The sequence below is a fragment of the Euprymna scolopes genome, chromosome 8 (assembly GCF_053919585.1).
Source record: "Euprymna scolopes isolate OS-2025 chromosome 8, ASM5391958v1, whole genome shotgun sequence".
Classification (NCBI taxonomy): Eukaryota; Metazoa; Mollusca; class Cephalopoda; order Sepiida; family Sepiolidae; genus Euprymna; species Euprymna scolopes.
Window position 1 is genome coordinate 170,647,307 of NC_136489.1, and position 70,802 is coordinate 170,718,108.

At 35.7% G+C, this 70,802-nt stretch overlaps 1 protein-coding gene across 3 annotated transcripts; it reads left to right on the forward strand.

Moving 5' to 3' along the window:
• The first annotated feature begins 13,902 nt into the window (after positions 1-13,902).
• On the forward strand, positions 13,903-54,864 carry LOC145284028 (uncharacterized). 3 transcript variants are annotated; one of them, XM_080133119.1, is made up of 4 exons: positions 13,903-15,113; positions 43,010-47,638; positions 48,790-48,985; positions 49,269-54,864. In XM_080133119.1, the coding sequence occupies exon 2, from the start codon at positions 43,027-43,029 to the stop codon at positions 44,350-44,352; it is 1,326 nt and encodes a 441-aa protein (XP_079989245.1). In that variant the 5' UTR covers positions 13,903-15,113; positions 43,010-43,026; the 3' UTR covers positions 44,353-47,638; positions 48,790-48,985; positions 49,269-54,864. The 3 variants fall into 3 exon arrangements, with proteins under 3 accessions (XP_079989245.1, XP_079989246.1, XP_079989244.1); XM_080133120.1 differs by having other exon boundaries at positions 54,566-54,864; XM_080133118.1 differs by having other exon boundaries at positions 48,790-54,864.
• Positions 54,865-70,802: the final 15,938 nt, after the last annotated feature.

A 70,802-nucleotide genomic window follows, 5' to 3' on the forward strand; every position in this document is an offset into this window, starting at 1 on the left:
CGACCACGTGATGTTCTTTTTTTCTTTTTCTTATCTTGATCACTTAGTACAATGGGGAAAGAGGTGGCTGGTTACTTTTAATGCATCTAAAACCAAGCTTCTATTTTTACATCATCAATGCTCTGATTCCCATCTGGCATCAATTGAAATGAATGGCTCTCGTTTTGGGAGTCTTCATGTTTTGACAAGCTTTTGGTCTTGACCTTTACTCCTGATCTGAAATAGAACATATACATCAAATCCGTTGCCAAGGTCGCTGGAAAAATGGTGGGATCCTTCTATCGATCCAGTAAATATCTCCCTGCTGATGCAATTCTCTATTTATATAAGAGCCAGGTACATCCAAGGATGGAGTACTGTTGCCACATCTGAGCAGGAGCTGCTAGAAAGGCTTATCCTGCCTTGACAGAATTCAAACTAGACTTTGTTGCCTAGTAGGGGATGCCCTTTTCTCTTCCCTGCAACATCTTTCTCACAGAAGAGATGTTGCAAGCCTGTCTCTGCTTTATTGTTATTTTCATGGCAAGTGCTCATCTTAGCTCCAATCTATGGTCCCCCTTCGCCAAACTTTCATGAGAAACACTCATCTAGCTGAAAACATTATCAATAATTTCCCCCACTCTTCATTTGTGCCTAAACCTAAATGTAGATTCCATGAACAAAGCTTCTTTCTTAGAACTGCACATCTGTGGAACTGTCTTCAGGTTGCCTGCTCTCCAGCTGACTACAATATGATTGACTTCAAGTCTAACGTAAATAAGTTCTTGATGAGCCGTTCCATTTAAGTTAACAGCTTTATCGAATTTCCATTACTAATGATTACTATATTGTCCAATTGACTACCATACACTCTTTAACCCTTATCCTCGAGTGGCCTTTGGGCCTTGATAAGTGGTGATGCCTATGTAAAAAAAAATTTTTTTAAATGCAAGCTCCCATATGCTTCCTTATTTGCATATGCATTTTTTTTTTTTGGCTAATGCTGCTAATATCTTTGCAAGCCAGCTATCTTACAGCTACTACTGATATTTTCCCATGTGTTACATACCTTCTCTTCCAAAAAATTCTTTACAGGAATTTGATCAAACCTGCCTGAGGCAATAAAAGAAAAGAACAAAAGAAAACTCAAAAGTTCACACTATAAAACATGATAATTAAATCCAAATAAAAATGTCTTGTTTATAGTCTGTCCGATATTTCCATTTTGTACGTTTTTATCATCTGAAATTCCTTTCCTTATACTTTCTTTTTATCATTTGTAAAAAATAAGAATTCCAACATGTTGCTTTCAAAAATTTGGAAGAATAATTTAATATTTTGAAAGGAGAAAAAATCGGTGAACTATTTAAATAGTGAGGATGTATGTTTTATTTCTTTTTGGATTTGCAGAAATTTTACTGGAGCAGTGTTGAAGTGTTTCAGCTTGGTTGTGCTAGAATACAGTTTTAAATGTTTAAAATATTTTACAACGCCAGTCAAATCATTGCAAGACCAAATCAGAATTTGCATAGTCTTTGACGTTTATTGGTCCTGAGTTTGTAAATTCACTAATCTAAACCGACTATATTTATTTTAGTAATAAAGTCAGTTTATTGATTCTTGACAGTCTTCAAAACACATGTTATACTGTTAATTGTGTATCAAGATATATTCATACATATATATTTTTTGTGTCAGTTTTTTGTGCAGCTTTCTTTTCTTATTCTCCTTCATCAACCTTCGATTCCCTCTCACCATCCTATCAGTCATAATTATATATTTCCTTGCTTTGATCGATTTTTTTAAGCCAACTACTCAAATAGTTTTCTTTTGGCTAAAACTTCCTCTTTGAAATCTTTGACTAAACTAATTCTCATAACGTTTCTTCCAGTCCTATGATTCATTTGTCTCTTTATTGCTCAGTTAATTCTCATAAGGTTATTTGAGAGAACACTATTTAATCTAATCCTCTGTTTAGTGCATAGCCCTTTTTTGTCTCTTAACGGCTTAAGAGACAAAAATAGGCTGAAATTAAATTAAGACAATTTTGGTCTATTTTTGTCTCTTAAATGCTCAGTCACTTTTGACAAGATTATTTAAGACAATTATGGTTGACACCTAACCCAATAGGCCAGAGGCGTTATCCGTACCCCCAAAGTGATGAGTGCGTGTAAGTGGGTTTGTACAATTGTTTGTGTTCTTAGTCTGCAAGTGCGTCTGCAGAGTCCAAGAGATGAGTGCAAATGAGTCTGTACTTGTTGATTGTATCATCTGTATTGTGGAGATAATTGTCAAGATTGGTGGTATGCTATGGTCGAAGTCAGTTGTGCAAGGTTTGCATGTGAGTCTGCAGTGTCAAGTACAAGTGGGTCTGTACTGGTGTTGCTGTGCATTGTTCGAGTTGATTCGGCCCCCTGTGTGTTTGAATGATGTATATATTCAGTATGGTGCTCTTGTACAACTCGTGCATTTTGCAAAATAAAGACTGTCCAATTTGAAGGTGTTTTTTTGTTTTATTCATAGTTTCATCTACGCATTGTGTTTATGGTCATTTATTATTTTCATAATTCTATTGGTGTCACCAAGTAATGTTATCGTTTAATGGTAGTTAATAGATTAAGAATAAGAATGACACAAGTCAGGATACAATGTGAACACAGCCATGTTTGCTATATCTTTTGTTATTATTCTTTCAAGAAGTCAAGGGGGGGGAGTACTTATATTTATCATTATTTAATGATGGGGCATCTTGGGGTAATAAATCATATTATGATGGGTGGGTTGAATAAAACATTATGCCTCGTGTCTTTTTGTGCATGTGCAAAATTAAACATTGATAGCTCCATGTAACTTAATTTTTTAACTTTTCATATCCATCTCTTGGTAACTGAGATGGTAACGACACTGGAGAAATAAATAACTAAGGCTGGAGTGCTAAACCATTCTAGCAGATGGTACTAAAGTTATATTTTTTATAACTTGAAATCATTACTATCTATTGGATAATAATTAATAGAGAATTGACTCTATTATAATAAATAAGAAAACTTAAATTTTTTATCTGTTATGTCCCATGAAAGGTAATTCTTCTTAACTTGATACCTGTAACTTAAATAGAGAAAGAAACATTCATAGGAGAAAAGAATACGAAAAAAAACTGACTTGAAAGAAATGATTTTTATTAAAGTCCTGATAGGAAAAAAGTCTGTAATCTGATGACTGCCAAGAGTTGTTCATCTAGCTTACAAGCATAATTCTTGTATTGTAACATTTTCGAAAGGGAAAGAGAGAGAGAGAGAGGGGGGAATTCACTTAATGAAGGCAATTCAAAGTTCGTATAAATCCTTTTTAGAAAGTGTATTAGTTCCTTTTTTAGTCCAAGTCCTTTTATAGAAACACTTATTGCCATCTCGTTTAAAGCAGTGTCTGTTCTTCCATTAGACGGTATTTGATTCTTTAGTTAAAGTTCTTTGCAGGCGGTATTTTTGTGTGTGCGACCACAGCACTTTCAAATTTTCTGAGCCGACCATAAGACGAATAATCCTTTTATAATCTTCACTTCATAGAGGAAAGGCAATATAAAATTCAAATTTCAGAGTCGAAATCCGAAACAGGGTTTCAGGTAACTAGAAACCACTGTGATGAATCCTGTGTTTCCCTTTTTATCCTGGGATAATTAATGTCTTTGAATTCGCCACATATTCCAACTATTTTAATGTCTATTCACAAAGCTTTTTGATCTCATTTCCTTGCCGAACATGTCAGGCAACTTAAATATATTTAACCTGTCTTGTCAGTAACACGCCATGACAGTAACACTCCTTTCTTCATGGACTAAAAACAGCAACTGATGTTTATCTTTTCAAAAATGCCCCACGAGGAAGATTTGATGCACAAAGAGAGGCTTGCCCAATCAGCGAGCAAAATGGGGTCACTTGACGTAGAAATGGAGGAGAAAGAATGAAACATAAAGAGGAGGAAGGAAGAAGAAAAGAAAGAGACAAACTGAAATAATGGAAATAATTTTCCACACTTTACATGAATCAAAATATATTTATGCTTATTTTACGACCGGGCAACGCCAGGCGACCTGCTAGCGTTAAATATAAGAAAGACATATTCTTAACCTTACTCACTGAAGTTCTTTTCTTATATGATAAACAATGAACATTGACGCTTAATAACAAATTTTAATGAAATGTAATTTATTTAATTGAACGAAGAAGTTTTGATTACAATTTTCTGATTCCTGTAATACAGGGCTCTTAAACTATCGGCTTTGGCTTCTTCGATATCTCGACTAATGAATTCCTCTTTGTTTTCACAAGAACTTTAAAATATTCACGAAAATTCTATGATTTTTCTATTCTTGTAAACTTCCATTTTAAACATATATAAAATATCTCTTTTGTGAATATATGCCTTCTGAACTCATTATTTTGTTTTGTTTATCATAGAACATGGCTCTCGTTTGTCTCACATCTAAGGGGGGGGACAACTCAAATAGAAGTGTCGCGGTTAAAAATAGCCTTATGTTCAATACAGTTTACTAGTACTATTGCTAAAAATCGTAAATTTTTATTTTTTTACTTAAAAAAATTATCAATTTATGGAATATTTGGAATATGACATCTTCTGTAACATGTATGTACATCATACAGATTTGTTGAAGAAGAGAGCGAAAGGTGATAAAACCAATTGACCGTACAACTAAGAATATTAGACACAGAGGCAAAAAGGGAACAGCAATAGTAAAAGGAAGAATGGCAAAAAGCTGAAGTAAATTTAAAGATGACGAATCGACTTTTAATTATGAAAAAAAAAGAAAGAAGTGAAAATGGTCTATTCAAAAAGGCCTGGAGATTGTGGTCAGTCCAATAAATTAGGATCAGCCTGCCATCAGTGGGCTCTGGAAGGTGAGCATCAGTGGGCTGCTGAGCTGGACGTCAGTGAGCTCTGGTATAAGTAATCAGACGTTGACAGGCTCTAAAGTGGGTAGCCTGATGTTGACCGTCATTAGAAGGGGTAACTTGACAACTATCAGCACTGGAATGGGTAGTCAAACATTGACAGACTCTGGAGTGTGTAGCCTGATGTCGACCGGCACTGGAACGCTACTGTGGGCTGCAGGTGATGCTGGAAGGCTGTAAGAAGCTGCAGCATGTACTGAAAGACTACAGAAGGCATTGCAAGGCTGCAGCAGATGCTGGAAACTGCAGGAGTGAACTGGAGTTCGCTTGTTGAAGAAGGGTAATCTTAAGGAGCAGGCAGGCAGTAGTAGTTGCATGGTAGCAGTTTGTGATTTGCATAATTAATGTGGAAAAATGTAGCCCTGATAAAGGCTGTTCGGATAGCCTTGAAAAGGGCTTGTAGCAGACGAACTTGCAACAAACACAGTAGCAGGAGTTAATTCTCCCGGATCGAGATTTGAAATCTATTGTCCAATCACAAACCAGCTCTCAATCAGGTAACCGAGTACATTAAAGGTGAAATCAACAACTCTTCCTTTTCTTTCTCCCTGGCAGCAGACATTCGCCTGAGCTTTTGGCCCCAGGGTAATGTGAGTGTAACAAGCCAACATGGCAACCTTCAAACTCCCACTTATTTTCACATGCGGTACCCACACAAACTTTCTTCATTATGCTACAGAACTGGTCTTGTCACTACACCGACACATACACCACATTGAACACTTGTCTCTCTCTTTCAACAGGCCTGTCGGATATCTAATCTACGTCCCTACATCAGAAACTCTTTTCACGACTACTATAAATACAAGCACGCATGAACACTGAACTCTCCTACTAATCTGTTTCTCTCTGGTACACGCTACTAACTAGGATGACAAAGTTGTTTTTTTATGTTAAAATGAGACTTCCTTTCGTTATCTTCAGTATTGTTTGAATTACTGCTGATGATGATGAGACCCTTTGGCTCTTGTCGCATTCGGAAGGCCACGGGCATGCTGTATTCATGCGAAGGTATTGTTACAACAGATGCCGATTTCAGCAAGAAAGACAAATGAATAGAGTTAATTTCTCACCGAGTCCATTACAATAAATGTAAATTTCCAATGTAAATTTATTGTGTTTATGTTCGATTCAGCTTGGAATCAAAGTATTTTCTATTTTATTTAATGGAGAAAGGATTGATGTTTCTCTTCCATTCGAAATAAGGAAACAGGTGTTGCTATTTTAAGCACAAAGTCAGTAATGCTGTTTGTCTGTCGTCAGACGGTGTGTGTGAGATTGCTTACAAATAAAAAATGGTTTTCACAGAAAAATACACACCACGATGTAAGCACATCATGGCAGACTTTTCTGTATTTTCTTTACTTTTAATTGCCACCATAAGTACTAATTTAAATAAGAACTCACAAAAAAATACATTTTCACTGAGATTAAGAAAAAATAATAATACACCCATTATATTATGTGATAGTTAATTAATAAATACTGAAAATGTCATTAAAATTTTGTTGATTTCTTGAATTTTGGTGATGTTTTAAGTGAAGGGAGAGATCAAAATGTTTATACATTTTGGGGATCGGCCATTCATTTTGTAATATCTAAAATGGATACAAAACTTTTCCTTTTATGCCAATTTAAAAACTTTTCTATATAATCTATAAAAGTGAGAATGTGTGTGTGTGTGTGTGTGTGTGTGAGGACACTTCTCAACCTATATACTCAACAAATTTTTTATCTATAGACTTGAAATTTGGTATATGGGATATTCAGACACGTGGAAAACTTTTTAATCGATTTTCATCATACAAAATGGTAGCTAAGGGGTAAAAATTAGTAAATTGTTACGGGAGGTTGTCGGATTTTGTGTCACGAGTGCACATGTACGGTCGAAAAACATGACAGCTTTTTTATGTTAAGAATAAGATTTTTTGAGAACATTTTATAAATGAATGTGTCAAGCTGACCTAATGGTTATCGTACTTGACTCAATGTCTTTAGGTTTTGGTTTCAATCTCAGCTCGAGTATTTTTTCTTACAAGAAGTAAACTGTTTAAAAAAAAACCCATAATACTCGCATGCTTATGTCTCAGTTTCAGCATTAATTAAAATATAATATTTATGTGTATTTTAAGGCTGGTCGGTCTGCTAGTTTTAACTAAAACAAAAAGTCCGGTTAAGTAAACGGAACATTTTTTATCAATGCAATGCAATGCATCTGACACCGGTTTCGATGGACTTCGAGTCACGTAATATTCTGATATTCAATATGCAGATATGTTCGATTGTTATGCAAGTTTCGGTAAATGTGTAGTTTAGCGGCGTAAATTATTTGATAAACAAAATATTATAAAAACTATTTATTTTTATATAAAACACATTATTAGACACAAAGACTGAAATAAAACCAGAAAAAAAATTGGTTCAAGTCTATAAATGGGCCACAACAAATCTTTTTTACAATAAAAATCTGAAAAAAATCTTTATAATGTTCGTACTTGTCACTGCATGAAGATGTCATATTCCAAAAATCACGTAAATCGATCAAGTATTTTTTTTATGTAAGAAAATCAAATATTATGAGACATTTTATTGAAGAAAAACTTCACGCCATTTTGTTTTTGAATGATACACTGCTAGCGACACCAATTGGGAATGTTTGGAATATAAGTTCAGCAAGGGGCAGACAATTGACTTCCCACGCTCTAGAAAAAAAAAAAAACTGGGAAAATTAAGACATTTATAAGTTTTTGAGAATGTTGAAACGAAAATAACGTTTAAAGTTCCAGCAAACGAGTAGTTTCCAAGATATGAAGAAATGTTAGTTTAAAGAAAGTGGGGGATCACTTTTCTATAATAATTTAACGTATAATGATCACCCACTTTATGGCCACCACTAGTGTAAAACTTGAATTTATGCCGCTGAAAAACACATTTGCTGAATTTTTGTTGGAGGAGCGTCAATGTGTGGGTGCTCAATTTACATAAAATTCTTCATATCTTGAAAACTACTCGTTTGCTGAAATTTTAAACGTTATTTTCGTTTTCAACATCCTCTGGCCATAAAGTGGGTGATCATTATTATATATTTGATTTTCTTAAATAAAAAAAAAACTACTTGATCGATTTTCGTGATTTTTGGAATATGACATCTTCATGCAGTGACAAGTACGTACATTATAAAGATTTTTTTTTCAGATTTTTATTGTAAAAAAGATTTGTTGTGGCCCATTTATAGACTTGAACCAAAAAATTTCATTTTTATTATATTTAAATCATTTTTTTTATAAGACTGAATATAAGACATTCAAGGCTGCTGTATTGTTTTAAAATTTGGTCCTTCCAAGGTTTAACAGATTAGCCTTTTTAAGGCCAAATTTGACCCCTTTTTACGCTTTTTCATTACAAAAGATATGGCGGCCAAAAAACATGGTTCCATTAAAGAGCGTAAAAAAGGCCAATCTGTCAAATCTTAGGAAGGCCAAATTTTAAAAGCAATATGATGAGCTAGAACGTCGTAAAAATAAACAAAAATAATAAAAATGACATTTTTTTTCTGGTTTTATTTTAGCTTTAGGGTCTAATAATGTGTTTTATATAAAAAATAATTTTTTATGATATTTTGTCTGTCAAATAATTTACGCCGCTAAACTACACATTTGCCCAAGTTTCTTTCTTGTCAAAATTCGATCAGTCCTTCAGGAGAATATACCTCCTGTACTAGCGCAATGAAATTCATTATCGATTTAATCTTGACTCTTCTTACTCTGCTTTCCAGAAAAAAATGTGTTGGTACTTGTACAATTTAATCAAGACGTTAAAAAAAATGAAAATATCGAAAAAAAGGTTATATTGTACGCATCCGTTTTGGACTGAAGATCTCCGAAAAAAAATTTCACTTAATTTGATTGAGTAGTTTTTTTTTCTTTTTTTTTTTTTACAGCGGAAAAACATTCTTATGACAGTGTGCTGACGGTAGCCATCTTTTAATTTTTTGAACTCGCCACGGGGAAATAACTCAGTTTAAAGCGTCGACACTATACTCTCCTCATCTTTAATACTAGCTTTTATTTCTAAAAATTGAACCTTTTGCTCCGTATCATAATTGGTTGTTCAGTGAAAAAAAAACTCAAAAAAAAACCCTAAACTACCTGATGAAATTAGGTGAAATTTTGGTACTCCTTGGGCGTTGAGTTCCATAGCGGCCAGCACACAAAAAAAAAACGCGTCGCTCTCATCCTGATGCAAGCGCACGTAACACTTTTTTTTTCATTTACTGACGTTGTCGTAACTAAACGATTATCTGTCACATTATTTATTTATTTTGAAAAAAGTTTTACTCTTTATGAATATTAAAAGAAAAATTACTAAACATTTATTAATAATGTCTCACTTTTACAGACATTTGTTTTTAAATTTCTTTTTAAATGGCGACTTTTATCGACTTTTTTTTATAGCATTTGCGGATGGGTATGCTGACATTTGTTTATTTTCTTTTTAAATGACGACTTTTTATCGACTTTCTTTTTTTTTAATAGCATTTGCGGATGGGTAAAAAACGAAAAATGGCGGAGGTTGTTGACAATCCTGCTACTTTTCAAAAATCGCTAAAAACATGGCAGACGATTACACGCATAACACTGAAAGTAATTGACGCTCCCTCTGACACGTGACCGGTTGTTTTCACTTTACATATGTGAATGAGTAACACTCCATTCTTTCACCTAACAATTTAATGAAAAATATTTTTATTTATTTATTTATTTATTTAAGTTCGTATGGCACAGTTAACCATTCAGAACATTTTGTAGACCCCGCCACAGGTGTCTGTAACAAACGCTATAGAGACCTACTGGTCTCAAATTAAAATATATATATATATATATATATATATATATATAAAAAAATAAAAGTTATAATAAGTTTACTAAGGTAATCAAAATGGTAAACTTAAAATATATTATAAATATTAAAGAGTTAATATTTACAAGTAAAATAAACTCAGCCAGATGTAAAAAGCTCAATAAAACCGAAAAGGAAATAGAGCTTATAATATGAACAAATGATTAATCATTTGTTTATATATATATATATATATATATATATATATATATATATATATATATATATATTTCATGAAATTGTCACCATACTTTTATTCTTAACCACAAAGACATTTGGTACTAATGCGGTTTCGCCAATGCGAGAAATACAAACTAAAAATTTTTTTTTTTTTTTTTTTTCATTAAATTGTTAGGTGAAAGAATGGTTCGTTGTTTATTCACGTATGTAAAGTCAAAACAAATACACATATGCCCCTAACTTCCGGTCACGTGTCAGAAGGAACGTTAATTACTTTCAGTGTCATGCGTGTAGGTCGTTCGCCATGTTTTTAGCGATTTTTGAAAAGTGGCAGGATTGTCAACCTCCGCCGTCAAGATACCGAGAAATTATCAGTAAATGGTTTAGTTATTTTTTTTCGTTTTGTACCCGTCCGCAAATGCTATTAAAAAAAAAAAAAAAACAGTCGATAAAAGTCGTCATTTAAAAAGAAATTTAAAAAGAAATGTCTGTAAAAGTGAGACATTAATAAATGGGTTGAATCCAATTTTAGCGTTACAAATTCCAAAGAATTTTTTGAGGATCGGCACTATTGCTAAACGAATCATTTTGCGCTAAATAGTATTTTTTTTTTTTGTTTGTTAAAAAAAAAACCCATTGTAAGCATAGAACAAAATAAAGAAGCCGGTGATTTTATTTACTTTATCGCCATCATCTAAATTGAAAATAAAAATGTCCGCTTCTTGTCTTCTTCATAAAATCATCTTTTAATCTGATTACTCAATTTTTTCTTCGAGAGTGACCTGTCCTTTCTTTTTTTTTGGGGGGGGGGGTGGATTGTCACTTTATTTAAAATAAAGTAAAACAAACGAGAAAATTATGAAACAAGATTTAGTTTTTTTCCTTCAATGTGCATTAATATTACGCTTTTCTCGAAACTTATTTTACCAAATCCGTATAAATGTAAAATAAAGGTACTCCTGCAGTATTTTACCCACCGATTTCACGATCTTAGCCGAGCGTTGATCGACATCCGTCGGAAAACGCCGGAACATGGCGAGCGGTACGATACTCTATCAGCCAATCAGGGCGCTTCAAACGAACGCGCAGCAGACGAATAATTTTCATTGAAATTACACACATAGCGTTTCATTTCAGTTATTTTATTGTTCAAAGTAAAAATACACAGCCTTTCATTTCAGCTATTTAATTTAACGATAAAAAAAAAAAAACCGGGAGCTGTTGGAAACATATTTATACGAATTTATGTGGAGACAAAAATTTGGACACAACCCTTTTGTCTCCACAATAAATCAAATCGCGGAAGGCTACCCGGTTTGGGAAGGAGCTTCTTTCCACATCCTCTGAAAACCCTTTGCTCCCTACTTTGCCTCTACAGTCGGTAGAAAATCTTCCAGTCGGAACTAAAGATAAACAGTAATTGTTGTCCCCCCCCTACAAACATTACTGAAAAAAACAAAAAAAAACATTGTTGTTACTGTTTAATAACGTTTTGTTAAAAACAAACAAAAAAAAAAACATTGAAGTGTTTATTACTGTTGCTTACCCCCCCCCCAAAAAAAAGCTATCGGAAAACAAAATGAACCAAAAAAAAAAAAAAAAAAATATTCAACAAAATAAATTTATTTTACTTTAAAAAAACTTACGGTAAGTGTTTGTGATTTATTTTATCCAAATTTTTTGTATTAATTTTATCCATTTTGTTGTGTGTGTGTGTAATATCTTTTCCTTGTAATGTTGTTGCTATTCACATACTTTTAGCGTTCTTGCACCGCAGCTCCGAATTCTCGGTTTTCGTCGGCGTTAACGCCGAAAGCGTTCGTCAACGCTCGGCTAAGATCGTGAAATCGGTGGGTAAAATACTGCAGGAGTACCAAAATAAATGTTTGTTTTATTTTATTTTGTTCAAATCTTGTTTAATAATTTTTTTTTTCGTTTGTTTTATTTTATTTTAAATAAAAGGGAAATCACTCAACCACCCCCACCCCAATTGAAGGGGAAAAAAAATCCTGTTTAATAATTTTTCGTTTAAGTGAAAATCTGTCCCCTCCCCCAAAGAAAGGGCAGGTCACTCTCGAAGAAAAAAATTGACTAATCAGATTAAAAGATGATTTTATGAAGATGACAAGAAGCGGACATTTTTATTTTCAATTTAGATGATGGCGATAAAGTAAACAAAATCACTAGCATATTTTGTTCTATGCTTACAATGGTTATTTTTTTTAGTTTTTCTTAAACAAAAAAAAAAAAATACTATTTAGCGCAAAATAATTCGTTTAGCAACAGTGCCGATCCTCAAAGAATTTTCTGGAATTTGTAACGCTAAAATTGGATTCAACCAATTAATGTTTAGTAACTTTTTTTCTTTTAATATTCATAGAGAGTAAAACTTTTTTTTCAAAATAAATAATGTGAAAAATAATTGTTCTGGAACTCGCGGCAGTTATTCCTCAGAATCTTGCTTTCAGGTACCTACAATACCGACTAGCAGTCAACTTTAGAAAGCGTGCGTTGATCAGACAGATAAACTCAAATCAACATAACGAAAACAACTGGTACGTTGAAAACGTTTTATTAATTAGGTAAAAAATCTGAAACAAAAACAAAACAAATAGTTAAAAGGAGAAAACATAATTAAACAAAAGGAAATAATACATGAAAATAATTATGTTTTGGACAGGCTTCCAAATTAACAGATTCTTGGATATCTTATCCTTTTCAATCAACTGTTAGGTGAAAGTCCGTAACAGTTAGAAAAGTGTCTTTTCTTTTATTATTATTAAATCGTTAGGTGAAAGTATGGAGTGGTTAGAAAATGTCTTTTCTCCATTAAATTGTTAGGTGAAAGTCCGTAACAGTTAGAAAAGTGTCTTTTCTTTTTCTTATTATTAAATCGTTAGGTGAAAGTATGGAACGGTTATGTCTCCTTTTTACAAAGTGCGGTGCATAAACTACCCAACGCCCATGAAATAAAAATAATAAAAGTCTGAGAAAAGATATAAGTTCTGTGCGAGCGAAGAAGGAAATAATTAGAATTTCTACAAATTAAGTGTGGAAGTCACACACTAGATTAAATAAACAGAAACAGGGTTTCAAGTTCTTCATAGAAGAAATAGCTAGGTAAAGGAATAATAGGATGTACTAAACGTACCTCATGGCTTAAACGGGGAAAGCCCAGTTCGTGGAGTCGAGTAAAGTCTGACCGTGCAGTTTTGAATTCCGCGGTGAAAAGGAGGGAGGAGGGACAGAATCGCAGAACGAGACTAAAACGAGATCCCGTGGATAGCGACATGACATTTTTTTCCTTTTCTTTTTTCATTTGGAATGCTTAAACGGGTAAGTTTTCCATTAAAGAAAGATCAAGAAGGGAAGAAATAAGAAAGAAAACTATATATGAGAAAACTCGCACAGAGATGAATGAGAACGAGGCCCGAGGCACCGGTGCTCTTAAAGCGTGTGTCCCTTGTTAAAAAAGGGCCCGGTCTGAAGACAGAACAATAATCGTTTAAGTTACTACGACAACGTCAATAAAAAAAAAAAAATGTTACGTGCGCTTGCGTCAGGAAGGGAGCGACGCGTTTTTTTATGCTGGTCGCCATGGAACTCAACGACCAAGGAGTACCGTTTTTTTTGGGGTTTTTTTCGGACAACATCCTTCGATAACGTATACGTACAATATAACCCTTTTTCGATATTTTCATTTTTTTTATATCTTGATTAAACTATACAAGTACTAATGCGTTTTTTTTTATTTATTTATTTTTTTGTTTTGTGGAATATACCAGCTAATTACCTAAACATTCGGAAAAAGTCGAACGAAAATTTTTTTTTTTTTCTGTTTCAAAACTAGACAGTGCATTTTTTTTTTTTTTTTTGGTACAAATTTTTGTTTTTGTAGAGAATGCTGTTTTACGTAGGAACGGAAATTTACATTTCGTTCTGTTTTAAATTTCGTACATTTTTATATTACGTCCAATTCGTCGTTCACATTCGACATGTCAACATTTATAGGTTTTCATGTATGCTGGCAAGGTTGAGGGTATATATTCCGAAACCAAACCCGTTCTTAACATGGGGAGGTTAGAGGTGTTTATTCATTTCAAGTATACCCGAAAACCAATAAAAGTCGACATTTCCAATGTGAACGGCGAGTTAGACTGAGATAAAAAAAAAATAAATAAAAAAAAATACCGAAAAGGTATACCAAATCGACTTTTTTCGTTTAAAAATTAAATTTTATAAAATCGAAAGATTTTCTATATATAGAAAGTGCAATTGTTGAATGTTATTCTTTCGATTACTTTCGTGGGGGGGGGGGCACAATAAAAAATAAAGTAAAAAATATTAAAACGGAATGAAATCTAAATTTTCGTTCCATTTTTACAACAACTGTAAAACAGGGCATTCTCCGCAAGAAAATAAATAAAAATAAATTGTTTTAAAAAATCGATGTTAAAACGAATTCGCGAAAAAAAAAAATACGTATAGACATAAGTTGAGATAAAAAAAGAAAAAGAAATAGCCTTCTCGAAGTGTTATAAAATCCTTGTTGGATGTAGAGTGTTATTTGAACTTTTACAGACTTTGCAAATTTTTTAAAATTTATTTTATTATCAACGTTTAAAAAAGATTTATTTACTACAGAAAAAAAACAATTTACTTTTTTTGAAACGAGATTAAAAAGTAATTTTTAACGAGACTTTCTTTTTAATGTGAATTCTTTTACTAATAAGATATGTTCGATTTCAACGAGTAAAGCAAATTTTAATAGTCATCTGCAAGAATTTCTCTGGCGGGGAATGAAACAAAACTATTTTAGAAATATTTTATTTTGGATACTTCTTTTTATGATATTTGATTTAAAAAATTAAATAAGTTCTCTCCCTTTGTTTAAAAAGAAAAGGGGGAATTCCGGATTTACACCGTTTATCAATAATAAATTACGAAAGATGAGAAAGAAGAGAGAAATGGAAAGAAAAAGATTTTGACGCATGCGCCGTCGTCGTTTCCATTATGGCGTCCACCAGATTTTCTCAATTACTATGGAAGAAAAATAAATAGTAAACAAAAGAAAATTGGATTTAAGTAAGTATTGAATAAATTTATTTTTTGTCTTAATCAAAGAGCGATTTTTTTCCTTATATATGTTTTTATTAACTTTCCAAATGAATCACATTTCGTTTCGAAATTTTTTAGATCAGGATTGATAATTTGGATTGTTTGGTCTAAAATGTTATCTACAATGTTATTCTCACGTTTCGGTTGATTTAACGCCCGGCCTTCTTCAGGTGCGGCTTATCGAATTAGGGAATCTTTAGGTGTATCAGAAATTTGGAGGAATTTTTGACACCCCTAAAACTGCGAATAAAATATAAAAAAAACTCGTCATTTCTCTTTTTAAAGTAGGTTGTTTATTTTCTGTATTAAAAATATGCTTCCAAAATAAACGATTAAAGTTGTTTAAAAAATAATAGAAATATTTTTTATTTAAAAACAAACAAACAGTGTTTACAAAATGCCGATGTGCCTTCATGCAGCCATTTTTTTTTTTTTTTTTACGTAATGAAATCAATTGAATCTTACGAGTTAAATATGTTTCAATTTTTAAACTTTAAAAATCTATCAAAATTTTTCTATTGGTTCAATTTTTATGATATTTTCAGGGTCAATATGAAATTTTATCTTCTTTCCAATAAACCAAATATAATATTTTAGACAAACGTGTTTTTTTTAACCCCCCCCCATATTTCAAATGTCTATTAAAATTTTAATAATTAATTAATGTACCAAAGTTTTATATATCACAAATTGAAGATAAAAGATCAATAAAGAAAATATTCTAATTTAAAACCAAAAAAAAGTATAGTTTTTTGGGAAATTTACCTGTAAAGTCCAAAGTGTAAAACCTATTTTTTTTAAAAACCATGTTGATTTTTTTTTTTTTTTTTAATGAAATCTCATGTTATGCTTATATCGTCAACTAAATACCGGACGCTGACGGCAAATTTTCCAATTTCATTCAATGTTTTCTTTTTTTAGATATTAAAAAAAATAAAAAATCAGTCGATAAAGAAGTATTAAAATATATCAATCAAAAACTCGTGTATTTTTTTTTTTTTTTTACACAGTGATCACCACTTATCAAGGCCCGGAAGCCACTCAGGGATAAGGGTTATTGCAAGTACATTACGTTAGTGTGGAGATTTGATGAAGTGTTTACTTAAGGGGGCGGTTCATTAGGAATTTGTTAACATTGGACTTGAAGACATCCAAGTTGTAGTCCGGTGGGAAGCAGGCCGACGGAACAGAGTTCCACAGGAGTGCAGTTCTAAGAAAGAAGCTTTGTTCATGGAATCCGCGTTTTGATTTAGGCACAGATATAGAGTGGGGGAAATTTTTCACAGTGGATTCAGCTAGACGGGTATTTCATTAAGAGAATTAAAAAAAAAAAAACAATCGTGAATTGGATTTTTTGTTTTAGGGGAAAAACTTATAAGTGTATGTGCGTTTCTTTTTAACTACAGAGGACGAAAAATACTAATTTTGATTAACACACACAATAAAAAAGAGCCATTATTTATGTCCCTTTGACGAATCCATATTTGATACATTTCATATTAGTAGGAGGAGCTCTTTTAATCTTGGTGCAAAACACGTTACGAAAATGCAATTTTCTATGACCCTCGCTTTAAAAATCCTTTTATTTAAAAAATACATGGAATTTAAAATATAAATATGGATAAATTCTTAACAAGGAAGAATGGAACTACCCATTTGATAGTATTTTTTTTTAGGTAAGTGATTTTTTGGCATTTATATACATACATATATTTATAAGCAAGTCAAAATATATTGATTTTCTTCATATTTTTTTTAAAGAAAACCGCTTTAAAAAAATATTGCATAATTTGCTATTAAACCTGTTATTTTTTTAAATTTGGTCTTTGCTCCTTTACATTGAAAAAAAATTAGGGTTTGAATTACATTTTTCAAGTAGTTATAAGCTTTGAAAAATAGTAAGTTGAATTATTAAAGAATTGAATCTCTTGACAAAGGCTTCCTTCCTAGGGCAATTGCTCGACATATCAAAGACCTTCAATAAAGTATGGCATAAAGGCCTACTTCACAAGATTTCCAGCTACGGTATAACTGGAAATGTTTTCTCAATTATTAAATCATTTCTCTCTGATAGGCTCATAAGAGTAGTGGTTGATGGGCAGAAATCAGAGGCCTAGAGTATTAATGCTGGAGTCCCCGAGGGGTCCATCCTGGGCCCAACTCTCTTCCTGATCTACATCAATGATCTCCCAAAACACATACTTAAATCATTCATTGACATCTGTGCTGATGACACGACCATCTATGGCAATAAATAAAAGGCTGTAAATGACAAAGTTCTCTCTGATTCTCTCTCCTCTGATATTGAGCGCGTGGTACAGTGGGGGAAAAGATGGCTAGTTACTTTTAATACATCTAAAACCAAGCTCCTATCTTTATATCATCAACGCTCTGATCCTCATCTGGCATCAATTGAAATGGATAGCTCTCGTCTTGGGGAGGCTCCATATTTTGACAAGCTTCTGGGTTTGACCTTTACTCCTGATCTGAAGTGGAACACATGCATCAAGTCTGTTGCCAAGGTCGCTGGAAAAATGGTGGGGTCCTTCTACTGCTCCAGAAGATATCTCACTACTAATGCAATTCTCTGTCTGTATAAAAGCCACGTATGTCCAAGGATGGAGTACTGCTGCCGCATCTGGGCAGGAGCTGCTAAAAACAATCTATCCTGCCTTGACAGAGTACAAAATAGACTTTGTGGCTTAGTGGGGGATGCCCTTTTCTCTTCCCTGCAACCTCTCTCCCACAGAAGAGACGTTGCAAGCCTGTCTTTGTTTTATCATTATTTCCATGGCAAGTGCTCATCTGAGCTCCAATCTCTGGTCTCTCCTTGCCAATCTTTCACGAAAAACACCCGTCCAGCTGAAACTACTGTCAAAAATTTTCCCTACTCTTTATCTGTGCCTAAATCAAAATGTAGATTCCATGAACAAAGCTTCTTTCTTAGAACTGCACACCTGTAGAACTCTGTTCCGTTTGCCTGTTTCCCACCTGACTACAACTTGAATGTCTTCAAGTCCAACGTTAACGAATTCCTAATGAACCGCCCCCTTAAGTAAGACACTTTTTCAAAACTCCAATACTAGTGATTACTACGATGCTATCCCACTGTACACGTAATAACCCTTATCCCAGAGTGGCTTCCAGGCCTTCATAAATGGTGACCACCATATTAAAAAAAAAAAAGATTAATTAAAAGGGGTTAATACCATGCAAGTTGTAAATTTGCAACGGATTTGATCATCAGATTTGTGGCCAGTAACATCGAATATCCCTAAAAAATTTAAAAAAATTAGTGGCCGGTGTTCTGTTATAGCAAAAGGTAATATTTACCTTTTTTAATTTATTTTAACAAATATTACTCTAAATACTGTATTAATTTGGTCTTTTCTTTACGTTCTTTCCTTTCGCTCAAGATTTCTTGGAATTTACCCCTTCCAATAAACCTTACCTTTTTTGCGCCAATGCCAGTGGTAAGGAAGGGGGGATTCCAGTTACATGAGGTATATTTAGCTTCTTTTGGCATTTTTTCGTTATTTGAAAACAAGATGGCCGCCATTAAAAATGATAAAGATTACGTTGGATACTGAATGTTTTCAAATATGGATATCTGCATGTTTGCGCAAAAAATAAATGCGATATTCATTCCCAGCATACCCCAAAATGTCTAAAGGTTGACAAATTAATGGTGAATGCTGAGGGGTCGGAAATCTAAAAATTTACCAAACTTTAACGTCCAGAAGACTATACTTATCACTTTTATCCATTGCGCCTAACGTCTGTATTGTTTTTATTAATTTAAGATATAGTCAACAATTTCTTTATAAATATATCATTTTTAAGCAAAAGCAATATTACATACTTGTCATGTCGAAAATAGTAATATATCCGAAAATTTGAGTAGAACAACTGCTATTTTGTTTTTAGTAAACATCTATCGATATAGACAACAAATATTGCAGCCATGACACAATTAATCAAAAATATTCCTTTTAGAGTTATGTTCCCTGCATGTAGACCCCTACTGTCTATTTTAAGAAAAATGCGATTTTACACAATTTTCCGTAAAAATTACTTTTAACTATTAATAACTCTACTCAATGATTTTCCATAATTTTTCGAGGGCAAATGTTTACTTTAAGTGCAAAAGTAGGAGAGGGAATGGGTTGTAACTCTTAAATGACTAGAGTGGACATTAAGAGATTTCACCATTACCAAGCTCACCGTTAAGACGTCAATAAGATTGAATAGTTTCATTTTCTTTTCTTTTTCTTTTAATGTTAACAAACAATAACTGAACTTTATTTTATTTTTAAACAATACAGAACTTTATAAAATAAAATTTTTAAATAGCTATTTTATTTTTAAACAATACAGACCCTTAAATAACTATTTTATTTCTAAAGAATGCAGGCAGAGCAGCAGAACTTTGAAGTTTACAAATGAATATTTTTAAATAATGTTAATAAAATAAATTTTAAACTGAACACTGTTCATGAATGCATTTGATAATATGTGGAAACAATTCCCCTTTCTTTTTTTTTGCCACAAAAATTCTATCAAATGCATTCCGAACATATTTGGTTGATTTCTAACTTTTCCTGTTTTTTTTTTTTTTGTTTGGTGTGTGCCTGTAAGCCTTCAATGGTCTGGGTATGAATGGAAGGGTCTGCTGGATCCACAAAGTTTTCATTGTGGATCACTTTATCATGTTGATAAATGCTTTGCTCAAAATCCCCGAATCCTTCATATGCCACCCATCTGTCTGATATTATTCTTGTCCCTGACAGGATCCAAGATTTAATTATCAAGAACAAGGTGTGTTGATCCTCATTTTCGATCAAAATGAGATTGTACAGGTTTGACCCCTGTTAAACTGTTTCAAAGATCAAGACTCCTTATGTTCCCTTTTATCATATTTTCTTTAAAAAAAATAAGATTCATCAATTTCTACTTCTTTATGCATTGTGTGTTCATCTAACCCACCAAGCATGATGTGCTGGTGAGGCATGTTTTGGTCATATACTTTTCTGATGAAGTTTATTGCGGGGCCGAATGTCAGTAGCAATCGACCCTACAACTAATGCATGGTACCCTCGTGAACGAATATAAATCCATTCAGGGTTTTTTTCGTAAAGAAACTGAATGGTGGTAGGAGGTCTCAGGCCGAGGGTTGGAATCCAGCTGGTTTTTAAACTGGCTACAAGGTCATTGCTAGTGGCTATGGGAAAACATGCTGGCTTGAGAAACTGGACTGCTGAGAATTAAGCGTGTCAACAGCGAGTGGTTGCTGTTGCTACTGCTGGGTTTGGCCGTTGTCGGGGTGGTAGTCTAAACTGTTCTGTGTGGGCATGACTGTTGCTGCTGTTGAGTTGGGTCAGGCTGCTGATGGGCCCAACCTCGCCATGTGAGGATCTAGCTGAAACTAACCACTTGTAGAAAAAAATGCTGTATTTATACTCATCTGGCAGACGTAGTTGTAGACTGCGACTTTACAGCGTTGGTCGTTGTTTTTCAGTCATGATTTGTGTTTGTTTTTGTCTTTAATGTGCTATAGGAAGTCATCTGTTTGAGGTTTATATCCATGTGTCATATCAAATTGAAGCTGGGAAAGTTGTGAATATTATTCTAGTGGGAATTGTGCTATTCAGAGTTCCACAGGATGATTATTCACGTCGAAGTACTTGTCAAAAGGGTCGTCAGCTGTGGGGATTCTTTTTGATGTGCGGTTTCTTTTGGTGGAAACTGCGGCAAGTCCATCCAATCAACGATTATACATTGACTGACGCCTACTTCTTTCCTTATGTTTGTCTGCGGCATTTCAATGTTCCAACAGAACAATAATGATAAAATTTATTTGATGGTTAAATGACTTCTTTCTAAGAAAAAAAACTTTCTTGGAGGAACTGATTTTCTACAAATCGGACATTTCCCCCCAAAAAACATGAAATGAATGGCTGATCCCTAAAAATGTATAATTATATATTGTATAGTGTTATACCGGCCTTCCTTGAACAGAGGAATTTACACCAATTAGCACTATAAATAGCACTATAAATAGCGCTAATAATTCCAACACCAGTGAGAGAGATGCAACTGCACTGCAACTGCTAGCCGAGTGCCCAACAGATATACATGCTTTCCTATCTTTGTACATTATTGTTAATACACTTGTTCCTTAACAGAACCTTGACTTGATTGTTCTTATTTTCACTGTTGTTTCACGACACAACAGATTGGCAACAAGGAATTGAAACAACCATCACTGCAGAGAATCACCAAAAGTGATTGAAATAAAGATTCGTAAAATCTTTATGGCAGTACATCTTTGTCATTTCAACAGATATTTGGATACACAAGGATTAACAGCGAATTAATTACTACAATAGTAATTTGGTAACAGAAAAAACTTGCTCTACAGCGAAAAAACGTGAATGTTGTCAATTATTTAATAATTGAACACACTTACCAAGTGTTTTAGAAAGGGAAAAAGGGTTAATTTTTTTTCTTCACCAGAAGCCATTTTTCCTACGGTAAGAATTTTCTTCTGCAAAGTTAAATGTCGAAAACCAACTAGCAAATACCATGTAAGCTTATCATTATTTCGATAACATCTATGATTTGAAAAAAAAAAAAAATGCTTGACTTTGTCAAGAGAAAAAGAGACAGACCGTGAAAATAATTATTCGCGTACATCAATTGTGTTTAGCAAAGACGTAAAGAATCATTTTTTGCAAAAGGCAAAGAGGGTAAAAAAAAAAAATAAATAATAGTTTCCCATACGAATTCGTCGGATATTTAAAGCAACGGATTTTATTTTTGCTACATAAAAAACGCATGCAAATAAAAAAAAAATGTTAAACAAATGTTATTTCGCTGGATTGTTTCTAGTAAGACTAGAAATATAGTGTTCAACAAATTAAGTTACAAAAGGACTGCTAAACTTTTGTTCTTCAAACAAAAGAATTGGGAAAGAAAACTTGGTGGGTTTTTTTTTTACTAAGGAATATTTCTTTAATACAAGTGTAAATTGTAAACTGAATTCGTATGATGGATGCGAAATTCAAAGATTCACTGTTGGAATTGTTCCAATTCCAGGCAGAGCAAAATCTCACGTTGTAAAAGCAGCAATTTAAATAACAAGTAGAAAGAGAAGAGAGATTTAAACAAGCATTTGAAGAAAAAATGCTTCCATAACAGAAATGCTTCAAGGAAATGTTGATGAAAATACAGGAGGAACAAAAGAAAATTCTGGAGTCGACACAGTTAACTAAAGTGATCGATAATCATAACGCATTTTCTCAAACAGCTGTGTGGGCCGCTATGTAAAATTTCAATTATAATCCAGAAGATGATGTCACTTTCATCTAGTACTATAGACGATATGAGGATATTTTTGTATCACATTGTGGTACCTGGTCAGACGCGAACAAAGTTAGGCTTTTGCTAAGGAAATTGGGAAGAGTCAAGCATACAAAGTTTATGAATTTTATTCTCCCAAAAAAGTTGAGTTGATCTTCCAAGAAACAGGAAATCAGGCGTTATGTTTTAAATAAACTTGAAAACGAACCAAATTTAAAACTACAAAACTTAGTGGAAGACTGAATGGTTTATTGCGTTGAAACAAGACAGTCGTGACATAGAGGAAAGCGGATATTAAAAAGCTTCATCAAAAGAAAAATTTGACTTAGAAAAATAACGAGAGAAAGAAACAGGGAAAAGATCCACCTGGACCATGTTGGAGGTGTGGAAATAAACATTGGTACGATGAGTGTCCCTAAAAATTCAAACAATGTGACAACTGCCACCAGAAAGGGCATAAAGCATCGCATTGTAGAAAAAAATCTGGTAGAAAGACATCCATTAAACTTACGAAAATTGAACCTGAGGAACAAAATATTTGGAAATATGTACACGTCAAAATATTTAAAAAGAAAGTAAGGCTACAGCTTGATAATGGGTCTGACATTTCCATTATTAGTGTATAGACATGGAAGAGGCTTGGGAGACCCACTATGATTAAATCACATAAAATGGCGAAAAGTGTCAGTGGTGAAAAAATTCCCTTCAAAGGAGAATTATTGACGAATATTTCTTCCCAGAACAGGGCTGAAAAAGCAAGACTTTTTGTCATGCAAAAATCAAAACACCTCTTTTGAACTGATCTGTTTGAAAAGTTTAGACTATGGGATCTGCCTTTAAGCTCATTTTGCCAAAAGGTTGAGGATTCGAATGTGGAGGCAGAAAAACTTAAGCGGGAGTTAAAAGAGAATTTCCCAGGCATATTTTCAGGCGGTTTGGAAAGGTGTACAAAAGCGATAGCAAAATTTGACGTAAAAGTAAATGAACAGCCAGTGTTCATAAAGAAAAGGAATGTTCCATACGCTGCGATAGAACAGATAGATGGGGTAATTAGAAAGACTCGAAAAAACTGATCACAGTGAGTGGGCTGCACCAACGGTTTACATCAAAAAGAAGAGTAAGGAGATTTGGATTTGCGCCGACTTTGCGACAGGCTTAAACAGGGCATTACAAGATCATTATCCTCTTCCAAGCCCTGAAGAGATATTTGTGAAACTGAGTGGAGGGAAATATTTTTCTAAAATCGACCTCAGTGATGCGTACTTACAAGTTCCAGTCAATGAGGAGTGTTCAAAGCTGCTATGTATTAATACCCATAAGGGATTGTACAAGTTTAATAGGCTTCCTTTTGGGGTCAAAGTCGTCCCTGCGATTTTTCAGCAAATTATGGACATTATGTTAAATGGGTTGGATTTTGCAGTAGGGTACCTGGACGATGTGTTAATGAAAACCACTAGCAAAGAACAACACAAAGCTCATGTAAACCAAGTATTGAAAAGGATCCAGGATTATGGATTTAAAGTGAAACATGAAAAATGTACATTTTTCATGGAGAAAATAAAATACTTGGGGCAAATCATCAATAAACATGGAAGAAGGCCGTATCCAGTTAGATCGAGTGCAATAAAGAATATGCCTGTTCCCGAAAATATTGCGTCTTTACAAAGTTTCTTAGGTTTAGCAAATTACTACAATGTATTTGTGCCAAATATGCATAAACTAAGGTCGCCCTTAAATGAACTGTTAAGGAAAGACCAAAAATGGGCCTGGACCCAAGACTTGTTTCTGGCACATTATAATCCCAAGTGTGAAATTATAGTTGCAAGCGATGCCAGCGCCTATGGCATAGGAGCATGCATTTAACACAAAATGGATGATGGAAAAGTGAAACCCATAGCACATTCATCCCGATCACTTTTGCCAGCCGAAAAGAACTACTCACAAATTGAAAAAGAGGCACTAAGCATTATATTCATGGTAAAGAAATTTCATCGTTTCCTGCACGGATTTGCAATTTCTGTTACAAACAGACCACAAACCATTATTAACGATTTTCGGATCGAAAAAGGGACTACCAAAACATACGGCGAATAGACTCCAAAGATGGGGTACCATACTTTGGAATTACAATTTTCAAATGGAGTATGTACCATCTAAAAAATTTGGTCATGCAGACGGGTTATCAAGGTTAATACCTAAGCAGACAGAACCATTGGAGGATATGGTAATAGCAGCCATTCAAGCAGAAGTTGAAGTAAAAAATATGTTATGTGACACAACGAGAACTTCCAGTAATGCTTGATGAGATTAAGAGTAAGGCAGAGGTGGACGAATTTATTATATGCACAAAAGAAAGGATCAACAATAACGAACTGGATGAAGAAATTTATTCAGTTTGCGATAACATCCTGCTATATAGCGAAAGAGTCGTAATTCCTGCGACATTACAGAAAAGAATGCTCAAGGAATTCTGTGTAGGACATCCAGGTATATCAAGAATGAAAAGCCTTATGCGCTCTTTCATTTATTGGCCAAACATGGATAAGAATATAGAAGGAAAAATCAGGGAGTGTAGAGGATGCGCATTATCCATGAAAGCTCCTCTGACTCAATTCGGATTGTGGACAAAACTGGACCGGTCCGGACCTTGGTCTAGGATTCATTTAGATTTTGCAGGACCACTAGATGGGTTTTACTATCTCATTGTTGTAGACAGCCTATCTAAATGGCCGGAAGTATTAAAATGTAAAAATCCCACATCTGAGGTAACTATCAACTTCCTGTATGAACTGTTCGCTAGGTTTGGAGTAGTAGACTGCATTGTTACAAACAATGGAACGCAATTTACGTCCACTGAATTTAAACATTTTTGCGAGAATCATCTAAAAGAGCGTATAACCGTTCCGCGATACCACCCAAGAAGTAATGGACAAGCAGTGAAATTCATTGACACATTCAAAAGAGCTCTGAAAAAAGCTAGTGGGTCACCAGTGGATAAGTCAATCCAACAATTTTTACAAGTCTAAAGAGTCACTTCGAATGCAAACATCGAAATGTTGAAGACACCTGCTGAGGTTATGTTTGGACGCAAGTTTAGATCGATTTTTCACAAGTTGTTACCAAAACAGGATAGGCCAAACCTCAAAAAAACGATAACAAAAACGGTATAAAGTTGGCGAAAGAGTCTTCTACAAGATTCACAAAAATAATAAGACTTTCTGGGAGTCCGTCATTGTTGAGAAACAAATAGGCAACATGGTCTACATGATTAAGGGACCAGACTTCGTGCACAAACGCGACACTAACCAAATTTGGAAAAGATACTCAAACAGTGAGGTGACCAGATCGCCCGAGGAGGACATCATGGACACAGTGTTTGATACTTTTAAGGTGTCCATACAAGAGACAGTTCCAGAGAACAGAAGATCAAGCAGAAAACGGAAATCAACAGAATTGATTAGGTTGAACCCAAAACAAAAACGTTATTAATCCCAGACGGGATATTTTCAAAGGGTGTGATATACCAGCCTTCCTTGAACAGAGGAATTTACACCGATTAGCACTATAAATAGCACTAGTAATTCCAACACCGGTGAGAGAGATGCGACTGCGCTTCAACTACTAGCCGAGTGCCCAGCAGATATACACGCTTTCCTATTTTTGTACATTAACAGAACCTCGACTTGATTGTTCTTATTTTCACTGTTGTTTCACGACACATATAGTTAACAGAAAAAAGGGTGATAACAAATAGTCAACAACCAACTATTACTAAAGGCTAAAAAATTTAATCCATCGATCTGCGCAGTTTTTAAGTTTTTGGATCTATATTTAAATGTTTGTTTTATCTGATTTTTTTCTACAAGAAAGTTTGAAATATTTTCCCCCATGTGACAACCATTCTCTGTTTTAATTCTCCAAAGAATTGCTGAGAGATTATATAAAGTATATTATAAAAAATGTTGAAAAATATTTGCAAAAACTGGTGCATTTTTCAAATAATAATTAATAGGTACATGCAAAATGAATGGCCGATCCCCAAAATGTAATAACATTTTAACCCCTTCCTTCACTTAAAATTCACCAAAATTTAGGAAATCAACCAATGAAAGCAGAGACAAAAAAGGTAAAAACTCTCAGCATTGTACTTTGCTTTTCACCTCACTTCATTGTCCAAGCAGCAGTCATGCTTTCCTTTTCATCATCTAAATCACATGAACAAAATATTGTTACACTTTAATGTAAAAAAATGATAATTTTATGCTGCAACCTCAAATCCAAACAGTGCCTAAATTTGCATTCATCTTTTTTTTTTTTGCCTTATTTTTAGTCGCATGCAAGCGACTCTATAAGTCGGTTCGTAACACTTTTGTGCTTGGCCTTTTTGGTTAAGATCAAGGTCTGTTGTTAATAGATGCTGTTCTTAGCTTTTGGCCAAGATCAAAGTGTAGTATCTGTTCCGACAGATACTACAAGCAAAGACCATATGTGGGGGCAACCCCACATATAAGACCTTGGTCAATGTAGGGGCAACCCTTCATACCAATTGTCACTATCCAGCTCCCCTACTCCCCGGGGAGTTGATCCCCATTTCCCCTTCACTCCTCACATTAAAAATCGGCCTTGTGCCTAAATTTCTCAGTGGGGGAGCAAATAAATACATTTTTCTTGGCCAAGATCAAAATGTAGTATCTGTTCTTACTACATGCTGTACTTATGTTTGTAACTTTGTGATATAAAGTGAGGAATCACTTTTCTGTATTAATTTAATGTAAAATGATCACCTACTTTACAACCAGTCAGTCTCAAAGCCATTCAAGTCATTCTCTAGATCATTCAAGTTATTTTTGAAGAATTCCAGTTATTTTTTAAGCATTCAAGTTATTCTTAAGGTCATTCAGTTCATCCTTAAGTTCATTAAAGTCATTCTAAGTCATTTACTTTTTATTTATTTAAGTCATTTAAGCCCATTTTACGGTCATTTTTGTTTATCTTTAAGATTTCATGTCAATCCTACATTCACGCATTCATTCATTCATTACACGAGAGCATGCGACTAATGGCTATCGGCCTTGTTTGTATTGGGTGGGTTCTAGGTTCTAGTATCAGTCCCTCTCTACAGTTGTCAAATCAAGTTCATTGATGGAGATGGCCTCACATGTGGGGACTTTCACATTGCTGATTCAACGTGCACCTATAGGTCCTACAGTGATGTCTCCCAATGCTTTTATTGCATCGATCCCTCATAGCAGATCAAACCCTAGTGGTCTATCATGCACTACCAGCATGCTGATCCTTACACAATCACTTTCATCTGGAAATTGTGACCACTCCACTGCTCCAATCACCATAACATCTACCCTCCTGTCTATCAGGATTGACATTGATTCACATCTATTATTGGATGCAAGCATCCTGTGGCAATGCCAAACACCACATTTCATTGACGTAGATGATAATCTCTGAGAGCACCTTATTTATATCTTCATAGGGGAGTAGGCTGGTGCTTATCCCCTTGTTTGCTTCATGAACAGTCTTGAGCCTTGTGTCTAACCATACTGCATCAGTTCAAAATCTCTGTTAGTCTCTCACTATTTAATCCTTGTGACTGCATCTGTAACAGCTTATAGCAGTGCTAGAGTTGCTACTGTTAAAAACGGCAGATTTTTTACTGGGCAGAATCTTGGGTCCAACCACCTAGTGGCTTTAGTTCTTAGTTGATGTCAGTACTCTTGCTCTTGCTAATATATCTTCTCCCATAGCCAGTCTCAATTTTTGGTACCTACTGGAGTTCGATGGAGATGGCATTAGGGAACCCTGTAATAAAAACCAGATTTGCAAGCCTTTCCAGACCAACTTCCTTGAAATCAGCCAATCCGATCAACCATCTGATGTTTGCCTAAATGTCCACCTACTCACCAGTCCATCTAACCACAGTCAACTTCCTGTAATGCATCATTTGTAAATTTCTTTTTTAACCAGGACTTTATCTTTTCAACATCCAGTTGGTAATTTTCGTCCATCTCCAAGTAGAGGGCCAATACATTCCCTTTCAGATACAATGGGACCAGGCTCTCCACATTATCTACCTCCTGTAGTCTCATTATCAACCCCAGTTTCTTCAGCTATGCCATCACATCTCCCTCAATGAAAAACAGCTTCATCTTAATAATAGTTGGAGTAGCTTGAAAGCGGGGGGATGGGGGTAGAACTCTTTTTAACTCTCAGCATTTGTACTTTTCTTTTTGTCTTACTTCGTCACCCAATTAGCAGTCATACTTTTCTTTTTGACTTTATCCCAACTTGTGTGAACAAGATATCATAACCGCCAACACAAAAAAATGTTTTATGTTGCCACCTTGAACCCCTAAATTTATTTTTGTCATTTTTTTTTGTATCAGATGAGTTCCAGGTTTGAGTACTAGCACATTTTTACAGTTGGCACATGCTAATCGTGGCCTCTTATTGCAGTGAATCTCCATAGTATTGCAGCCAATTTTAATATTTATTAATTCATGATCACAGCATATTAACCTATTATTTTTAAAAAATATCTTAGTGCAAATATATCATGTTTGTAAACAAAAATACTTTTACTGAAGTCATAGTTTTAAGTATGCAAAACATCTATTAGTTCCGTTGAAAGGAATGATGGACCTCTGTAAGAATGCGTAAAGGAAGGCATGCTAAACAGTGAAAATAGTTGATAGAAACAATTACTTTATTTTTGGCTTTTAATGAAGTTAAAATATCAAAGATGTTAACAATTAAATATAAAAAATTCAGGAATATTACAAAAATAGGCCCTAAAGTCTGTTAATGAAATCAATATAACTCCAAGAAATATTAATTTCTCAAACTACCATTCAATTAAGCATTATTTCTTTAATATTTTTACTACAAAATTAAAACAAGTATATGCATTCATCTTATTTTTATCATATTTTTTTTTGTATCAGATGAGTTCCGGGTTCAAGTATTAGCACTTTTTAGATATTTTTTTTTTTTTACAAATATTTTGTGCTATTTTCATGATAACAATTTCTGTGAAAATTTCAAATGTAATACTATAATAATTTCAAATATAATACTATAATAATTTCAAATGTAATACTATAATAATTTAAAATGTAATACTATGATAATTTCAAATGTAATACTATTATAATTTCGTTGTGTGCATGAATGTGTAAACATCTGTTTAAGGATTTTTCCTTCTAATCTTTAAAAAAAGATTTTAAAAAATTGAGGTACTAGGTAACTAAGAAAAGAATAATTACAGAGATATGATAATTTATACTAACAATTTAATTTGGAGAAGTATGAGTGGACAACAATGTAGAAAAAAAAACAGACAGAATTTGCATCCCACCTATTCTATTTGATTACCAAAAAATAATAGTTTTAGCTTATCATTTTTTAAATAATTGAATTGTCAGTGTAATCAGTGAATTTAATTAACCTCAAATGTACTTTTATTTTTATATAAAAAGAATTACTTTATTGTTATGACACATTTAAGAATAATTTGAGTTATGTAAAAAATTATTTAGGCAATTTACAAAAGTTTTATTTCAAATTTTAAAGAAAAATATTGATAAACGGACTTCATCATTATTTTCAAAATATTACTGAATTTCCTCATTTGTAACCAATAATATTGTTGGCTATTGTTAAAAATGCCTCTGAATTTAAAACTAATACCAAGTTAAATATCAATTTTGTGTTGCATATGGAAGGGGACAGATTCCCAGTAATTAGAGAAATTAAATAAATTGGATTGAAAATAATATTTATTAAAGGAAAATGCTAGAATCGAATTCAGTAATCAAAAATTAAAAAGAATGTATTGCAATTTCAATACGATGATAGAAATGTAGAGAATTGTTCATTGTGTTAGAAATAACTATACAACTAATTAGGTCAGATATCAGACAATTTAAATTAAGGAATTTTCTTTGTGTTGCCAAAAGTGCGTTGGAGACATGTGTAATATGTAAATCCACATGTGGAGACATTCACATGTCTGAGCACGTTTTGACATCACAAAGAAAGATAGATTACAATATATTCAGTTAAGTTAGAGTCGTTCATTCAGAAGAGTTTGGAGTTGACAGAGAATCGAGAGAGTTGATTTAGTCGAAGCCCCATCGAACCAAAAAGGGAGACAAGACAATGTAAGATATCAAGTACCTGATTATCATCATAATCAACTGGAAAAAATGTCATCATGTCATTTGTTAGTCTTTGTCTTTCATCCACCAAAATGGAATGTGTTTTGTCTATCGTCTTTGTAAATGAACATTATATGAAACCCTTCCAAAGTGTTGCCAGTCCCCATCATCAATAATAAATTCCCTTCTCCGTGTTAAAAGAATTGTCCATTTTACATCCCTTCACATCTCTCAGCCTCCTATTATAAACATCGTCATCATCGCTGTGTACTCCGTTATAAGTCATGTCTCTGTAGATAAAAATAATATCTAATATAGATTGAAAAATATTTCAGTTGAATAAACACTTTTTTATTACAACAAAATAGGAATATTAACAAATTATTTTATAATTTTCAAAAATACAGAAATAAATCTATAATAATGTTTCAATTTCTCTATAAACTTTTGACAGAGGCGACGGATTTTCACGAGATCAGTATCATTTTGAAGCTCTATCCTTCGACAGATATCAAAAAATTGGCTTTTCGATTGACTAGCCTTAATTTAAACCTTCGCCACTTTGCAGTGGATACAAAGGCAAAGACGTCACTTTTTTTTCACATTCTTTTCCTCCGTCGCGGTACAGGTTTGAGCCTGCCTGCCATCTACCACTTTTTTTTTATTTTTGTTCAACACACACCTCCAAACACCCAGGCTAGTTCTAAAAAAAACACAGGTATTTTTTAAAATTTAGTATCTAAAGACTTATCTTCGAGTTAGTTCTGAAAAGGTAATATTATCTTTCAAAGGATTTTTGCAATTAATTTAAATTTCAAATTTAGCTGCATTTTCAGGTTTTCATAGCCACCATGAAAACATGTTTCATTATAACTTTTTTCACCTATGAAAATTCATTTTTTCCTTTTAGTGATTAGCCTTTATCTTTTAAACACAATCAAAATGTAATCAGAAACTTCTAAAGCAATTATGGTAAACCAACTTTTCTAACCCTGGGCCTATCAGTTTTCAGCATTAATTTGCAAATACCAATAAGTAAATACACTTTAAAAAAAATTAATTTCCTAATAAAATATTCCCTTGTAATTGTATGTGTTTAAATGTAAAATAATTCTTTATTTTTGGGAAAGAAAATACAGTCACTTGAGGCCATGCTCGAGTACATTAATTAAATCACATTTTATTTTCGAATCAAGTTGAAATTATTTTAATTATTTGTGGACTGTTATCCTCATCTTTATAGTTGTTGTTTCACTATGTTTCAGCCAACTATTCCTCTGGCCGTCTTCAGGTAATTAACCATTACTGAATAGGAATGCTGAGTTTCTTAACTGTATTCTCAGTAATTATTGCCTGCCATGGTTGATGTCTCATCACATTTTGGCCAACTAATGGGTAGGATTGAAACCGCTGTCTTTAGACAATGCTCACCTTAAACCATAGAAATGCAACACCTCTATCCACTGCACCACGGGCCCCGAAGTGTAATCAAGGTGGGACTTTTTGGTCTTATAAATCCAAGTTTTCGTACTTATCTGGTTTTCTATCATCAGGTCCATACCAAATGCTATTATTTTTTTATTGGAAACCTTTGAGATGAGTAATTTGTATATTCATTTTTTTTTTTTTTGCGGACTGCTATCCTCATCTTCATCGTTGTTGTTTCACCACGTTTTGGTTAACTTTTCCTCTGGCATTCATCAGATGGTTAATCGTAATGAGATAAGGATGCTGAGTCTCTTAACTGTATCCTTAGTAATTACTGCCTTCCATAGTTGTCGTCTCACCACATTTTGACCAGCTAAAACCTTTGGGTAGGATTGAAATTGCTATCTCCAGACAATGCTCACCTGGAACTGTAGAAATTCATTGTCTCTACCCCACCCCACAAATAGTGGAATTGTTGGAGTGAAAAAGACGGTAGTTTGGATTAGAGTAACAAACTGGCAGTTGTTAATGGAATAATTAACAGAAAAAAAGAGATAAAAAGTAGTCAACGAATAACTGTTACCAAATGCAAGAAATGTAATCTTCTATAGATCTTTTAAGTTTTGGAGCGTTTTTTAAGTGTTTTTTTTTTTTTAAATTTTGTATCGCTATATGCAAGACTGAAAAACTTCATGTGTCAACCACATGAGATCATTTGGTTCAGTATAATGTAAGATATTTTGAATTAAAGAACTTTCAAACAGTTTCAGTAGGTTCAAATGTATAGATCTATCTCAAATTAATATGACCTTAAACTATATCCGATGGTGAGGCCCCAGCTTGTGGGCTTTGGCGAGTGTGGAGCAACCCTTTAATTGCCATTGCTCCCAGGTCCACTCTGATCCGGAGTGGTAGTACCTGTTAAGGTCCCAACTATGGGTTAAATAGAAACCGACTTAAAAAACAAATATACTCTATTAAAAAATTGTTCTTCAAAATTACTGGATTTGGCATTAAATAACCCAAAAGAGTTGATATGCCGTAAAACAAAAACAACCAAAAAATCTCAAATTACAAAGTGACAGTTATTAGTTGTATTTTTATTTAATTTTCCGTCTTTTACTTTCTGTAAGTATATCATCAAATCTTCATATCAAGTCAAGAGTGACGATGAATTTGCTGAAGGCAAGGTTTTTGAAACATTTCCCATGCAGGAAGTTGTCAAGATGCTTGAAAAAGTGGAAATCGGTGAGAGGTCTAAAGAGAGTAATGGATGAGGCAGTTTTATAGCCCAATTCTTTCAACTTCTGGAGGGTCGGTTTAACAACATGCAGTGGAGGAGAATTGGGCCTTTTCTGTTGACTAATGCTAGGTGCTGTTGAAGTTTTTATGCAATTCATTTGTTAACCACCCTAATGGTTTTGCCTGCATTCAAACAACTCCAATGGATGAGACCAGCTAGCTGCAGACCACCAAACAGTCATCATGACTTTCTTTTCATGCAACTCTAGTTTCGGGAAGTGTCATGGAGCTTCAGCAGTATCTAACCATGCTGGTTGTCATTGTTTTCAGTGCAAGTCACAACCCAGTCAAAAAACGGACCCTTCTTGTTGCATAAAAGAAGGGAAGATGACACTTCATAACAGTGTTTCTTTTGGTTGTTGTTCAATTCGTGAGGCACCCAGTTATCAAGTTTTTGTGTTGTCTTTTCAATCTCTTTCAATTGAATGGAAATCGTTTTTTATGCTACTTTTAATTCAGAAGCAAATTCTCAAACAGTTGTGCATGGATTGAGTTTGACTAAGGCTCTTAATCATTGTCAACATCCGATGGCCGACCACTATGCTCATCATCTTCAAGACTCATTGCCATCACAAAATTTCTTAAACCACGATTGTGCTGTGCGTTCAGTAGTGCTTCTTGGACCAAATGCTTTGTTGATATCATGAGCTGTTTCAGCAGCTTTTCAGCCTAGCTTGAATTGAAATAAGAAAATTGTGCAAATTTGCTTTTTTTATCTTGTATTCAACATTCTGAAAAGAAGACATAATTGTTTTAAAGCGATTGTTATTTAAACGATTACGTAAAACAAGAAAATGCTCTTTAAAATGACATAAAGTAAAGGTATTATAACAAAAATATTATTTGAAAATTTGAAATCAAAATTAAAAATTCCAAAAGAACTTGTCAACCTAATATTTTGTCTTATTTACATTTCATTTTAATGATTATATTTTTTTAAGAGAAAACCTTTCATTATAAAAGTGATTTTGCATTTACGTCATGAGGCATGCATTCTTATTGGACAATCTCAAAATTTTATTTTATCTGATCATTTTTTTTTTAGTTTTTCGTTTTCTAGATTTATAAAATATACTTTTAATGGTCCCATGTATTCTTTAAGCAAAAAATCTTCTTTCTTAAGTCCAACACTAGCATTAGGTCAGTGTTGGCAATTAATGATTATGGATGATACACCCCCACCAAAAAAAAAAAAATTGTTTACCATAACTTTATACAGACTGCACAAAAGCAATAAATAATTCAATGGTCAGGCCAGGAATATCTTCTATTAATATAACTTTCTAGTCAAAAAGTATTTAATACTTTTTCATAATTAAATCAGTCTGATTTAATATAACCAAAATTAATTGGAATAAAATAATTGTTTTAGCATAATTCAAAATAACTTTTATTTGATTTTATAATTTTTGTAAAATATTTTCATTTCGTATTTCCTTTAAACAATATTCTAATATGATTATATTTTGTCCATTATGTAACAACTCCTCCAAATTTTAATTAAATCCATTAAGATATCTAATGCAACTTTAATTCGTGATTGACAATTATGGTTAACTAGCGGGGGTACCTGGCGGTGCCCAGGTGTTTGGAAGTGTAAAAGAAAAAAAAAAGTGTTAGTAGGGAGGGAGGCTCAAACCATGATGTGGTGAGATGAACACGGAATATATATATATATATATATATATATATATATATATATATAGATAACTAATACTGACTGTAATAAGATTAGAAATGATATGTTAGAGTTTGATTACTTAAGATAACAGCAAAAATATTTATTAAAATTTAATTTAAAGAGAACCATGTTGTAGTTAGTAGGGAAGAAATATTGTAATATGTCTCATAAATGAGTTCTTTACTGTTTGATTTTCAAAATATTTGATAAAGTCACGAAAAATGTTGAACAAATGCATTTTCCACTTTGTGGTGTTTTTTATTTTGTATCACATGGATTAAATATAATCCATTTAAACCTTGTTGTAGTCTGTAGGGAAGCAATCTCATAATAATCTGTTCCTCAAATAAAAACATGGACTAAATAATTTAATCCATTCAAACCTTGTTGTAGTCTGTAGGGAAGCAATCTCATAATAATCTGTTCCTCAAATAAAAACATGGACTAAATAATTTAATCCATTCAAACCTTGTTGTAGTCTGTAGGGAAGCAATCTCATAATAATCTGTTCCTCAAATAAAAACATGGACTAAATAATTTAATCCATTCATCCCTGAAAGCCAACCAACATTGCAACATCTTGTAGTCTGTAGGGAAAATAGAAAAATAGAAATTGCACTAACTCTATGCCTGTTTAACCAACTTCTTCCAAAGGAAGATATTCCACGGGAGTATGAAATTCACAAGCGGTCCCCAGTCGCATGTATATCCCTGTTAGGAGAGATGACAGCATTAAGCTTTTGCAACACTTGCAGAGAAACGTCCTCCCATATACGCCACATGGAATTCCCAAATGGGTCATCCAACTGGTACTGACTAGGCTTAATGTTGCTTAACTTTGGTGATCTAGCAAAAACTTATGTATAGGGAAGCAATCCCACAATAATTTGTTCCTCAAATAAAAACATACTGTTGCAAATAAATTCCATATATATATATATATATATATATATATATATATATATATATATAAAAAGAATGTGACCTAGTATTTAAATTGGATTGTGTATTTAAATCAAAATTTAAATAATTTTAGGCTGACGAGATATATTGTTCTTGTTCTTTATATTTCGTCACTGAGGTAAAATAAAAGATGATTCCCACAAGATAGGCTAGTGCAGTAGTAGTTTTGGAACTGTACCCCTCCCCCCCTTTAAAACTTGCAGAGACTTTACCGGCTGGAGATTACGTCAAATCTATTTTTAGACCGGATTGTGAAGCAGAGGAAGGGAGGAGACTGGGGAGTTGTTGCTTCCCCTTTCCCTTTTTTTAACTGGACACTAGCGGAAGTTGCTCTTTTCATTTTGGGTCGCCAACCTGTTAAGAGGTCTCTCTCCTCGTCAGAGGAGGGGGGAGCGACTTCTTCCCCTCATGTGAAAAGGATATGGATATACGAGACACAGACGATGCAACCTTCTCCAGTCATGCGAGAGGATGCGATGAATATACTTCCTCACGAAAGAGACAATGGCTTTTTCCCATCATGCGAAAGAGGTATGGATGTGCTGAACGCACGATGTGATATCTTATCCCTCACGAAAGCGACATATATATAACGCGCGAGCAAGAAAAGAAAACACGTGAGATGGCTATGTGAACTTTTCCACACCGAAGAAAATATCTTGGATTAACTGCGCCGTCGTCGAGTTGCGAAACACCCCAGCAAAAGAAACAAAAAAAGGAAAACAAAAGAAACTTGTGAGTGCAAAGACTTTGATTACCCCCCCCCCGCAAAGGACTTTCGCTCATTTCCATATGCATAGATATACTCCAGATTCCATAACTTTGAATGCACTTCTTTTACATTCGTTAAACTCTTCTTTTTTTCTTAAATAAATCTATTTTTGTATCGTTTGGAAAAAGTGTTTGTTATTTCGTTATTTTCTCGCATTCTTTATTGTGTTCATCCTTGTGTTTCCATCCACTTGCTTTATTATTTTATTTTTGCTGTGTCACATATGCGATATAGAGAAAATACTTGGGTTTTTGCTTTCCCATAAATTCCCTTGTACCTCCCCCTTTTGGGCAACGTGTTACAAACATAAACTGTTTTCATTCTTTTCAGAAATTTCTTATCATACCCCTAAATCCCCACCTTTTATCGCACATGTAACAATATATATATATATATATATATATATATATATATATATATATATATATATAATTATGGCAAACACGTTAAGTATTTTTAAAATTCATCCTAAATGTTTTTCATGATACCTTGTTTAAACTTGTTTTTCTTGTTTTATTTATGTATATGTATTTGTCTCTATTTTCCTGTCTTATTCGTCACCCCCCCCATGCTACAAAGTAAACTAACGATAACAAAAACAAAATGCCGGGTATTATTTTCTCTATTAGATTAGATAAAGTTAGGACTTTATTTAAGTAATATACTTAATATATACTATTACTGCAAGCTTGCCTATATTGAAAATGCTTGCCTCCTGGCTAGCCAATCAAACCATCTAATATAGTTCGTCTTATTTTCAATTATATTCGAAATATAATACAGTGCCATTAGCAAAGAAAAAGTTACCTATGAAAACGAACCTCCGAAATTAAAACCTTGAATAATTATCTAAACTCGAACGTAAATTAATATTAAGCCGACTTTACAAATTGATAAAAGTTAATTATTGGATTTTAATTAATTATAAGGTGAAACTCCAATGATTCAAACTCGATAACGACAAACTTCTACCCATTAATATGGGAGGGGAGATTATCATCAAAAGTGTCCTGAATTGATAACTTAGCACCGGACTTACTACTTAGATATAAATAAGTCACTTGTACCCATTCCCCTCCTCCCCTTTTTCTTTTTAATGGAAAGTAGATAATACAGTGCATGTGTTATCAGCAGCTCCAGTAACTCTCGCTTCTCCTTTTTTGTCCCTTAGTCCTCATTCAATGAGTGATTTTTCTGACAAAGGGTGAAGAAAAAGCTGCTTAAAGGTCGGTAGTACTTGGTGACCAGTAGTCTGAGATGTCGGAAATTTTTCTGTCTCTATGTCTGTCCTTGTGGCCATGTCACTAGTAAGGGTGCTGGAGGTTAGCGTTTTGTCTGGGCTGACGTTATCCGCCTGATAGTCAGGGACCCGAACCTTGGATTAACCACTAAGGAGGCTATCCTATCAGCAGGCGCAAAGTACTGGGATTGCTGTATTGCCATTTGGTGAATGGATCTGGACCATGCAGTAGTCTCTGGTGGGGCCTCTTGATGCCATACTAGTGGGTAATTGTTACGGCTTTACCTTTTCGTGTGCTACAAAAAAAAAATTACCTGTCTTTTTCTCTCTTACTTTCCCTCTCTGTACTGCTCTAACCAAGTATGCCGACCTGTTCCACAAATCCCAAAACCTCAACATGAAATATCTCCAGAATAAAAACTCGAATAAACCTAGAACCCCATCTTCCAACATAGACCCCTACTACCAGGTCTCCTTCTCCAACATCAGGGGTCTATGTTCCAACCTTCCAGAGGGTGAAACCCAATTACAGGAGATGAAACCGAACATATTATTTTTAAAGCGAAACTGGAATAGGGCCGATCACTTCCCTAAATGAGTTCATAATTAACGGATACTCTAACTTAACAGCTAAATCTGACCCCCAAGATCGCCATGGGCATGGAATATGTGCCTACATTAAAAATGGCTTCCCGTGTAGCAGGGATATCTAGAGAACATCCTAATTTACCCTATATGTGCTTCAGGGTTGCACTTTCTAACACCACTGCATTTATATTTGCCCTCTATCGGCCCCACAACAGCGGAGTTACTATCTTTAAGAGAAAATAGACCACATACTGGTTGCACATCCCTCGGCTAACATCCACATCTGTGGTGACTTCAACGTCCATAACGTGGAATGGCTGACCCATTCAAATAAGACAGACGATGAGGGGAGGTTTTGTCATGATTTTGCCATTGCTTATGACCTCACTCAGATTGTTCACGAACCCACCCATGTGCCCGATACACTCGGTCAATATGCAAGCCTCCTAGACCTTTTTCTCTCAACTTCCCCTGAGCTTTGTTCATGTTCCGTTCATTCTCCTCTAGGATCCTCCGACCACTCCGTCATATCAGTTAAGATAAAAACGAAATGTAATAAGTCCCCAGACGTACCCCTGTACCGTACTGTATACCAATACTCTATGGCTGACTGGGATAGCTTCCGTACATTCATATCTGATTTACCTCTGCACTCCATGTTTAAAAAGGAAGTGTCCTCTATAGTATCAGATCTGACCGAATGGTTAATTGTAAGCATAGACCAATTCATACCATCTAAAAATTCCAACAAAAACCCAACAGCCAGCCATGGTTCTCCCCAGAATGTGCTGCTGCTATCGCGCACAGAAATCACTTTTTCCATAGCTACCAACGTAATAGATGCACTGAGACTAAAGCTGCTTTCAGGACTGCCAGCAACCACTGTAAAAGAGTAATAAAAAATGCAGAAAGCTATATGCCCAGTCTGTTAAATCCAAGGTAGCTGATCAGCGGCTTGGTTCCCACTAGAAGCGAGACGGTCACTTTGAAACTTAATATGTGAAGCTTTGAATTCTTGATGAGAAAACCACGGCCGGTCGTGAAGAAATAAAACCATCATGTATTTTTGTAAAACGTCGTCTTGTGTTGTGATTCTACAGAAAGGTAAATTGAATTGTTATTATATGTCTATATGTGTTATAATTATAAATTGTTAATTCTGAGGAAATAAATAAGTAAACTATTCATTGTTAAAAGAATGTGGATAATAAAATATGGGTTAAATGAATTAGATATGTAGGTTGAATTCCTTTGTGAAAACAACAAAAGAAAAAATAGGTTATTGGGAAATCAGGTTCAGAAACGTGCGACTCGCGCATGTCGGTGGCACATGAGTTTGCTCACGTGGCCGGACATGCATGGATTTCTCAATATAGGAAGTGAGAGTTAGTTAGAAGCGGAGAAACTCAGAGAGAGTCTGGAGTTTGAAATTCGAACGTCTAGAAGCGAGACGATCACTTTTAAACTTAATATGTGAAGCTTTGAATTCTTGATGAGAAAACCATGGCTGGTCGTGAAGAAATAAACCCATCATGTGTTTTGATAAAGCTCGTCTTTGTGTTTGTCATTCTTACAAAAAGGTAAAGTGAAAATTGTATTATATGTTTATATATCTGTGTTATAAAATGTCATGACATACACATCTCATATCTGCAATGTGAACTCTACATCTCATATCTACACTAAGACTGTCTACACAAGGTCTGAACACTATCTCCTCACTCTAAGAGCTTCTTATATCAACACTTCTAAGTAATGAACATATTTTTAATATATATGAATCCCTTCATAACACGAACAATCTCTCTTACAACAACATTTCTCTCTCTCTCTAAGATACAACATCACTTGTAATAAGACTCTCTCTCTCTCTCTCTCTCTCTCTCTCTCTCTCTCTCTCTCTCTCTCTCTAAGACTCTTTTAATGAAACCCCACTATATAACACTCTGAGTGGCTTCCAGGCCTTCATAAGTGGTGACCACTGTGTAAAAAAAAAAAAATCAGTGTCTTCATTGGTTTCCACTTTTCTTTCAGTGCATCAGCTTTCTGTCCTCATTTGTAACCAATAGATAATCTACTTTAGTTTTTGCTGCACCAAAGTAATACATAACAAGATTGCTTTTCCTTTTCCTAAAAGAAGTGTTTACAACCAACATGTCTACTGTAAAATCACATAAAATTCTTTCTCTTCATACATTCAATTAAAATCGGCCATAGAAATTATTTTAGTTTTATCAACACTTACTCAAATAATCCAGTCATAAAACTCAAGCTTTGGATCTTCACTCAAACCTCATTGTCGCATATATTTTTTTTACATGGTGTTCACCCCATGACTTCTAAAGAAAGCGTTTGCAGTTCAGGTTATGTAGTTTAAATTGAATGAAAGAATACTAAAAATTATTATGACTAAGAATTTGCATGAATATAATTTATAGATATCTACAAGGAAAAAATCTATAAAAAAATATGACTTCCAAATAAATTCCATATATATATATATATATATATATATATATATATATATATATATATCAGTGTCTTCACTTTTCATCAGTTGGTTTTCAAGCATGTCTCATGTGCTCTTCATTCAACCTTTACACGTTTCTTGGGATAAACTTTCTTCTCATTAACTTTTTTCATGTTTTTTTTTGTGTTTCACAGTTGCTTCACAAGTTCTCAACAGCTTTCTGTCCTTTTTTGTAGCCAATAGATAATCTACTTGAGTTTTTGCTGTATCAAAGTAATACATAACAAGATGGCTTTTCTAAAAAAGAGTGTTTGCAGCCAACATGTCCACTGCAAAACCACATTATAAAATTCTTCCTCTTCATGCATTCCTATCACAGTATCTTTTTGTTTCATGCATGTTCAAAAATCACCAGGGATATTTCCATTAAAATCAGTCATAGAAATTATTTTCATTTCATCAACAATTACTCAAATAAGTCAGTCATAAACATCATGTTTCAGATCTTTATTCAAACCACATTGTGGCATACAAAGAAGATATGACTTCTAAAGAAAGTGTTTGCATTCCAGGTTATGTAGTTTTAATTGAATGAAAGAATACTAAAAATTATTATGATTAAGAATTTGCAATGAATATAATTTCTAGGAAAAAATCTATAAAGAAAATATGACTTCTAAAGATTGGTTGGTTGTTTTTGTTTTACAGCATATCAACCCTTTTCAGGTTATTTAATGCTGAATCCAGTAATTTTGAAGAAAATTTTTTTAATAGAATATATGTTTTTTTTTCAAGTCAGTTTCTATTCAACCCATAGTTGGGACCCTAACAGGTACTACCACTCTGAGGCAGAGTCGACCTGGGAGCAATGGGTTGCTCCACACTCCCCAAAGCCCACAAGCTGGGGTCTCACCATCGGATATAGTTTAAGGTCATATTCAGGACTGACATCTAAAGAATCTGCTATTGTGTTTCCTTTAGCCAACAGGTGTAATAACAGCTATTCATAAACTTCAAATTTTATCCTATAAACCCATAAATAAATGATTTGAAATTGAAGGAAATTTTGATGTATTACTAAATAAAAGAAATTAAAAATAAAATTTGAAACCGTATTCATTTCTGTAGAAAAGAAAAAAAAATTACTTTATCGGACAAATACAATGTTTTCTGTGCAGGAAGTTTTGAAATAAGAATTGATAATTAGGATTCTTCAGACTACTAATTTCATCTTTGATATTATTCTCACGTTTTAGCCAATATAAACCCAGATCTTCATCAGATGTGTTTCGTTAAACTTAATCTGTACAGAATTGTTAATTGACCTTGTATTAAATCCATATATCATTCTATCATCCCTACTGGAAATTGAACTTCAACCTATAGAATAATGTCACTCAGAACTGATTATATCTTAGCACTTACATCAATTGTACTGTGGATCCTGGTAGACTCCTAGAAATTATATTCATTTCAAATTCTTAGTCATAATAATTTTTAGTATATTTATATTTATTTTAGTGTATTTAAATGACATAGTCTGAAACATGGATTTGAACAATGAAACCAAACATGTTGCATTGTTTGTGTTTGTTATTGGAATAGCTGAACAGGTGAGTAGATTGCATTAAAGGGTGAAATTTGTTAGACAATGCTTTTATTTTTCAGATTCATTTTAATGATTCATTGTTTTTTATGTTTTATTAATGAAAGTTTCTTCTCATTCATGGAGACAAAGTATTTCCATGAATGTCTAAAGAATCGAAAGGTTCTTTTAAAATAAAAATGGAACCAGACATAATAGATAAACCTCACTCATTTTTTATTGTATTTTGTGCATCTATTTTTATATTTTATTAACCAAAATTTTTTCTCATTCACAGGTTCTTCTTAAATTAAAATGGAACCAGACACAACAGATAAACCTCATTCTTGTGAGGTTTGTGGCTCATCATTTTCACGTCCATCAAATCTTGAAATCCACATTCGAACTCACACTGGAGAAAAATCTTGGGCTTGTGAAGTGTGCGGCCGATTGTTCGCCACAAAATATGTGCTGAAAATCCACACCCGAAAACATACGGGTGAAAGACCATATTCTTGTGAAATCTGTAATTATTTATTCTCAGAGAAATCAAAGTTGAAGCGACACATGAAAACTCACACGACCGACAAACCATATCCTTGTGAACTTTGTAGCTCAGCATTTTTTGAAAAATCCGATTTAAAAATTCATATGCGAACACATACCGGAGAGAGACCATATCCTTGTGAGATGTGCGACTCGGCATTTTCAAGGTCGTCCGATTTAAAGAAACACACTAGAACACATACTGGTGAAAAGCCATATTCGTGTAAAGTTTGTGGATCGGCATTTTCAGATTCATCACAGTTAAACGTTCATACAAGAACTCACACTGGAGAAAAACCATATTCATGTGAAGTGTGTGGTTCATCATTTGCAAAATCATCAACGTTAAAAACGCATATGATGAGGATACATATCAAAGAGAAACCTTTTTCTTGTGAAATATGTGGCTCTGCATTTTCTGAACGATACCTGTTAACAATGCATCTGCGAACGCACACTGGAGAAACCACGTGTCAGGTTTGTAATTCTTTGTTCTCGACAATCTACGAACTAAAAATACATATGAGACGACATACTGGAGAAAAACCTTACTTATGTGAAATATGTGGTTCCTCATTTCCAATAAGATCCGAACTAAAAATCCACCTGAGAAGACACACTGGGGAAAATCCTCATTCTTGTGAAGTCTGTGGGTCATCATTTTCAAAAGGTTCTCAACTAAAAGTCCATATGCGAAAACACACAGGAGAAAAACCTTATTCTTGTGATGTATGTACCTCTTCATTTTCTGATATTTACCACCTAAAAGTCCACATGGAAATTCACACTGGTGTCAAAGCTTATCCTTGTCAGCTTTGTGGTTCAGCATTTTCAGTCGCGTCAAGTTTAAAAAAACACCTGCAACGACATAGTGGAGAAAAGCCTTATTCATGTAACGTTTGTAGTTTCTCATTTTTAACACCATATCAATTAAAAGTCCACATGCGAACACACACTGGTGAAAAGCCATATTCGTGTGGAGTGTGTTGTTCTTCGTTTACAACAAGATATCAATTGAAAAGTCACATGCAAACTCACATTGGAGAGAACTTGGATGCTGAAGAGAACTTTCCTCTACAAGTAAACCCTGACTAAATATTCGAAATAAAGATTTTGAATGGTTACAAAAGAGAGACATTGTCCTCAGGATCTTTTGGTCTTTGTTCTACAAAGGTTTGGTAGGATGACCTGGCATGAGGACGCTTTCCCTTATGAAGTAAAAAGTCACATGCATACTCACACTAAAAAATGATCTGAAAACGACATAGTCTCTGAAAGAAATAAACATTATACAGATTGTGATAGGAGCAACTGACTTAAAAAAGAATCTTCATAAATACTTAGAAGCAATCCCTGGAAGACCAAGCTGTAACAAAATACAAATAGCAGCTGTAAAAGGAACAGTATCTATTCTTAAAAGAGCCCTCGGATATAAATTTAAATCATAACAGAATCAAGTGTTAGCTCCAGGGGGGAGCCCTTGATCTCTTAAAACTTACTGAAGTAAAATGAATAAAAATAAAGGTGACAGATCGTCAAACATCTAGGAACATGAACCAACACCGATAACATCTAACAGAAAAGTGACAGTGTTCTATGACAAAGCCATACAGGCGGGCAGATACATAAAAGACATTCTAATATGGAACAAGCCCAAAAGAACCACTCATTATTGATGTCACAGTTCCAAATGATTTTGGTGTTAATAGAGCTGAACGGGAAAAGATAACAAAATATCAGGACCTAAAAAATGATCAAACCACAACATGATCTCTGAAAGAAATAAACATTATACCAGTTGTGAAAGGAGAAACTGGTCTTATAAAAAAAAATCTTCATAAATATTTAGAAGCAATTCCTGGAAGACCAAGCTGTAATGAAATACAGATCGTAGCCATAAAGAGAACAATGTCTATTCTTAAAAGAGTCCTTGGATATAAAATTAAATCATAACGGAATCAAGTATTAGCTCCAGGAGGGAGCCTCTTGATCTCTCAAACTTACCAAAGTAAAATAAAAAAAAAAGTAACAGTGTTCTATGACAAAGGCATACGGGCAGGCAGATATATAAAAGACAAGGCTATTAATCCAGACATTGTAATATGAAACAAGCTGAAAAGAACAGTTCATTATCAATGTCACTATCCCAAATGACTATGGCCTTAATAAAGCTGAACTGAAAAAGAAAAAAATATCAAGACCTAAAGAATGCTTTTAGAGACATTAGCATTATACCAGTTGTGATAGGAGAAACTGACCTAATGAAAAATAAAATCTGAAATACTTCAAAACAATCCCCATAAGACTAAGCTGACAAAACAATCCCCATAAGACTCAGCTGACATGAAGATATTCCACGGGAGTATGAAATTCACAAGCGGTCCCCAGTCGCATGTATATCCCTGTTAGGAGAGATGACAGCATTAAGCTTTTGCAACACTTGCAGAGAAACGTCCTCCCATATACGCCACATGGAATTCCCAAATGGGTCATCCAACTGGTACTGACTAGGCTTAATGTTGCTTAACTTTGGTGATCTAGCAAAAACTTATGTATAGGGAAGCAATCCCACAATAATTTGTTCCTCAAATAAAAACATACTGTTGCAAATAAATTCCATATATATATATATATATATATATATAAAAAGAATGTGACCTAGTATTTAAATTGGATTGTGTATTTAAATCAAAATTTAAATAATTTTAGGCTGACAAGATATATCGTTCTTGTTCTTTATATTTCATCACTGAGGTAAAATAAAAGATGATTCCCACAAGATAGGCTAGTGCAGTAGTAGTTTTGGAGCTGTATCCCCCCTTTAAAACTTGCAGAGACTTTACCGGCTGGAGATTATGTCAAGTTTATTTTTAGACTGGATTGTGAAGCAGAGGAAGGGGGAGACTGGAGAGTTGTTGCTTCCCCTTTCCCTTTTTTTAACTGGACACTAGCGGAAGTTGCTGTTAAGAGGTCTCTCTCCTCGTCAGAGGAGGGGGGGGTGACTTCTTCCCCTCATGCGAAAAGGATATGGATATATGAGACACAGACGATGCGACCTTCTCCAGTCATGCGAGAGAATGCAATGAATTTACTTCCTCACGAAAGAGACGATGGCTTTTTCCCATCATGCGAAAGAGGTATGGATGTGCTGAACGCACGATGTGATATCTTATCCCTCACGAAAGCGACAGATATATAACGCGCAAGCAAGAAAAGAAAACACGTGAGATGGCTATGTGAACTTTTCCACACCAACATACTGTTGCAAATAAATTCCACATATATATATATATATATATATATATAATGTGTGATAAAGTGAACAGCATCTATTTTTAAAAGAACCCTTAGATATGAATTCAAATCACAATGAAATCAATTGTTAGCTCCAAGATGAAGACCCTTAATCTCTTAAAACAGACCAAAGTGAAATAATTAAAAAAGAGAGAATTTGGATGCTGCAGAGAATTTTCCCCAACAAGAAAAACCTGATTAAATATTCAAAATAACAAATTTTGAATGGCTACAAAAGAGAGATATTGTCCTTAAGGTTTTTTTTTTATGTTGTCTTTTTATACAGGGGTTTAGTAGGACAACCTGGAATGAAGACACTTTCTCCTACGAATAAATCCTGACAGAAACAGATAACAAGAAATGGAAACAGGAAAGATAATGTAATTAAGTAATCAGTTGGAAAATTGGTGTTTCACTGCTTTACTCACTGAAGGGTCAAAGAGTAGATACGAATATTGATTGAACACTTACATGTGTATTTCCTAAAGAAGTCAAATGTTAGCTCTTTGAAGATTCTCATTGATTTCTGAGAACTTATCCTTTTTGTGGTTAATCATTTCCAGAAAATTAAATATTCATATGTGAATCAATACTTCAGAATAAATATAACCATTTCCCATCATGTGAGATTTACTTGTGTAGTATGTGGATCAGCATTTTAAAAAAGGTTCTGAACTAAAAGTCCACAGCAGAGAAAAACCTTATTCTTGTGAAGTCTGTGGCTCTTCATTTTCTGATATTTACCACCTAAAATCTACATAGAAATCCACAAAGCTTATCCTTGAAAACATTGTCAATCAGCATTTTTCAGGTACATCAAGCTTAAAAAAACACCTGCAATGACATAGTGGAGAAAACCCTTATTCTTATGAAATGTTGCTCTTCATTTACAACAAAATATCAATTTAAAAAGTCACAGGAAAACTTGCATCGGTTAAGAGCAACTGGCCTAATAAAATCTTAAGAAATACTTGGAAACAATCCCTGGAAGACCAAGCTGGCATGAGATACATATAGCAACAATAAAGGGAACAGCATCTGTTCTTTAAAGAGAGATTTTGAATATTTAATCAAGGTTTATTGTAAGGTAAAGTATGATCATACCAGGTTACCTTCGTATCTTTGTACAGGAGTTTAGCTTTAGGGAAACATCAGTAGAAGGTGTATCATTCCTTGTAGGAGTCAATGTGTAGTCAAGCTAAGAGGAATTTATTTCGTCTTTGAATACTCTGGTCAGTGGGAAAATATTCACATGTCCTGACAAACTCCTGAACAAAGAGATTGAAGGCACTCTCTGTTTAGTAAGTATTCAAAATCTCGTCTTTCTTTGAATATTTAGTAGAGATTTTCTTTCTCTCTCCAGCATCTAAGATCATTTCACAAGAATGAGGTTTATCTATAGTATTTTTAATTTGGCATGAGTATACTCCCCTTACAATAAACTCCAACTAAATATTCAAAATATAAGCCCAAATAAATTCCTCTTTGCATGGGTACACAATGGCTCATACGAGGAATGGTGCACCTCTTAATGTTAATCTAAAGAATTTGAATGCCTATTAAAGAGGGATTTGGGAAATTCTTAATGGTTAATAAAGAGACATTTTCCTTAAGTGTCTTTGGTTTCTGTTGTGGCGGAACTAACCTATGCTACCTACTAATTAGGGATGGGACGATTCCAGTATTTTTACCGATTCTGATACAATTACCGATTCTGTATTAAATTCCTGATTCCGATTCTTTCTAAATCTCTACATATTTAACTATAAAGTTGTTATTTTTCACGATTACCATAAAAACACATGTTAAATGTGCAGATATTCTCTTAAACGTAAGGATACACTTGTGAGGGATGATCTATCGATTTTAGTTTTACTAATAGGTTAAAATCAACCAATATTCGCTATTTTAGTATTACTATGAGTGGTAGAATATTTTTCTTTAAAGAAATCAAATAAAAATGCCAATAAAAAAGAATCGTTGTTGGCATCGGAAAAAAGGCACAAATTTTCCAATACCGATTCAAATACCTAAAAAATTTCTAATTTTTTCAATTTCTGATTCCGATTCTGATAAATTGACCCAACACTACTAATAATATCCTATTCCAATCTCAATAAATACTGGAAGACTAAGCCATAAGGGGTCAGTCGATATCTTGTGGACTCACCTATTGTATGCTTTGCAATATATGTTGTAACTTTATTTTGGCATTCTGTTTTTTGCAACTTTTAACAGGGCAATAACAGTGGCGACGTCGAATTTTGAACTCACAGAATTTAAAATACCCCCAGCATTAAAAAGAACTCATGACGGAAAACTGAATTAAACCAAGCAAGTGTTCAGAAAACACTGATGAAAGGAGAAAAGAAGGAACTTGCCAAAACCAAATAAGTACCTGGACATAAAAGTTTGAATTGCAAACTCGTGGAAAGTAAGAATATTTTCATATTTTTTTCTCTTCGCCTGGCACTGTTATGACATCGTGGCACACCCCTAAATACAAAACAAAAAGAAATACAAATTATTTGTTTTTTTCTTCTCATGTCATTAAATAAGTGTGTCAGCAAACTTTTTTTTTTGTTTGGCTTACTGAAAAACTTGTTTTTAAGTGCATACAGTTTTCGGGTTTTTTTTCCCTTTTTTGTGCTATGAAGAGACAATTGCTTTGAAGGAATATTGAATATTTTTCACATGTTTTTTTTTCTCTTTTATAGGAAAAGACATTTGCTTGGAATTTAAAACTATGATCAACGTTCATTTGCAAAGTTATTGAAGGAAACAAATTACTGTTCCCTTTTCCTCAGTTGTTCTAAAAATACTAAAACCGGGTTAATCTGAACACAGTTTTGCTAATTTCCGTAAATTCAGTATTTTACCCATCATACAGAAATTGATGTCTTACAAAGTATATTGGAACACTTATTAAAACTGCAGATCGAACAACATCGGCAACAATTGTTTGAACAGAAGTGCTCAGATGAAAGACAACAAGAAGAACAAATGAGGCTAAAGGCTCAGCAACATGAAAATCACATGAAAGAGATGTCAAGTCATAAAAATTAATATATGTTCACCAATAATTTTGACAAGACTCAATATGGAATGCGATTGACAATTTCTGCTACAGAACTGAAGAAGGTAAATCATTTGAAGCTTATTTTGTCAGTATGAAGATTTTTCTAGTATCAAATGTAAACAGTGATCAGACCAGAAAAAGGTTTGTTTACCATTATGAAAACTAGAGACGGCTGAGTATAACAAGTTTGTGGATTTTATTTTACCACGTAAAACATTGGAATTATCTTTCATGGAGATAGTGGAACTTCTTACAGAACTATTTATCCCAAAAGTCTCTTATTCCATAAACGTTGGTCATATCTGAATTTGTAGAAGAATGAAAAAGATAATTTCACAATGTATGCAGCCATGGTAAATAAACATTGTGATAAATTCAAACTTGCAGACCTCAGTGCAGACAATTTTAAATGTTTAGTATCTGTGCAAGTGCTGACTTTTGGTTGAAATGTGGAAATTAGGAGGTGTGTCCTAACAAAATTAGAAAAGTAACTAAACCTAACAAACTTAACGGATGACAGCCAGAAAATAGAAATTATTAAAAAAGATTTGATGGATATCGAAATGGGAGTTGCACAGATAAAAAAGCAGACAGACAATTTAAAAAACATGTAAAAATAAAACATAAGTTAGGAAAAAAGGACACGCATATCGACACATAGCTAAGAAAGAATTTAAAGAAAGAAAAATTCCATCTCCATGTAATCGATGTGGTATTTTGCATTGGGTTAAGGACTGTCCATATTTATCAAGAAAATATTTAATATTTAAAAAATAGGACACAAAGGTATTCATTGCAGAAATAGAATTAAATATAACACCCGAGTGTTTAGCAAACTGAAAATAAAGAAAGATTGTGAAAATATGTGATTATAAAAATTCATGATAAAAAAATAAAAATGCAACTCGATTCAGGTTCAAACCTTTCGATAGCAAATTTAAATACCTGGAAGAAATTTAATAAAGCAACAACGTTGAGAACATGCAAAACAGCAAAGGCCATTAATGGTATGCAAATTAACTTTGAAAGTGAATTTTTAATGAACGTCATATTGGGAAAGACGAAAAAATTAAAAGCTTATGTATTAAAGAATACTACAAACCTACTGGGCTCGGAATGGATTCATGAATTTAAATTATGTAACCAGCTAATGAATAATTTTTGCAAAATGAAAATAAAAAGTACAACAGACGCCTATGCCTCGAAAAACAAATTAAAAGCAAACTTTTCTTGTTCTAGGCCACAAAAAGCCAAACAGAAGGCTCAAACAAACCGATACTGTTGTTGACCAAACAAAAGTAGCTCTCCTAACAAGAACAGTGCCCGACCACAAACCAAGAAACAAAAATAAGGCAGGTACTCTATCATTAGTCCTAAAGTGAGGGCACCCTTACCAACTGACCCAGTAGTAAATGTCTATGCGACTGCAGGCAATTTTTCACCAGATACGAAAACTTCAGCTACACTCCAACAGGTACCAGTTGCAACTCTATGTTTCCCAGTATTGGAACATTATTTACAAAGAGTCAACATCACTCAAAGATTTTATGTGCCACAAAATAATAGCATTCAAACATGTGGAAAAACTGCCGGACCAATTTACCTGATGTCTTTTCAAAATCGACAATTCCTCAGGTTAACAACACTTGTGAAAACCCCTGGGAAAGTGCCGCTCCTTATCTGATGGATTATTACAAGCAATGTCCTGGGTGAGGTTTATTGACCCTTAATTGCTTGGAGCTGAGTCTATCCATACAAGTAATCAATTGTTTTATTAAATTCTCGTGAGAAAATGACAAACGTTTTTCTTGCAAATAAAAAGAAAACTTATTGCCCTGAACCATGAATCCCCCAAGAAGGGAAGGCTATTGAAACCGTCTATGACACATTTGATATTGAGTCTCCCCAAATCACACCAGAACCACAATGCAGGAGAAGGAAAATAACCAAGCCGTTCATGATCCACTCAAAGAGGAAAAAATACAGATACACTGTCCAGAGTTATGTTGTGGCAGAACTAACCTATGTTACCTACTAATAGACTATTCCAATCTCAATAAATACTGGAAGACTAAGCCGTAAGGGGTCAGTCAATATCCGTTGGACCAACCTAAGTCATTTGTTGGCGATAACAAACCACCCACCTATTGTATGCTTTGCAATACATGTTACTCCATTTGGCATTTTGTTTTTCTTTGTAACTCTTTACAGGGTTATAATAGTTTCTTAATACAGGAGTTTATCGGAATAATCTGGCATGAGGATATTTTTTTTATTTTTACAAAGGGGTTACCACTTATCAAGGCCTGGAGGCCACTCGAGGATAAGGGTTATTGAGTGTACAGAAGTCAATGGGATAATTCCTTAGTAATCGCTAGTAGTAGAAATTTGGTAAATTGGATTATTTAATGGGACCGTTCATCAAGAATTTGTTTACGTTGGACTTGAGGACAATCAAATTGTAGTCAGCTGGAAAACAGACTAATGGAAGAGAGTTCCACAGGCGTGCAGTTCTGAGAAAGAAACTTTGTTCATGGAATCTACGTTTCGGTTTAGGCACAGATAAAGAGTGGGGAAAATTATTGCCTGTGGTTTCAGTTAGACGGGTGTTTTTCATGAAAGATTGGGAAGGGAAGACCATAAACTGGAGCTCAGACGAGCACTTTACATGGAAATAATAATAAAGCAGAGACGTTCGCAAAGTCTCTTCTGTGGGAAAGAGGTTACAGGGAAGAGAAAAGGGCATCCCCCACTAAGCTACAAAGTCTATTTTAAACTCTATCAAGGCAGGATAAGCTGCTTCTAGCAGCTCTTTCCTAGATATGGCAACAGTACTCCATCATTGGACGTACTTGGCTCTTAGATAGATAGAGAATTGGATCAGCAGTGAGATATCTACTGGAGTGGTAGAAGGATCCCATCATTTTTCCAGCAACCTTGGCAACAGATTGGATGTATGTGTTCCATTTCAAATCAGGAGTAAAGGTCAAGACCAGAAGCTTGTTGAAACATTTTCCCCTAGATGTAAATCCCCTCTTATCATAGCTACATATTGGCTCATATGAGGAATGGTACACCTTCTCCTAGCACTAATCTGGGTATTCCACCAGACAAAATGAATTCTTGTCATAGAATCTAGTCCAATTAAGATAAAAGAAAGCAGGAAACATGAACAGCATTAGTGTTCTTTATTTCTTTCCTCAATGAGAAAAATATTAATTGAACACTGATATCTGTGTATCTCATATAGAAGTCAAGTGTTATGAATGTTTTTTTTTTATTTCTGAGAATTACACTAAAATAAAATAAAAAAAAAATAAAAATTCTAATCTCATGTAACGTGTTGCTAATTATTTTTGGAAAGATGAATGTTTAAAATTCATATGCAAAAATACAATTATTTTTTGGAATTTCAATCATGTAAGGCATAAAGTACACATTTTTTACTTGATTCAGTTAAGATGTAATTAAATATCTAGATAAAAACTATAAGGTGGAACGATAACATTGTCGCCGTAGAGAAGACGACATGATTTAATTTCTGTTTGATGAAAACCAGTTCTCTTTTTTGTTACAGACCATCAGACCAGTTGTGTACAAATCCAAAAGTGATAGGAGCCTTCTATCATGTCTGAAAGTAACACAATGTTCAACAAGCGAGATTGGAGATGTGCTGCTTTACAACTCGTGCTTTCTACTGATCCAAGTTATAACAGAACCATTGCTAACACCTTCAAAATGCAAATCCGGACGTTTCAATGCTTGAGGGCACAGTTCAACAACGTTTTCAGCCACAGCTCAACAAAGTTTCTGGCCACAGTTATGGCCTTTGGTGTGGTTTCAAGTGAAGGCCACATCATATCTTCGAATTCAGCTTGAAAGTCAACACAAAAGTGTATCTGGATGTGCTGAAGAGTGTGGCGATCCTCTGATGCAATCAGGTGGCTTCTGACAGACTCTGGGTATGGCAGCAGGATTTGGTGCCGGCCCACAAGTCCAAAGAGACCCAGGCTTGGCTTAAGAAGGAGTGCTACAACTTTGTACCCTTCACTCATTCCCTACCCCTTCTTTCTCTGACTTGAATCTGCTGGACTACTATGTTTGGTCATACATCAAGAACATATAGATGGTCTGCAACAAAAAAAGAAAACCAGTTTTCGTCAAATGGAAATGGAATCATGTCATCTTTTCTAGGGCGACAATTTTATCGTTCCATCTTGTATATACAAATAATTACACTATTCTTTATTATACAGATTAATATTTATTATTTCTTTAATGGATAAGCAAATGTAAAGCTACACAAAATTCAAGTTGACCCGTCATGAAATGGATAAATGCATGTTGATCATCATTTTCAGCAAAATTTATTTAAAATAAAAACATGGAAATTGTTTTATATGAATATTATTCTTATTTTTTACAGAAATTTAGTTTTTATTTCGAATGTAAAAACAGACAAATTTGCTCAATTTAAATTCATAAGTTAGGAATAAATCAACAACCGTTTCTTTTCATTATGTAACAGAGTGCATATGAAATATCAGCAGCAGCAGCAAAAAGATGGATGGCAAGCGATTGTATTAGCAGCATTTGAATGCATATGCAAATTGATTTTTTTTTTTTAAATTTTCATCCTTTGAAGATTGTAATGTTGGGTATGGGGCAGCCAAACCTGCGGCCAACATTGCCCTGCTTTTTATTGAAACCAACCGAGAACTATTTTTAGTATCCTTGCTGTTCCCTTAAGTGCAGTTGTCTGAATTTCTTTTGCACATCGTTCACCAGGAATATTAGTTAGGTAGGACTTCAGGTTCTTCTTTATAAGCCTTATAGCATCTATAATAACTGGTATGATTGATATCTCTCTAAGATTCCAGTTTCTTTTTCTATCATACATGAGACCTTGATATTTTGTCTGTTTCTCTCTTTCAGCTCTGTTCAGATATCGAACATTAGGGGCACTCACTTCAACTAAGGTTGCCACTGTGCTCAGGCTTGTGTCTGAAGAAAAAGGGGGGAAAAAAGACACCTTGTGGTCGGGGGAGAAACAAAGTCAACACCGAAGGAGATGGACGTCTAAAATGATTGGGGGAACAAAGAGTGCAGTTGATAAAGGTAGACATATAAGAAATGGCTGTCTATGCCCAGTGTGTTGTGGAGCAGAAGTCAGAGATTTAAGCTGGTGTTGAGACAGAAAGAAAAACTGTAATAAACGACTAAAAGAAAGAAAAGGCGAGTCGAATTTATTTATTTTTGTTTATTTGTTCCTGTAACATTATAATTATATAACTTTTTGTAACAGTTGATATCTTAGATGTTTACAGTTCCATGTTCTTTAAAATTGTTGAGACTCAAATATGATGGAGCATGGTTCCTCAGTTGCGTATGATTTTTAACCTTAAAACACCAAAATATGTACACCTCCATGTTCTGTAGAATTTTTCAAAATGAACCTCTAATTTTATCAGACATCTTGGATCCATTTTTTCATAATTCTTTAAAATTTCAATTTTTACCTCATAAACCTGAAATAATTGGAAATACAGGCTGTCCAAAAAGTTACTGAAGGGTTTTTAACTTTAACAGATTCTTTACTTTTGATGATATCTTTCTGTAATTTGACACAATCTGACTAAGACATTGAGAAATTTAAAGAATCAAATACAAAATGAACGTCTAATTTTGGATCCATTTTTTCATAATTCTTTAAAAAATTGGGAAATCTTTTAAAAACAAAATGCAAAATTCAAACAATCTTTATTTATGAAAAATAATGTCTTTTAAATGTTGCCCATTTTCAGCTTCGCATATTTGTACTCTTTCCAAAACATTCATGACGGATTGCAGAATCTCTGGATTGCGATTTAACTCCTTTATTTCGTTCATGATGTTTTCCTTCAATTCTTGCAGGGTTTGGGGTTTGTTAACATAGACTCTTTCTTTAAGATATTCCTACAAGAAAATTGTGTTGTGATTTAGGCTATCTCTTACATGAAAATGCCATCGATATGTTCTTTGAGTCAAAACAATTCACCCCTGAGTTTGGTAAAACAATTTCACAACTTGCATACGTTGTTCAATGCTATATTTATCAATAATTAATTTCCAAAATATTATCTGTAAAAATATCTGAAATAGAAAAAAAAAATCATTCATGGTAAAATGACAAAGATTTTCAATGACTTTCAGTGACTTTTTGAACAGCCTGTATATACATCAAATAGATTTATTTTTTCAACTAAGCATTTCTAAGAATTTGTATTTACTTTCAATTATGATAACTTCTTTGACCTTTCAAACAATCTATTTTTGACACTCTAAGAAAACAGTATCAACTTTTCACATTTCATACATAAGCATATACCTTCACTATTTTTGATTTATAATAGACATGTTTTTGTGTGATAAATTGCGAACAGACGGGCTTACCTGACAAACGCTCGAGGTGTGCACTCTGCAAAGCGGGCACGTCCAAAGAAAAATAGCAAGATGGCGGCGGCCGGTTAATATTGCCAAGTAATCACGCAAAATCTCATGTTCTCGCACACACGAGAGTTCAGCTTAGCATAAAAACAGGTCACTGTGAGCAAGAAGGAAGAAGGAAAAACGTAGTCAAGACAAAGACGACGCTTCTGACGACTGAGAAGAAAAAAGAAGAAAAAGAGCAAGAAGTAGAAGAGGAAGAAGAGAATGATACATGAGAAGACGAGGTGTGTGTGGTTTTGAGTAAATCGAAACAGACAGAAAAAAAAAACTCTGATTACAAGCTATTTCGGCTTTGGTATGGAGAAATTTGACATCAGATTAATTCCGGAATTCGATGGCTCCCCCACTGGTCCCTCGGTGGTCGAATGGCTGGAAAAGGCTGAGCGCGTTTGCCGGTTGTGCAAGATTAAAGACCCAGCTATGGTTATCCCATTGAGACTCACTAAAGGGGCTTATGCCGTGTACCAGCAGCTAGGGGAGGATCCGACCATGGAGCAGATTACACAAGCGCTATACGGGGCATTTGGTACAGACCCTTTTGTTGCCTGGAGGCAGTTTTCCGAACGCCGACTTGGGCCGGGGGAGACAGTGGATGTCTACATGGCCGACTTGAAAAAGCTTGCCACTCCCTTCGGTGGTGCAAGTGATCGCATATTGGCATGCGCCTTTTTGTTGGGACTTCCGGATGAGGCAAGTCGACTGCTGCGAGCATCATCAAGACTCACTGAGATTGGATTGGAGGAGTTATTGGCGAGAGCACGAAACATCTTGAAAGACGATCGAGAACTAGTCTCTGCAGCTGTTGACACTCTGGACTCGCCAACGAAGGGTTTACGATGCTATACCTGTGGTGGCCCCAACCACTTTTCCAGAGACTGCAAAAGCGGTACAAGGCGCACCCCTAATTATGGAGCACGACAAGTAATACGGTGTCACCAATGCAATAAGCCAGGCCACATAGCGTGGAATTGTCCGGGAAACGGGCAAGGGGAGGACGCCGCAGCGCTAGCACCCTCCCCAACGCGGCATTGAACAAAGCGCTGCCTGCAGTAACAGTTCAAGTTGATGGATGTGAACGTTCAGCGCTGGTTGACACCGGCTGTACCCAAACCCTTCTTCGAAAGGAATATTGCGCCACATGGAAGAAACGAAGGATCCCTGTACTTACTGTCGGCCAAGGCTCATTGGTGTGTTGTGGGGTCAGCGTTGTTCATATCAGCATTGGCAATGGCTCTCCGGTTGCTGTGACGGTGTTAGTGGTCGATGGGGAGCTGCTCGGATATGACCTCCTTGGAATGGACGCTATCACACAGCTAGGCGGAATTACTGTGAACGGCGCCGGTGATGTGAGCTTCTATCGACCAAACAAACAAATGTGTGCAGCAATCACTCTCGATGAGCCCGACTTCCATGCAGAATACGATAAGGGCATAAACACTTGGACAGCGTCCTGGAAATGGGCAGGCAACCAGCCACCAGTGTCATTGCGGAATCGACTTACAGAGTATCCCCCTCCTGCGTGGCTTAGGGGGGAGCACGAGGCAGAACTTCAAGTGTGGCTGGATAATGGCTGGTTAGTTCCATACCCAGAGGATGAGCTCGGGCCACCGCGGGGGCTAATTCCCCTGATGGCTGTCAGACCATAGAACAAGCAGAAAGTTCGACCTGTTCTTGATTACCGGGAACTTAATGAATACGTTGACCCACACACTGCGGGGGCTGATGTCTGTGCTCATAAACTTACGGGAGTGGCGGCGGCAGGGTGCGGAAGCAGCCATACTGGACTTGCGAAGAGCGTACTTGCAAATACGTGTTGAGAAATCGCTGTGGCCGTTCCAGACGGTGGTGATCAAAGGAACTCGCTATTGCTTGACCAGGCTAGGATTCGGCCTAAATGTAGCCCTTAACATCATGACAGCAATCATGCAGGCGATCCGGCGTCAAGATGAAGCGGTGCAACATGCGACATCGTCGTATATAGACGACATTTTTGTCAATGAGAGCCTCCTGTCTGCCCAGGCGGTCAAAGAACACTTCGAGCACTTCGGATTGTCGTGCAAGGAGCCGGAGCGGCTACAGGACGGGGCGAAAGTGCTCGGACTGCAGGTGAGCGGAAGTGCAGATGGCCTTCAATGGGGAAGGAGTGGTGAAATCCCGGAAATCCCATCTACCATCACACGTCGGAGCACGTTTTCCATTTGCGGAAAATTGGTGGGTCACTTCCCTGTGTGTGGGTGGCTCCGAGTGGCTGTAGCGGCCATAAAGTGACGGGCAACTTCTATGTCAACTGGATGGGACGATGAGGTGCATGATCCTGCCCTGCGAAGCATGCTGGTGGAAGTTGTGGCCAGAGTGACCAATGATGACTCTGTACGGGGGAGCTGGTGCATCGATGGGAGTGAATTTACAGTTTAGGTAGACGCCAGCTCACTTGCCCTTGGCGTTGCTCTGGCGGTCGACGGAAGGATAATAGAAGATGCCTGCTGGCTTCGGCCGGAGAATGACGCCAAGCATATAAACCTAGCTGAACTCGATGCTACACTGAAAGGAGTCAATCTAGCACTTCAGTGGCAGGCTAGAATCCTTCACATCATCACGGATTCCACGTGTGTGCATCGGTGGATGACCAATGCCTTGAACATTAAAAGCACGTCTGACAACGAAGGCGTCGGCCGAAATGTTGATCCGGAGGCGGCTTGCTACCCTAACCGAAACCACTAAGGAATACAACTTGGTCATAGATGTGACACTGGTGCAGTCCTGTTTGAATCAGGCGGATCGTCTGACCAGAATGCCACACCATTGGCTAGACCTGCCAAAAGAAGTGAACGAGTCAGCACCTGTAAATTGCGCTGCAGTGGGACATAGACTCAGCCCGGAGCATATTAATGATGTCCATTGCCAAAGCGGGCACCCCGGTGTAAACCGAACGCTTTACTTCGCCAGATTGGTTGACCCCTCTGTGTCTCGGAGGGCTGTGAAATCTGTTGTGGGAAGCTGCAACACCTGCCGATCGATCGACCCAGCACCTGTCCGGTGGAAGAAGGGAATACTCAGTGTGAAGCGTAATTGGGATAGGATTGCGATGGACATAACGCACTACAACGGGAGGCATTTTTTGACGTTTATCGACTATGGATCATCTAGGTTTTCATTGTGACGGCCCCTTCGCCGGCAGGACGCGGCTGCCATTATCCATGAGTTGGAAGGTGTGTTCCTCGAGCGTGGCCCTCCTTCTGAGATACTCACCGACAATGGCCCCGCTTTTGTTAGTGAGCCGTTTAAACAGTTTGCAGATGGCTGGGGTGTCCATCTGCGTTTTCGGTGTGCCCATGTTCCCAGTGGAAACGGGATTATTGAGCGCAATCACAGAACTGTTAAGACAATCGTAGCGCGGAAGGGGTGTACGGTACCTGAAGCAGTCTATTGGTACAACGTCACCCCTAAGGATGATGTTTCACCCTCCACCGCGCCAGCCAACGCGCTACATACATACCGTGTCAGGGTGAGAGGTTTGGAGAGCAGCTCATTACCCGAACCGGAGCCACCACAAAAGAACATAAAAGAGGGAGGTGTCGTCTGGGTTAAAAAACCCCGAGGCCAGTGCACGACTCGCTACGAAACCGGTCATGTCACTGAAGTGATCAGCCCGCAGGCGGTGCGAGTTGATGGAGTACCTCGTCATATTAAAGACTTAAGATCAGTATTCCAAACGCAGCTGCCGCTTGACGAAGATAGTGAAATTAAATCCGTGACCAGCGACCCGTCATTCTGGTTCATGACGGCTTCAACGCACAGCGACACTGAGAGTGGTAGCCTTCAAAGTACTGACCCTCTTGCTGATGATGAAGACCCGGACAGTGATACTGCGATGCTCAGCTTTAGGTTCGCCGACCTTCGTGTCACGGAAGACAGCGCAGACGATGATGAAGCCCCGAATCCCCCTCTCCGAAGAAGCACTCGAAGAAAAAGGCCACCGCCTCCCTGCTCTTTCTGTGATAATGAGATCAGGGGGGAGTGTGTAATAAATTGCGAACAGACGGGCTTACCTTACAAACGCTCGAGGTGTGCACTCTGCAAAGCGGGCACGTCCAAAGAAAAATGGCAAGATGGCGGCGGCCGGTTAATATTGCCAAGTAATCACGCAAAATCTCGTGTTCTCTCGCACACACGAGAGTTCAGCTTAGCATAAAAACGGGTCACTGTGAGCAAGAAGGAAGAAGGAAAAATGTAGTCAAGACAAAGACGACGCTTCTGACGACTGAGAAGAAAAAAGAAGAAAAAGAGCAAGAAGTAGAAGAGAAAGAAGAGAACGATACATGAGAAGACGAGGTGTGTGCGGTTTTGAGTAAATCGAAACAGACAGAAAAAAAAACTGATTACAGTTTTTTCTCACATGTACTGTTATATTTGATCTCTGTGTTTTGAATTCACTGTACGATACCACTCATTTTACACAAGTTGTATTGTGCATTTTAAAATCTGATCTCCTTAAAACTTGTTGCATTCATATGTTTATGTTATGTAAAACTTGTTTGTGTATTACAACATAAAAAAAAATATGAAATAGAAACTCCATTTAATAAAAGACAAACTATGAATATTCAACGTTTGAATAACATTTAAAACAACAAAGGACTGGATTGAATGTTCCTGTTCAAAAAAGTTCATTTTCATGTGCTATCACTTTTCAAAATTATACAAAGTAAGGCATGGAAATAAATAGCAAAAAGGGAGAATGTTCATAAAAAGTACTTATTCCTTGTTTCTTTTTGTTGGATGAGTAGTAGTCACAGAGAGGAATATTTGCTTCAACAGTGGAAGTGGGTGATTTCTCACTTGCCTGCACCTGTGCCTTATTTCCTTGGCGTCTCGTTTCCCTTCTCTCTCATTTACAAAATTCCTGGGTTTTTATCTATTCTTACTGGTTCTCACAAACATGTTGGTTGTTAAATTTTATTTTTATCTCACCCCACTTTCCATTAATTAATTTTCATTATTTTTCCTTTTTTGACTGGATAGGTACATCGAGTCTATGTGGAGTGAAGCATTTACAGATTTTGTCTATTGGAAATATTATTATATGATGACGTTTTTGAGAGATAAACGAATTTAGGAAAACTCGCCCCGGGAAAACTCGTCTCCGGAAAACTCGTCTCGGGAAAACTCGTCTCGGGAAAGCTCGTCTCGGGAAAACTCGTCCCCTTTCGCTAGGTAGGAAAACTGGTCCCTTATTGAATAAATATCGATTGAAAACACATTTTATGATCGTTCTTGAAGGAGATATTGTTTTTTAAAATAGACTATAGCCCCCCCCCCCATAATATTTAAAAAAAATTTTTTTTATTTGTTTAATGTTTTTTTTTTTTTTTTTAATAAAATCGATTGTCCGTTTTCTTTTCTATCTAACTGGCTAAGTTCTTAGTGGTTTCACTTATTTTAAAGCGTTTATCATGTTCATACAAAGTTAATTACAATTTTTTGGTTCTTATTTTAACGATGTTTTTGGAGTCATAAAAACAATAATAAAAAACAAAACAAAACAATTAAAAACTGGAAGCGTTACTTTTTTGTTTTGGTTTTTTAATTATGATAGTTTTTTGGAATTTAGGGAAAACTCGTCTCGGGAAAACTCGTCTCCGGAAAACTGGTCCCCTTTCGCTAGGTAGGAAAACTGGTCCCTTATTGAATAAATGTCGATTGAAAACACATTTTATGATCGTTCTTGAAGGAGATATTGTTTTTTAAAATAGACTATTACCCCCATAATATTTTTAAAAAAATATATTTTTACTTGTTTAATGGTTTGTTGTTTTTTTTAAATAAAATCGATTTTCTAAGTGTCCGTTTTCTACCTAACTGGTTAAGTTCTTAGTGGTTTCACTTATTTTAAAGCGGTCATTATGTTCATAAACGAGACCGCTTTTTTATATTAATATAAAAAGAATTTACTGTACACATAGATTCGAAAAAGTTGTCAAAAAACAAATATATAACAAATAAATGTTATCAAAGGCAAGATAGATTAATTTTCTACCAAACTGGATATAATTTTCGTGTTTTTATTCAATTTAACATGTTTATTCAGCTCGAAAAGCATACAGTGTTTACCGATGTATTGGAAAATTTAAAATGGCGGCCGACTCTCTCTTTGACACGGTAAGTTCGGAAAAAGGTGTTATAAATAATAAACTAGACAAAATACTGTTAGAAATTTGCTCAATATATATTACCGTGACATAACTTGACATATATTCGGTGGTTTTTAATAGTATTTTGCCTAGTTTATTATTTATAACACCTTTTCCCGAACTTACCGTGTTAAAGAGAGAGTCGGCCGCCATTTTGAATTTTTCAATACATTGGTAAACACTGTATGCTTTTTGAGCTGAATAAACATGTTACATTGAATAAAAACACGAAAATTATATCCAGTTTGGTAGAAAAGTAATTTATCTTGCCTTTGATAACATTTATTTGTTATATATTTGTTATTTGACAACTTTTTCGAATCTATGTGTAAAGTAATACAAACCCTTTATTTGGAATCGTTTATTCGGTAAAGAAAAAAAAAAAAAACACAGAAAACAAACAAAAACATGTCGAGTGTTTTAGGGAATTTCCCTAATAAAATAAAATAAAATAACACAATTCTATGAACAATGACAAACAACTTCTTCAACTTAACAAGGGAAAGGTTTATTTGCAAAGCGTACTGAAGGAAGAAAGTAGAGTCGGGTCTCCACTGCCTTACGAGGTAGTTACAACCCGCGGCTGTCGTCAATACCTTTAGTAGGAGCAGCGAAGAGAACAGGCGTCTAGCACCGACGAAGGCTGGTAGCGTAAGAGAGAGTTTTCTTCTGGGACCGGAAGCTGTCTGGTCCCTAGGGGTCAATTTGTATTCGTGCGCAAGTCCTCAGATTGGACAGTCTAGCGCCTCATCACTCACTCAGAGGAAGCGAACGCGCGAGAAGAAAAGGGGTCCATTTGTGTCTGCTACATAACCCCCTGCTTAGGCTGAAAGCCGACAGAGAGAAAGGTAGCATAACAAATAGCAGAAAGAAAAATACAATAAGAAATGTCCGTCTCTTTAGGTTATTTTCTTGCAGAAAAAAATGTTCTTACTTTTCTGTGAAAAGTTGGAATATTTGCAGAAAACGTTCTGCTCTAAAAAGGAGAGAAGAAAAAATGTTCTTATTCAACAGAAATACACTGTTTTGCAAAGTCTCTTCGGCCAATGTACCCGTCGACCACTACGTGTAGTGGTCACATAATTGTTCTCACGTGGAACATTTACCTCAGGTGTATGATTATGCTGTGTGTATGTTGGAGGAATGTGTGGCTCAGGTGTTAATGTGTCCAGAAAGGCTCTTTTTACCCTATCTACCGATACTGTCTCTTTTTTACCACTAATGTCTAGGATAAAAGTTTTATCAGTGCGTGAAAGCACGCGATAAGGGCCAGTGTAAGGTGGAGTTAGGGGGGCTTTTACTGCGTCCTTTCTAAGGAATACGTGAGTCCATGTCGCTATGTCCTTCGGAACCAAAGATTTAATGGTCTGTTCCCTAGGGTGCATCGGCGGTAGCTTACTGAGATAAGCTCGTAGTCTGTTGACATATAGAGCTGTGTCAGTTGATATATCCTCTATCGGGGTCAGCATCTGACCTGGCAACGATAGAGGTGCTCCATAGACCAGTTCGGCTGCGGAATATCCCAGGTCCTCCTTGATTGATGCCCGACAGCCAAGAAGGATGACCGGTATGTACTCGCTCCATCGCTGTTGATCAGGGTAAGCGCGTAATGCAGCTTTCAATTGGCGATGGAAGCGTTCTATCATCCCATTTGAAGCAGGGTGATAGCTTGTTGTCCGAATGCGAGTGATCCCGAGGATCTTGGACAGTTCCCGGAATAGGTGGGATTCGAATTGTGCACCACGATCAGTGGTGATTGTAGTGGGAACTCCGTAGCGCGATATCCAGCCTGATATAAGGGCTCGCGCTACAGATTCAGCCGAAATGTCACTAAGTGGGATGGCTTCTGGCCACCGTGTGAAACGGTCTATGCAGGTCAGGAGATAAGTGAATCCCTGACTGACCGGCCATGGTCCAACCAAGTCAATGTGAACATGGCTAAACCGAGCGTCTGGGGTGCTGAATGTTCCAAGGGGTGCGCGGATATGCTCGTGCACCTTTGATTTTTGGCAGGATACACAGGAACGTGACCAAGCAATGATGTCACGCCTCATGTTAGGCCAGAAAAATCTAGCTGTAATCAGCTTTACTGTGGCTTTGCGTCCGGGGTGTGCCAGGTTGTGTAGAGTGTCGAAAACAACTCTACGGTGGGTCGTTGGAACGAATGGTCGAGGTGAATCCGTTGAGGTGTCACAGATGATCTGCGTGTCAGAAGTAGGCACGGGCAGATATGCGAATTTGCAAGTCCCGAATTCAGGTGACGATGGATCCAACGTGTCCAGACTTGGCTGGTCTAAGGCCATCTGTTGCAAATCGATATCCGATGGTGAGGACAGAGAATTGATGGGCAGGCGAGACAATGCGTCTGCTGCTGCGTTCTGCTCACCCGCGATATGTCGGATATCACTAGTAAACTGCGAAACAAAGTCCAAATGACGTGTTTCGCGGGGAGAATATTTGTCCGGCTTAGCACGCAGTGCGTATGTAAGCGGACGGTGATCGGTGTAGATCACAAATTGTCGGCCCTCGAGTGAATGTTGGAAGTGTTTCACTGCGAGGTACATTGCCAGTAGTTCGCGGCCAAACGTGCTGTAACGTTGTTCGGCCGGTTTCAGCTGTCGCGAAAAGTATGCTAGAGGTTGTAACTGTTGTTGGTGCTGCTGTTGCAGCACTGCACCTACAGCTGTGCCCGATGCATCAACGACCAGTGAAAACTGGGCATCGGGTACAGGATGTGCCAGCAAAGATGTCGTCGCTAGTTTATTTTTCACTTCAGCAAATGCTCTAAGTTGGATCTCATTAAGTGAGATCTGCTCGTTTTTCTTCTTCCTGTTACGTAACAGGTCGGAAAGAGGAGCTAAGAGATCCGCACAGCGTGGGATAAAGCGTCTGTAGTAATTCAACAGACCAAGGAAGTGCCTAAGTTGGCGAAGTGAAGTGGGCGGTTGAAGGTCTTGTAGAGCCTTCACCTTTTCCGGCAACGGAGATATACCGTCTGGGCTGATAATGTGGCCCAGGAAAACTAGTGACGTAACACCGAAAACGCATTTACCAGGGTTAATCCTCACTTGGTATTGCTGAAACCGTTCAAAAAGTAGGCGGAGGTGAGTGACGTGTTCCTCAGGTGAGGCACTAGCCACGAGAATGTCATCTATATAGTTATAGACGAAATCTAAATCACGCACTACTTCATCCATAAAGCGCTGAAAAGTACTGGCAGCGTTGCGTAGGCCGAAAGGCATAGTAAGAAATTCAAACGCTCCAAATGGGGTTGTAACCGCAGTCTTGGGTATGTCGGCCGGATTCACCGGGATCTGATGGTAAGCCTTAACCAGATCTAGCTTAGAGAAAGTCTTACAGCCATGCAGAGAGGAAGCGAAGTCCTGAATATGCGGGATTGGGTAACGATCAGGTACCGTCATGGCATTGAGTCGTCTATAGTCCCCAGTTGGACGCCAATCTCCGTCTCGTTTTGGAACCATATGCAGAGGGGAAGCCCAAGGACTGGACGAGGGGCGTATAATTCCCAACTGTAGCATATGATTAAATTCTGCCTTCGCTGCTTTAAGTTTATCCACAGGAAGGCGACGAGGGCGTGAGAACACAGGAGCACCTGTGGTCTCAATATGATGTTTTGTGGTGTGCGTGGGTTTGCTCACCACAAAATTTAAATTGGTTAACTCCGGGTAGGAGTGTAGCACCTCATGGTATGGGTCATTTGCAGCGGCAATGAAAAATACCGGGCTGATAGATGGGGCATTAGATAACGAGCCAGGGACGGAAAGTTCCGTGCTAGCGTCTATCAGCCGGCGTCTGCGCATGTCGACCATTAAATTAAAATTATGCAAGAAATCCGCGCCTAGTATGGGGTACGGTAGATCTGCTACAGTGAAAACCCACGTAAAGTCTCTCCGTAAATTCAAGTCCAGAGAACGTGAAATTTGACCGTATGTGGGGATAGGTGAATGGTTCACCGCTTGCAGTGTTATCAATGACACTGGTGGCCTTTCTTTAAGTAGCCTAAGTGGCCATATACTACAAACAGCGCCAGTGTCTACCAAGCAACGTGCTTGAGATTTTACGTCAGTGACGAAATAGGCACGGTTATTTGCATTTTGTGGAAAGTTTGCCGTGCTCGTCTTTCCACAATTTAGTTTCCCTGGTTGTTAAAAGTGCAGGGCATTTTACAATTCCGTGCTTCAGCGCCATAGCGACTATGATAAAAACATAGTCCCGGCATGTTTGCACGGCGACGGTGGTGCGGGGAAGATGAGCGGCTTTTGTAGCGGCGTCTGGGTGAGTGTGACCTGCCCATATTGAGCTTGCTCACCTCTCTAGTGAGGCGTTCGATGGCCGTTAGTATAGCCACCGATGTAGCATCCTGTCTTACATTTGCGGTGCCTGCGGGTACCTCAGCAGGCTGTTGTGGAATCGCCGCGGTGGTAGGCCCCCTCACAAAGTCCATGTCCTTGTCCGCCGATGCTGCTACTACATCGACGGTGTGTTTTTCAAACATTGGCGCAAGTATGGCCTTTACCTGCGCCGGCAGCCTTGAGAAAAAGAGCTGCTTAATTAAGGCACTGTCAGGAGGGACGTCCTCTGCCAGTTCCCTCATTCTACGGAGTAGTTCCGTCGGCCTGCGGTCACCTAAGTGCTCGTCATGGACCAGCGTTTGAAAACGCTTTTCCGCCGACACGGACGTCCGTAGTAGCACCTCTCGTTTTATGCTATCGTAAGTGGAGTTTAACGGGGTGTCCGTTATTAAGTCCTTGACCGCAGGAGTCAATGACGCGGGGAAGGCACTGAATAAAATGTGCAGCTTCGTTTGCTCTGACACGTTGTTCGCCGCAAAATAAGACTCGAGTTGAGCAAACCAGACCCGGACGTCCCCAGCGAAGGCAGGCAACGTTGTCATCGTCACTACCGAAAGTAGATACCAAATATTTTTTAAAAAAAATATATATATATAATGTATCCGAAATCTGAAAGGACGCCGAATATGGACCACGTGGAGAAGAAAGGAGAAATATGGAGAAAATCTTTAAACAGAGACAATACAAAAAAAAAAAATTTAACAGGCTAATGGGGGAGGAGAAGAAAGAAACAAAATTACCATGAAATAAAGCTAAAACAAAATTATATCAGGAAGAGCCGTGAAGCAAAAAAAAATGTGGACAATATGGGTTTTTTTTTTTTTTTTTTTTTTATAAATGTGTGTGAACCTGAAGATAAATGAACTCTTTAAGTACTTACATTTTGGCCGAAGAGTGCTAATGCGGAAAAACTTCGTGAAAGTTCTTTTTTTTTTCTTTTTTTTTTTTTTTTTGTTGTTGAGTTTTTTCTTTTTCGTACACCAAGAAAGTGTCACCTCTTTTTGTAGGTTGGCGTTCTTTTTTTTTATGTGTAGCCCGCCGTTGTGAAAGAAAAGGGTGTTTTTTCTTTGTTTTTTTTTTTGTTTTTTTTTGTATGCTCCTTAGTTTATAATATATATATATATATATATATATATATATATATATATATATATATATATATATATATATATAACGGGAAAAAAACGATAAGGAAGAGAGGGAAATAACGTCTTTTTTTTTTTTTAAGTTTTAAATGTGCTCTCCCGAATCCGTTGTCTGTTTATGTGTGTGGTTGGAAACCATGTGCTGGTTTTTAAAATGCGCGCCTTACCCTGTTAAAAAGCGAAAGAAGTGTCTGTTCGGAAATGTGTTATCACGACGGAGTCACCATTTTTAGGGAATTTCCCTAATAAAATAAAATAAAATAACACAATTCTATGAACAATGACAAACAACTTCTTCAACTTAACAAGGGAAAGGTTTATTTGCAAAGCGTACTGAAGGAAGAAAGTAGAGTCGGGTCTCCACTGCCTTACGAGGTAGTTACAACCCGCGGCTGTCGTCAATACCTTTAGTAGGAGCAGCGAAGAGAACAGGCGTCTAGCACCGACGAAGGCTGGTAGCGTAAGAGAGAGTTTTCTTCTGGAACCGGAAGCTGTCTGGTCCCTAGGGGTCAATTTGTATTCGTGCGCAAGTCCTCAGATTGGACAGTCTAGCGCCTCATCACTCACTCAGAGGAAGCGAACGCGCGAGAAGAAAAGGGGTCCATTTGTGTCTGCTACAGTGTTACGTGAGAACGAGAAATAATGTCCGGTCTTAGGGGCCTTGATAATCGCTAAAAAATAGAAAATTAAAGAAATTACTGAGGGAGATTTGGTTTTGAAAAGAAAATAATAAATTTTAATATTTTTTAAAATATAATTTATATATATATATATATGAGAGAGAGAGAGAGAGTGTGTGTGTGGGGGGGGTAAAAACTATATCTCCCTCCGAAAAACAACCAACAAAAAATGAAATTAAAAAGATTCTTGATAAACGATAGCGGAGTTTTCAATAAAATTGATTAATAAATTTATTTAGTGGTTACGGTACTTTTTCTCTTAATGATTGATTTTAGAATTTTGAAGTAAAAATAAAAAAAAAATAAAAATGAGTTAACGAGAAATTGTTAGCACATCATGGCATCTGTCGCGCCAAAAAAATATTTCGCTTTTGATTTATTAGTTAATTTTTGCAAAATTTGACAGGACAACAATAAATGTTGATAATTGATAAAATTATAAATTTAAATAACGCATGAGTGCATGTTGTATGACAGAAAACAAAAACATAACAACAAAAAACTATCATAATTAAAAAACCAAAACAAAAAAGAAACGAAAAATCGAATCGCTCCCTGTTTTTTAATTTTTTGGTTTTGTTTTTAATTATTGTTTTTATGACTCCAAAAAACATCGTTAAAATAAGAACAAAAAAAAATTTTGTAATTAACTTTGTATGAACATAATAAACGCTTTAATATAAGTGAAACCATTAAAAACTTAGCCAGTTAGGTAGAAAACGGACACTTAGAAAATTGATTTTATTTAAAAAAAAAAACAAAAAAACATTAAACAAGTAAAAATATTTTTTAAAAAATATTATGGGGGGGGCTATAGTCTATTTTAAAAAATAATATCTCCTTCAAGAATGATCATAAAATGTGTTTTCAATCGATATTTATTCAATAAGGGACCAGTTTTCCTACCTAGCGAAAGGGGACGAGTTTTCCCGAGACGAGTTTTCCGGGCACCATTTTCACCTATTTTATCTTCCTTACTTGGCCTTCGGGACAAGATCAAAGTGTAGTATCTGTTCTTCAGATGCTGCACTTCTATTTCTTGTTCTCTTTCGGTGGAGGAGAAATCCTTCACGACTGAGACAATTTTTATTTTTGTACCTTTTCTCCACGTTAAAAAACGACCCTGGTGTCTAACTCTGTCCCGTGGGGAGGCATAGTAAATAGGTACTTAAGTGTTATGGCGAGATGAGCAATTCACCGCCGGAACTTTTTATCGAAAGAACGTTATCACCGGTCACCGGTTGTGAGAGCCTTCCCTGGGCGGGAACACTTAAAAAAACATAACATGCTGTCTCTGTAAATATTCTCAATAAACTTCTCTATTTCTTTATTAACTTCAGAACCTCTTTATCCATTTATTTCCCTGGTGGAATACCTTTCTTGAATATCCTTTTATTACGGCCACCCACCGCAGGATTGGAAAAGAGATCTCATACGCTGCACAAATATTCGGTGCCCGGAAAACTCGTCTCCGGAAAACTCGTCCCCTTTCGCTAGGTAGGAAAACTGGTCCCTTATTGAATAAATATCGATTGAAAACACATTTTATGATCATTCATGAAGGAGATATTATTTTTTAAAATAGACTATAGCCCCCCCCCTAATATTTTTTAAAAATATTTTTACTTGTTTAATGTTTTTTTTTTTTTTTTTTTTTTAAAATAAAATCAATTTTCTAAGTGTCCGTTTTCTACCTAACTGGCTAAGTTCTTAGTGGTTTCACTTATTTTAAAGCGTTTTATACAAAGTTAATTATAAATTTTTTTTTGTTCTTATTTTAACGATTTTTTTTGGAGTCATAAAAACAATAATTAAAAACAAAACCAAAAAATTAAAAAACAGGGAGCGATTCGATTTTTCGTTACTTTTTTGTTTTGGTTTTTTTAATTATGATAGTTTTTTTGTTGTTGTGTTTTTGTTTTCTCTCATACAACATGCACTCATGCGTTATTTAAAATTATAATTTTTATCAATTATCAACATTTATTGTCGTCCTGTCAAATTTTGCAAAAATTAACTAATAAATCAAAAGCGAAATATTTTTTTGGCGCGACAGATGCCATGATGTGCTAACAATTTCTCGTTAACTCATTTTTAATTTTTTTAAATTTTTACTTCAAAATTCTAAAATCAATCATTAAGAGAAAAAGTACCGTAATCACTAAATAAATTTATTAATCAATTTTCTTGAAAGCTACGCTATCGTTTATGAAGAATCTTTTTAATTTCATTTTTTGTTGGTTGTTTTTCGGAGATATAGTTTTTACCCCCCCCCCCCCGCTCTCTCTCTCTGT

What these genes read in the sequence shown, in the direction of transcription:
- LOC145284028 (XM_080133118.1), top strand. Translation starts at nt 43,027, where the DNA reads ATGGAACCAGACACAACAGATAAACCTCATTCTTGTGAGGTTTGTGGC.